Source organism: Humulus lupulus, chromosome 2, assembly GCF_963169125.1.
Source record: "Humulus lupulus chromosome 2, drHumLupu1.1, whole genome shotgun sequence".
Lineage (NCBI taxonomy): Eukaryota > Viridiplantae > Streptophyta > Magnoliopsida > Rosales > Cannabaceae > Humulus > Humulus lupulus.
The window spans coordinates 284390301-284462389 of NC_084794.1; the positions used below are offsets into that span (position 1 = coordinate 284390301).

General features: G+C 36.4%; 3 protein-coding genes across 3 annotated transcripts; 2 read left to right on the plus strand and 1 right to left on the minus strand.

The window, feature by feature from the left end:
- The first annotated feature begins 14920 nt into the window (after positions 1 to 14920).
- Positions 14921 to 17993, plus strand: LOC133819587 (gibberellin 2-beta-dioxygenase 2-like). The gene is made up of 3 exons (XM_062252869.1): positions 14921 to 15402; positions 16746 to 17136; positions 17651 to 17993. Exons 1-3 carry the CDS (start codon positions 15014 to 15016, stop codon positions 17924 to 17926), a joined length of 1056 nt encoding a protein of 351 aa, XP_062108853.1. The 5' UTR covers positions 14921 to 15013; the 3' UTR covers positions 17927 to 17993.
- Positions 17994 to 18314: 321 nt separating this feature from the next.
- On the minus strand, positions 18315 to 21648 carry LOC133819586 (alkaline/neutral invertase A, mitochondrial). Its single transcript, XM_062252868.1, has 6 exons — positions 20491 to 21648; positions 20208 to 20373; positions 19855 to 20066; positions 19238 to 19731; positions 19048 to 19096; positions 18315 to 18934 (listed from the first exon to the last, which is right to left on the minus strand). Exons 1-6 carry the CDS (start codon positions 21328 to 21330, stop codon positions 18608 to 18610), a joined length of 2088 nt encoding a protein of 695 aa, XP_062108852.1. The 5' UTR covers positions 21331 to 21648; the 3' UTR covers positions 18315 to 18607.
- Positions 21649 to 64730: 43082 nt separating this feature from the next.
- Positions 64731 to 66713, plus strand: LOC133815608 (uncharacterized). Its single transcript, XM_062248424.1, has 3 exons — positions 64731 to 65913; positions 66213 to 66448; positions 66534 to 66713. Exons 1-3 carry the CDS (start codon positions 64731 to 64733, stop codon positions 66711 to 66713), a joined length of 1599 nt encoding a protein of 532 aa, XP_062104408.1.
- The last annotated feature ends 5376 nt before the right edge of the window (positions 66714 to 72089 follow it).

Consider the following 72089-nt stretch of genomic DNA (forward strand, 5'->3'; position numbering starts at 1 on the left):
ACTCTTGGCAATTCTCCGCAGAGAAAACACCACTAATCCATCGTCCGAGACGATCATAAATCCCATCCAAGTCTACCCTCGAATGCATTACTCATCTGACTCACAAACACTTAGCATCAAACCATTTCTCCAGATATGCTCAGCACTCGCAGTGCTCTAATCTGATATCAGCTCAATTCTGTACATAATTTTCTAACTCTGATCTCTAACTGGTCTTAACCAGATCCAAGATCCACCTTAAAGGATTCCATCTTACTCAACAACTAACCCTTTAATTCTTATAACCCCACTGAGCCACTCGAAACAAGGTTTACATCTGATTCCATCTCTGGTACTAAGCCAATCACCACTCTAATTTCCTGTTATAACAAGAAGTCCTGACAAACCATCTGGTAACCCATAATCAGAACCCACAGACTAATCCAGTCTGTCATGATCTCACTGGTACAATCCAAGTGATATTCATCACACTGGCTAAGAGTTCCATGCATCTTCCTGCACAAACTCCAGCCCTCACATCCGGTATCATAACATATCAAATCCATGCACGGTGTTAATTGTCACAAGACTTTCCGCTTTCAAGCTCAAGAATTGCTGCACTTTCCTTGCCATTCAAGACTGCCCTATAATCACTTAACCAACCCATATCCTGGATCAAGCCATAGTCAGTCATAACTAACTCATGAAACCAACGGTGAGTCCTTTCCATAACCCAACTTATTTCTTAAGTTGCCCATACCATCTTACCTTTTCCCATCACAACATAACCATGTGATCTACATATACCATCAACATACCCTTCTCTATATACATACCAACAAAAGAATAGCATGGCGCCAAAGACAAACAACATAACTCAGAACTCAGGACTAGAAGACTGACCTGTCATCCCCGAGGAACTAGTCTCGGTCTCAGATTCTGATTGCCCTGGAATAAACACTCGAGCTGGAGTCGAGCTGTCTATCCTCTTTTGCTTAAGCTCTCTTAGACTCGGACAATCCTTCTTGAAATGCCCAACCATGCCACAAGCAAAACATGACCTTGCTCGGCATTCCCCCAAATGCCGTCTCTTGCACCGCGTGCATACTGGACGAGTCTGCCAGCTTTTCTTCTTATTTGTCCCAATAAGTGGAGGTACCATTATTTGGGCTCCATGCTCTCCAGCACTCTGCCACCCAACTACTATACTCTCAACAGCAAGAGCCTTCTCTACCACCTGAGCATAGGTAGAGACTTCATACACTGGGGCAACTCTAATGCCCTGAACTATTCCAGGATTCAACCCCTGAATAAATCTTTCCTTCCGAGCCACATCTGTGGGTACCATGTCTAAGGAAAACTTGGCCAACTCATCAAATTTAGTAACATACTCAGTCACTGACGCATTGCCCTGAGCAAGACTCAGAAACTCACTCACCTTAGCAGTCTTAGCCACATCACAATAATACTTCTCATTAAACAGCTGCCTAAATTCTTTCCAGTCCATCACAGCTGTGTCTCGTGTCTGGGATACTACCTCCCACCACGTCCGGGCATCATCCCACAATACACATGTAGCACAGATCACCCTATCGTGACCCACCAGTCCCATACTATCAAGAATGGAGCTGATCATGCCCATCGATTGCTCAGCTCTGAATGGATCTAGGCCTCCCTCAAAGATTGGAGGATAAAACTTCAGGAATCTTCTACAGAGAAATTCCCATCTATTCTCAACCCTAGGCTGAGCTTAAACTGATGCCACCCCTGGCATAGCAAAGGAAGAGGTACCACCCAACAGACTCCGTTGTTGCTTCAAATACCTGATCTCTTCCTCCTGCCTCTGCAATCTTAATTGCAAGTCTGTAAGCGTCTACTGAACATTCAAAGATGCAGACGAAGAATTGTTACCCTGGCTGTAACTTCCAGCCCCTGTATAACTATCACCAGGCCTCATAATCTGCCTCGAATATAAACCTGTTGATTCAATCTACAGTCAATAACTTGATCCATTAGTCACAATAACCATATCAAGGGCTTTTCCCACGGGATAAACCTTACCACACCACAATCATAAAACCACTTGCGGTGCTGCGAACATGCCCATGGCATTCATACTTTACTCATATTCCCTGCTCTTTCAATACTTAAACCATGCCTCCAATCCCAGCATGCAAATAACACAATTATACATATATATATTCACAGAGCAGGTAACCATATGATCACAGTCATATATACATATATATTCACGGAGCATATAATCATATAGTCAAGAGCCAGGCTCTATCAGAATCTCATGCTCCCTAATACAATATGCAGGTAAAGCATTCACATTTTATTTAAACAGCTATACGCATAGCTACAGAAATAGTTACCATTCCTTGAGTGAAGTTATCTTCAGTGATGAGTGTACATGCCCAGCTTGTCTTCAGGAACCATAAACCTTGGCTCGCTCTGATACCAAGTTGTAACGCCCCAAACTCCAGGGACCGTTACGGTGTGCCTTGTAAACAGTGCTAAACTCGCTAACCGAGTCATTTGGCCAAAATCGTGAACTAAGTATGATTAGCGGTTTAGGGATTAAACATTTTGGTTAAGAGGTAACGTTTCACTAGAACGTTTAGCATATACATTGGGATCCTGAAAATAAAGTTTCAGAGTTTATTACAGAAAATATTTACAGCAGGCCGTTCTAAGCGGCAAAACAGGGTTCAACCCTAGTTCCACTTTAAACCTCGGCCGTGGCGGACGAGCAGCTGCATATGTACACGTCATCACCTAAGCTCTCCAACTCAAGGATGGTCCAGCTTCCTTTTGCCTTTACCTGCACCACGTAGCACCCGTGAGCCGAAGCCCAGCAAGAAAACATAATGCATCATGATATAATATCAACAATAACCAAAGTAACCATTCAGAACCAACGGTCCATACAGATAGGTGACAATAGCCAAAAGTCACAGTAATGAGCATCGCTCCCTCTAGCCATGTGACGATAGGGTCACCAGGGCTCAACTGATAAGTGGTTCTTTCATAAGCTTGGTTAGGACAGGTGCAAGGTGATTTGTCACCAACATAACCTTCCTCACGACTCTAGAGTCGAAACTATGGACAACGTCCCTTAGCCTTGTGACAAACAGTCACCGGGGTCATATACCTTGGCTATAGTCATCTGGTCGTAGACCAGGCAAGCGCTTATAAGTTATTCGACCCTTTGGATCGGTCTAGCATTAATACCCCATATGAGTCATTCAATGCCGTTCTCGATTAGATCTAATCTTTATTTGGTCCGGCGTTCACAACGCACTGCCATCTCTGACCCTCAGGTCGGTAAAACACGACCAGTGCTCAGCCCGTGGTGAACTTAACTAATAAGTCACAGCCTCACAGACGGATCTGACACTATTGTCGATTCTGACTAATAAGTCAGCGCCATACACAAGTAAGCCATGCCACCAAACATATATCACATGTCCAATATCCATAAACAAGGTATTTAGCATGCTTACCAACAAATACCAGTACATTTAGGACCATGCACAACCACAGAGGCTCAAGCTCTGAACAATATCATACCCAGTATATAAAGCATGTCCTAATCTCATGTTTCTTATGCATCATATGCAACATATTCAACAATCTAACATGCACCAACAACGGCCATGCATATCACGTTTAATAGCCAACCAACATGCATCAAGAATAGCCATGCATGTCATACATAATAATCAACCGTCAAGCAGCAATAATAACCTCGCGTGTCATACTCATTAATCAACCAACATGCATCATAATAACCATGCATGTCTCATATACACAGGGTGCAGTTTTTTTCTTACCTCCGGTCCGAGTGAGAGTTAGAACAAGAACAACCCCTGAGAACGATCGATCCTTAATCCTTTAACGGTCACCTAGTCATAACCAAAACAACCTCCAATTAATGAAAATTACCAAAGATAGGGTCTTAACCTAAACCCCACTCTCGGGACCTCAAAACATGCCCACATAGTGAGTAGATTCGATCCCGGGCCTTAAGGATTGAAACCCTAAGCCAAAAGCCCTTAAAAACACCCAAAACAGGGTTAAGAGGAAACAGGGGAGCGCTACAGCGCTGCCCTTCTAGCGCCCCAGCGCTCAAGGCAGAAACACAGACCGCCCAACCTCCCTGCAGGTAGCGCTGTAGCGCTACCTTCAGCCAGCCAATTCCCAGATTTTTCCTTCTTCGATTCTACCATTTCTAACCCAATCCAAAAGCTTCCAAACGTCAAATTAACTCCCAAATGAACCCAAATACCATCACCACATGTCCTAAGGACCACAACCCCAAGAACCCTAGCCAAAACTCCAACCAATTCCCAAGTTTCCAACCCAAAAACCAGCTGAAACTTAACTTATAAAACAGAGTAAAACCAAGAGTTCTAGTGGCTAGAAACTCACCTTAATCTTGGAAACACACCCTCTTCAATGGTGGAGCACAACCCTAGCTTGGCTAAGCTTGGTTCCTTGGCTCGATTCCTCAAACTGAGCTCGAAAATCCAAAGAGAAAAGAGTAAGAAAATCTATCGGAAGAGAAGGAGGAGAGGCTCTGTTTTTGTTACTCTTTAACAGCCTCAATGGCTGATATATATCTCTTAAGGTAAAAAGACCTAAATACCCTTAGGTCTAAAATAAAACCTTAATAGCCACCAAGGGCAAAACTGTCCTTTTGCACCTATTTCATTAATCACATTTAACACCCTCCAATTCCCGCTATTCTCAATAACCTCAAACACCAATAATCCATATCCCATTACCCTTTAATTCCCGGTAATGCTCTAATCATTAAATTCACCCCGAGACTCACCCTGAGCCCCGAACTTATACCCGTTATGACTAGACCGAACTCTCGCATCTCATGATCGTCTCATGTCGACTAGCTCGAACCAATCCACCTTATAATGTGGCTATATTAATTAATCACAATCATGCACCCAAATTATGCAACTACGCCCACAGCGGTCAAATTACCAGAATACCTTCACAATAATAAATTCTCCCATATGCATGCATCCACCATCATATAATAATATAATTCACGTAAACATGCATATATTCATTAAATACTATAATAAATCAATTATGGCCCTCCCGGCCTCTTAATCAAGGTCCTAAACCTTATTAGGAAATTTGGGGCATTACAGCCACTCTTTTGTTTAAATTAGTGACATGCTTGTCAGTCACCCAATATGGTTTTCTAGAACCTCAAAGTGATATTCACCCATCTGTTTAAGAGCTATAGGCTCTGTGTGATTATAATGATAATCATTTGATAATGTTTATATGCAATGCTGTGTTTTCTTGCTGGGCTTCGACTCACGGGTGCTATGTGGTGCAGGTAAAGGCAAAAGAAAGCTGGACCATCCTTAAGTTGGAGAGCTTAGGTGACAATGTGTACATATGCAGCTGCTTGACCGCCACGGCTGAGGTTTGAAGGAAAGGAACCAGGGCTAAACCCTGTTTTGTCGCTTAGATCGGCTGGTTGTAAATATTTTTGTTGTAATAGACCTTTAAATTATATTTTTTTGGGATCCCAGTGTATACAGTAAACATTCTAGTGAAACGTTATATCTTAACCAAAATTTTCAATCCCTAAACCGCTAATCATACTTAGTTACACGTTTATGGGAAAATGACTTAATTAGCACGTTTAGCACTGTTTACAATGTGCATCGTAACGGTCCCTGGAGTTGGGGCATTATAGTCGCGACCCCCTTGACAAGCGCCGCGACCCTTAGGCCAAACAGCAACCTCCACCTGCTTCATCGAGCCTGGGTCGCGACCCAACCACGAACCAGCCATTTTTCCCTAATTTTACCATTTTAAAACCTTCCAAAAACCTATCCAAACATCTCCAAATCCAAAAATCAAAATTCTCAAACATCCCCATATCCAAAACCAACAAAACCCAAGCTTCAATTCAATCAAAAACTCATCAACACACAAAGTCCAATTCGAGCTTAAAAACTTTAAAAACTTAGAACTTAAAACTTGAATTACCTCCAATTGAGTTGAATCCAACTAAATCCTCCGGCTAATAAGCTTCTAATCTTTCCTAGGATCGCTATGCCTCGATCCTTGCTTGAATTCGAGTCCTAGAACTCAAGTTTCCTTCGAAATTGCGATCAGGAGACGAAAGTGGAACTTAGAGGGAGAGAGGACTTACTGAACGTTCTTTTTATTTCTTAAAAGGTTACTTCAAGCTTAAGTAGCCTCAAACAAATCCTAACGCTCGGGGTCCCGAAAACGTCCCCGGGGGCAAAATAGTCAAAACCTCCATAATTTCCCCCCGATCTTACTAACTCTTAATTTATCATCAAATACTTATTCCCATTACCCAATAACCCGGTAATGTGCTAAATACCCCTTGACTCACTCCGAGTCAAGAATAAATCTCGTTGTGACTTTCCCACTAGCTTACCTCCTAGGATCGTCTCGTGCTGAGTAACCCTAGCATAACCAAATCATAATAAAGCACCACACACATATCACATATATGCTAAATGTACCTGAAATGGCCAAAATATGAAAATCACCCAATTAATCAGAAATGGGTTCACATGCATATTTAATACACCTAAACATGCATATTATCATTAAATGGCATAATAAATCAATTATAGCACTTCCGGCCTCCTAATCAAAGTCATAAACCTTATTAGGAAATTTGGGGCATTACAATTATTGTTAGGCATGCACATTATGATTTGATGACATGTTATTATTGTTCATGAGCATATTGAGTTTTCTTGCTGGGCTTCGTCTCACGGGTGCTATGTGGTGTAGGTAAAGGCAAAACAAAGTTGGACCATCTTTGAGTTTGAGAGATTAGGTGACGATGTGTACACATGCGGTTGCTCGACCGCCACAACCGAGGGTTGAAAGAGGAACTAGAGTTAAACCCTATTTTGCCGCTTAGGTCGGCTGGTTGTAAATATTTTGTTGTAATTAACCTTTAAATTATATTTTTGGGATCCCAATGTATACAGTAAACGTTTTAGTGAAACGTTATATCTTAACCAAAAAATTTAACCCCAAATCGCTAATCATACTTAGTTACACAATTATGGCCAAATGACTCGATTAGCGAGTTTAACACTGTTTAAAATACACACCGTAACGGTCCCTGGAGTTTAGGGTGTACAGTTAATAATACAAGCAGTGTAGGACTATGCATTATGATTGGACCCGTTTGCTAAAGCAAATAATTTATCAGTACACCCAGTTGACTCTACTTGTCGCAGACGACACATCTATAGAGTATGACACAAAAAAAAGAAAACACAATGAGATGAGTATTAATCGATTTGAATTTCGTAAGAATTCTACAGTTTCGATAATTTACCTTTAATTTAAAATATTTTTGAAGATTTATGTTTGAATTTTCTCAAAGGCATTCACTGTATAGCACAAGGATTAAGATAAGATAACAATTGGCTATCAATTTTTAATGAATTAATATATGTGTTGAGCTACTTACTCCATATATGGTTGGATTTCAGGGCAATTGTTGAGTACAAACCACTCCGTTTCTTTTCGATGAAGATAGTCAAGGGATATGGTTTTCTTTTTACTACTTGGATGGCATTGTGATTCAAAAATAGACAACTGTCTTTTAGGAATAACAATATCCGCATTTTTTTCTGGATGATTAAATTTAGTCTCTACGCCCTGAAGATATTGCGAACAAAAAGTCAAAGCTTCATCGGCAACATAACCCTCCACTATAGAACCTTCAGGGCACGCCTTATTCTTGACATAATTTTTTAACTCCTTCATATGTCGCTCAAACAAATACATCCACCTCATGTAAAATGGTCATCCGATGATAGCTTCTTGCAGTAAATGAAGAATTAAATAAATCATTATGTCAAAAAAAGGCAGAAGGAAAAATTAACTCCAACTTACACAAAATTTGTATCACTTGATCTTTTGCATTCTCCATGTTCTTAACAACCAATGTACGAGCACAAATTTGCTTAAAGAAATTGCAAAACTCAATGATTGTCTTTGAAATAGACTTATCCAAGTAGCCCCAAACTCCTACTTGCAACAGACGTTGCATAAGAATGTGACAATCATGGGATTTCAACCCAACAATGTTACCATCATTTTCAGTTACTTTCTTAGAGAAATTTGAACTGAAGCCATTAGGAAGTATAACTCCTTTTATGAACTGACAAAAAAATCGTCTATCATCCAGTGTGAAAGAGTACTAGGATGTGGTTTGATCAACTTCGTACCATCTTCCTTGAGATGCAACTATTCTCGGATACCCCAATTCTTCAAGCCTACTCGTGCGTTGGTGGTGTCTTTAGATTTCTCATTCATAAGAAAGTACCGAATAAATTGTCGCAAACATTTTTCTCTACATGCATCACATCTAAATTGTGCTTAAGTTCAAGTTCGGACCAGTAATCAAGTTCAAAGAAAATACACTTTTTACTCCAATTAAGCTCTTTTGGATCTCGCTTTCTTTTCACACCTCCGAAACTGACATGTTTACCCGGCAAATGATCTGGAACATGTGCTAATTGTTTGAGTATGTCTTGACTGCTGAATTTTCTTGGAGGATGTCCTTTTTCATAATTCTCATCAAACAAGCGACTCTTCTTCCACTTATGCATAGAAGATAAGAATCTTCTATGACCAACATAAGTCGTCTTCCCAATTACCCGACATGAAGGAGTGTCTTCGTTGCATGAAGGACAAGCCATATATCTTTGGCCACTCCAACCAGACAAACTCATATGGGCCGGGAAAGTATTGATAGTCCATAATAGTGTTGCACGCATTCTGAATACACTGTTCATTGCGGAATCTCTGGTTTGAACTTCTTCATCCCACAACTTCTTCAATTCATCTACCATAGGCCTCAAAAAGACATCCATGTCCTTCCCAAGTGATTTCAGACCAGGAATCAATAATGTGACAGTAAGAACCTATGATCCGCAGAGGGAAAGACTGGGTAAAAACTGTGCAATCCTACATCGCCTGGGGAAGGTCAAGTATGATGGTTCTAAGACTGTGTAGGTATGGGACTACACAGTTGAAGATGGCTTAGATGGATTAATAGGTACTACCTATGCCAACAAGATGCATCTTCTTTTCGGTAGCCCATCACTTGAGAACTCCAAAGTTAAGCGTGCTTGACCTGGAGCAATCTCATGATGGGTGACCTCCTGGGAAGTTTTCCCAGGAAGTGTTTGAGTGAGGACAAAGCACGCTAGAAAGACTCGTGTTGGTTTGCAGGGCTAGTCGTCATTCCAGGAAGTAGCCATAGTGACGTGGGGAGTTACAAATAAGGTCAGCATGAATGATGCTTCTTTCATGCACAACCAAGGAAGCATATTATACGAGTGGAATATTACCAGCCACATGTTGTAAGATAGACTCATGTTACCAAATTGATTAAAATCATCACCAGCCAAACCCAATCGAACGTTTTTGGGTTCTTTGGAAAAATCTGGATATCTGGAATCAAATTATTTCCAAGCACACCCATCAACAGGATGGTGCATCACACCATCTTCTTTCAATCGTCCCATACTATTCCAAGTCATATCATTTGCTGCATGTCTTGAACCATAAATATGTTTCAGCCTAGGAGTCAAAGAGAAGTACCGCAACACTTTGTGGCTGACTTTTTTCCCCTTTGTGTCTTTGTCAACCCATCGGCTCTCACCACATACAGGACAACTCTGTTTTTTGGAATTCTCCTTCTAGAACAAACAACATTCATACTTGCAAGCATGAATTGATTTATAACCTAACCCTAACTTCCTAATTTTTTCATAGACTCATAGTATAAAGCTAGAATCTTATTCTCCTTCTGGAATGAAAATTTCATAAACTTCAAAAGTTCATTAAAAAAATTATTTGTCCATTTATTCATAACCTTCATGTGCATCATCTTCACCAAGAAGTTCAATGAAGACAACCAAGTACAACCAGGGTATAACTCAGCTTTGACCTTTTGAAACCGGTAATCAAATTGATTCTCAGCACTATTGCCACCACCATCTTCGTTAGTGTCTTGTTCACCAATAACATCATTGATGATGTCAATCATCTCATCATTCATTAGAGCCCTGTCGTCCACTACTGGAGGCATATCAACTTCACCATGGTAGGTCCACTTCACATATCGCTGCAGAAACCCATATCTGTGTATGTGAGCCTCCACCACATCTAGTTTCTGACTCATCATATTGACACACTGAACACATGGGCACCTGACTTCTCCCGAAGCATTCACATGATTCTTGGCCATTTTTATAAATGCTTGAAGACCATTCCAAAACTCATGAGAGTTATGTCGTCTATTAGTTATCCAACTATTGTCAATTGTCATAACTCATTCAAGTGGAAAATAAGTTATCATAATGTGATAATCATAAAAAACTATATTTATTTGCTAATAATTTTTTTATCACCAACGCACTGATTTTTTTAAGTAAATTATGAAATCTTATGAATAAATTATTAAATTTTATGAATATATATTATCAAATTTTATTATAATTTTCACTTTTTTATTTTTTTTAAAATAACAATAATTTTTTATTATTTTAATTTTAAGAGTAAAGTTAACTTAATTGTCTATTTTATCTACATATATTATCAAATTTTATGAATATATTATAAAATTAAATAAATAAATATTTAATTATAAATTTATTAAATTACCATTAAAGATTATTATTTTAATTTTTACTTATTTTATAAAAAAATATTAATAAAGTTTTATACTTGTAAAATTATTATTTTAATTTACACTTTATAATTTTTTAATTAATTTTTATTAATTGCTTTAAAATTTATTAATTAAAAAATTTAATCGCACTAACTTTAAAACTATTTTGTAATGTTTAGTTTTTCTAAGACAGCATAACGATAGAATCTAACCTATCCCAAAATTTAAAATCTGTATAAAAACTAAAAAAACCAGTCACAGAGCATACATATATTATAAACATCTAATCATATTAATCTAACCTACCACACAATTTAAAAATATAATTCACGTTCACATTTATATACATATAGACATATTCACATTTATATGTGTATACACATATCTAACCTATCATACATTTTTTTATAACATAACTTTTAATTAAATTAAATTAACATAAAACAAAATTAAAAATCACAAATATAATTAAATCTCTAAAATGAAAAACAAATTCAACGCTATCTAAAATAACCAATTACACAATTAAAAACATAATTTAACCATTAATCAATCACAAAATATTTATAAAAAAAATTACCCAAGGCTCGGGTTGGAGGGTTATCCAAAGGCAAAGGCTCGAGATGACAATGATCCACTACAATCTGAAGAAAAAAAATCAAAAACTCATTTCTACTAAATACAAAATACAAACATATATTAAGAAAAATAATACATATTAAATGGTATAATAGCGAGGAAAAGAGTTTAGATTACCAAACCTTGGGAGAATAAGGCCAAAATCGGGCTGGGACGCCCTTGGAGCGGCGAGGTGCAGCGGAGGCAAGTGGAACCGTCTCTGGTCTTCACCCAAAAAAATTCCAGAAAATGAAGAAGAAGGCTTGGATTGGTGGATATATCGCCTGACTCTATAACGACGACATGTTGTCACTATACAATACACGCACCATTTCAGTTACCAAACATGGACCATATAGCGACGACATAGAGAATGAAACAGTACACGCACCGTTTGAATTATCAATCACGAACCCTATAGCGACGACATAACCAGTGAAATTTTGACTAAAATTTTTGGTGGTCTACTTTCCCTCTGTTTTTTTGGGAGCTATAGCGACGACATGTTGTCGCTATACACTAAAATTTAACTGCTAACTAGATTAAATGGGTCTCTATAGCGACGTCATGGAGTGAACATTGACAACCAACTTTTGGCGGTCAAGTTCCCTCCATACCCTATAGCGACAACAACATGTCGTTGCTATAGACAAATATATTTCCCTCTTTTTTTCGATGAGAACTCTACGGCGACGACATGTCATCACTGTAGAGTCAGTTCTCGCCTCTTGTTCCCTCCAAATTCTTGGTACCCTACAGCGATGACATGTCGTCACTATAGGATACTAGGAATTTGGATGGCCTAGTCATGTGTTGTTGACGGCCCTACAGCGACGACATGTCGTCGCTATAGCTTATTCATTTTAATATATTAAAAAAATGAATTTTTCGTGGATTTTGACTACATACAGCGACGACTTAAGAGTCGTCGCAATAGATGTCATCGATGTAGAGCCTTTTTCTTGTAGTGTCGCGTGGTAGTTTGGAATATTAGGAACTCTGTTTTTGGCACACAAAATTATCTATAATTTCTCGAAAATGTCCACGAGATTTTCCATAATTACAGAACATTGTCATGTAAAAAATTGGGTCATGACTTATTCACATTTGTGAAACTGGAGCGTGACATACCTATACAACAAAAAATTATTAAGAAGTATATATCAAAATAGTTTTTAGTTTTTTAGTATAAATAAAATAAAGGAGTGTACAAAAAATTTTATACATCTGGGTAATTTTATATGAAATGAAAATTAAAAATGGGTGTTTATTTTAGAAAAATATGAGAAGGATAAATATACATATAAAAAAATATTGATAGTTTTATGAGATATTCTGCCATAAAGCAAAGTTTTTGATATTTCGAACCACCACGTGTGCAAAAAAAATAAACCTAGTTTCAACACACTAAATTAACTAGAATTTCTCAAAAGCGTACAGGAGGGTTGTTGTAACTATGCGACTTATCCACGTGTATAAAATTGGATTGTGTCGTACAAATACAACAAAAATTGGATAATTCATTATCCAATTTTTTTTACATGACGATGTTTGTTGTAGTTGTGAAGACCCTCCTGGACGTTTTCAAAAAATTATGGATAATTTGGTGTGTCAAAAACAGAATTCATGATATTGTGAATGACCAAGCAAAAAAAAAAATCAATCCTATTTTCAGCACTCTAATTTATTTAGAATTTCCCAAAAACGTATTGAAGGGTTGCAGTAACTACAATGAATCCTGTTATGTAAAAAAATTAGTTCATGACTTATCCACATATGTGAAACTGTAATGTGTCATACCAGTTCATCAAAAATTGGGTCTTGTCCTATTTTGACAAGTTGGTCCCCCAAACTTTTTTTATTGTAAATTAATCCCTAAACTAACAGAAAAATAGTGAATTAACAGCGGGGGACTATCAATGCCAAAAAAATTAAAATTGGAGGACCAATTTGTGAAAAATAGAAGTTAGAGGACAAATTTGCCAAAATATGTATAATTTAAGGACATGCAATATAAATAAGCCTTTTATATGACACTTATAAAAAAACAAATATGTATGCCAAAAAGGAGTACACCAATGTACCTCTTTTAGATGGTGCCCTCTAGAATTTGCCTACTACTTTATAAAGATCTCAAATACTTTTTACTTAAACTTCTTTAATTTCACATTTTTCTTTATTCAAAGTCAACTTTTCTTTCATACACGTTTTATCAAAAGATATATATAGTGAAATCAGCATTAATGAAATTAATATGTATTATGATAGTAAAGAAAATTGATGTTGGATATTCCTAAGAGTTGGAAGAATTATAGAAGTTTTACCGAAAAATGAGTTTGAAAATAGAAAGAAAGAATGTGTATTCCCCCTCCCTTTTCAATTTAATATATATATTTTTTTATTTTGGCCATTGAAAAAGGTGCAAGACTGTGGACTTGCATGGAAATGCAAACCCACACGAAAGAAAGAAAGAAACCCATTGCATCTTTAGTGGTCAACAAACCAATTTTCTTAATTACGATTAATTTTTGGTGGGAGATTAGGTGCTCCTAATTAATATTCCTTCTTGAAGTTCATCCACTTCATTATGGTTACCACATTTTAGGACACATAAATAGTATATTTACTTCAAGGGTTGATCAATTATTGGGTCATTTGTGTTGGACCATATCATATCATATACATATACACATATATATACATATGTTTATATGTATCTTGTTTAGAGGGCGTGTTAGGGAAAATGGGCCAATGTTTATTGAGATGGGAAGTAAAGTTGGTATCTTGAAAGATGTGTACTCTCATCAACTAAAGCCTATAAATTTGATTCTCTACGTGGAAACCCAAATCCAGAAACTTACACCACTCTTCACATTAGAGGTCAGCACTCTTGGCCAATGGTCTATAAAGGTGTTATATATATATAAATATTGTATAATAAGGTTGTTATATTTGTGTGTATGCACTTTTCTAGTTGCCTTTTTTATTATAAAACTATATAATAAAACCAAGGCATTGTCAATGAGACAGATTAGGTAAAAATTTAATTTTTTTAATCTTTTTTTTTAGATTTACAAATAAGGTTTTAACTTTCAAAAGGCCTTAAAAAGTCATAAAAATATGTTGAGCCGCCGTGGTGGATGTGGAAATTACTATGGAGGGTTAAGTGAGTAGATGTGAAAATTTACGGTGGTTACTTGGAGATGAAGCATAGAATATATTGGATGAGTTAATTGAGAATAATAAGGTTAATACAATTAATATAATATAAAGAGAATATTAATGAAACATATAAAGTGAGACTGGTTGGAAAATTCAAGTCAATGAAAAAATAGTCAATGCTCTTGTAAGACAGCAATCCGCTATTCTTAAATGCTAGTTGTACTTTACCCAAAAGTCTACGATTCCTATCACTTCAATGTATATATAATTAATTTTTTTAAAAGAAAAGTCTTATAAATTAATATATTAATGTAATAATATTTATAATCCAATCCCTTCACATAGATTCTCTCTTTCTCTTTCTTCTTCTCGAGCATATATACCCCATCATCACCCACTCCTCAAAACTCCCCACCGCAACACCAACAAGTTACCCTCATTTTCTCACCAAGTTTCCCTCTCACTTTCTCTCTAGCCAAACACACAGCTACTACTAGTAGTAGTACTACTACTTCAACTACAATGGTATTAGCCACTCCAAACCCAATTCTCCGAGGAGAGAAAATCGATGCCAATATTGAGCTTCCAACCATTGATCTTTTGGGAGAAAGAAAAGAAGTTAGTAGGCAAATAGTTAAGGCTTGTGAAGAGTTTGGTTTCTTTAAGATTATAAACCATGGTGTCCCACATGATGTTATATCAAAAATGGAGGAAGAAAGCCTTAGTTTCTTTTCCAAACCAGAGGCCCAAAAAAAACAAGCTGGCCCCGCTAACCCTTATGGCTATGGATGCAAGACCATTGGCTTTAATGGAGATATGGGTGAGGTTGAGTACATTCTCCTTAACACCAACCCTAACTCCATTGCTCATTATTCCAATACCATCTCCAATAATAACCCTACTAAATTCAGGTAATAACTATAAATATCTATTCTTTTCCATTTATATATATATATATGTACTACCCTTCTATACATGTATATCTATTCTATAGTTGATGATGCTCTTCATGTTTTGTAATTTTTTGCATGTTTTACTTTTACCTTCCTCTACATATATAATTATTGGTTTGGAATATTATATATATATATGTATATCGGTCTCTATAGTGCTTAACATCTTTCCATTGAAACTATTTAGTTATGTACTTGTGATTGTGTAGCTATAGTTATATACTATGTTAGATGTATAAGCTTTATGTACGTGCAAATATACTGACCCTGTATGTTAGAGTAGAATGTAGTACTTTTTGACAAATTGATTGTGATCGATCGGTGCATGCAGTTCAAATTCCGATGAAATTAAAATTCAAACCTTTTTTCAAATAATCATGGACTCAATTTCATGTGCTTGGTTCAATTGAAATAGAATAGTATATTTGTGTTGGTATGTTGGAACCTTATTTTTTCAAGAATTTTCTTCTACTGTACTATTGATTTGTAACATTGTATACAGTGAAATTTGTTGTGTACGAAAACACTAAGAATAATTTTTAAGCGTAGAAGTTTGATTTGGTTTTTGCATGGAAATAGCAGTGATATGAAAACATATATATGTACAAACAAAGATCTCATTAATCAAACAAGTCATTTCACTAAACTTGTTTAAGAGCATATAAAATTTATAAATAAGTGGCACATTTACTAACTCCATATAGTACTAGTGATATTATGCAATTATATAGCAGTGCATCTGAGAAGAGACTCAATATTCTCGTCCACGAATGTCTTTTTCAAAATACTATTATTATTATTATGATTATGTTTTCAAAAAACATCCCCCCCTGATCTTATTTTATTTCATTTAAGCTATGTGTAGATATTTGGTTATTTTTCATTTGTTTAATCAAATATAAACTTAGAAAGTAGTCATCTGGTAGGGCTGAAGCCAGTACAACGTACTGTCACATAAACAGATTGAGAATCTGAATGACTAGTCAGTGTTAAATCAACAAGGTCCAATCAAATCACAACTGAATAAATAAATATACTGATTTTTTTTTTTTAATAAAAAAATGTAAATGTGATCGTGATATACTACCATCGTTAGAAAATCTTAATAAAAGAGAGACCCACCTCTCTCCTCTCCAGCTCTACTTCACTCAAAATATGTAGAGAAGGGTACTCAGCAAAATGGATGGTCATGGGAGCATATAGTAAAAACGTACTATGTCACTGACTACACAGTTCTATGTATGTAGATGTGTATGTGTGTATATAATAATTTTTGTGTTTGTGTATTTGTAAAATGACAGCTCTGCAGTGAGTTGGTACATTGAAGCAGTTAAGGGATTGGCATGTGAGATATTGGATCTGATGGCTAATGGGCTTAGTGTGTCAGACACAAAGCTCTTCAGTAGACTCATCAAGGACTCTGACAATGACTCCCTATTCAGGCTCAATCACTACCCTAGCAGCAACAGCAACAACAACGACTATGGCTCTAAGGACATGAACAGGTCATCACCTATGGCCACTTGTGATCGCTATAAAGTGGGGTTTGGGGAGCATTCTGACCCTCAGATCTTGACTCTTTTGAGATCAAACGATGTGGGTGGTCTTCAGATTTCTCTAGAGGATAAGGTGTGGGTCCCGGTCCCACCTGACCCCTTGGCCTTTTGGGTTAATGTGGGTGACGTGTTACAGGTACTCTTCTTCTTCTCTTTCTCTTCTTTTTCTCTCATTGTGTCTCGGTAGTAATCATAACAGTCCTAAAAAAGGTGACATGGGAGATGTATAGTTAGGGAGATAAGGGTTGGAACTGACTGAAATCAATGTGAAAAGTGAGGAGTAGTCACTGCTCATAAACTGACTTGAGGGCTTTGATGGGGTAAGCAAAAAGTGACCCCACTTTTGATTCTTCTAACCAATTGGAACCATGCTTTTTTTCTTTTTGTTGGGAACTGGGATTTTTAGATTGGATGACTAACTATCCTTTCGGACCAAATATATACATAAACAGTTTTATGTTTGCTATATTTGGTTACATGCTTCAAATATTTTAACCCCCCCATTATTGAATAGATGAATGTGTGTGTGAGTACTTACTTTTAATAACACTATGTTCTATGTTGTGTATGTGTGTTTTTTTTAATGTCTGTGAGTACTTACTGACTTTTAATAACACTATGCATGTTGTGTGTGTGTGTGTTTTTTTTAGGCCTTGACAAATGGAAGATTTATGAGTGTGAGACATAGAGCTTTGGTATCCAATAACAACTCGTATAACAGGACTAGAATGTCAATGGCTTTCTTTGCGGCTCCACCCCTAAATGCTTGTGTTAGTGCTCCAAAAGAAATGGTCACAGCCGAGAAGCCTCGTCTATATAGGCCATTCACTTGGGCTGAATATAAGAGGACTACATACTCTTTACGCCTTGGGGATAGTAGACTTAATCTCTTTAAAATAGGCAAAGATCATCAAGCCTCTTTATAATAATATAGCCTGATATTATGTTATAGTTATTAATGTTTATGTTGTTTTTATTGGAGGGTTTGGTTCAGTTCCTTGTAGGGTATTTTGTTAATGTTTTTTAATATTTTGCCTAAAGATTTTTGCTCTTCACATGGAGATATCCGAGTGGAATCTGTAAGTAGATATGGGAAATCTTGTTTGTACACCGAGTTAGTGGTCGAGCTCTTTCATGGACAAATTCTGTTAAGATTTTACAAAGTACCTTACGTTTCTGATAAAACACATTGATATATCGACAAATATCACAACCCATAACTGTACCAATTTGTATATTCATATGACCAAAATGGTCCATGAACTTGTGTTGAGACATTTCCCAAAACCCCACATGTTTATAAACATCAGTTGATATCGTAAAAAAGTAAAGTACATTTATTTATGAATATGAAAGTGAAACTATGTCATTGGGCTACAAGGCTTACAATTCCAATCCCAATTGGGAATAATCCAAACAAATGAGTTAGAAGGCTTATCTAAAATGTAGCCTTCTAAATGCAATCGGCAAGTAACTAAGCAATTATAATGCGGAATACATATTTTACATTCATATTGGCAGCTTGGTCAGCTTAATACTAGAAAGTAAGAAACTAAGAAATTAATGTGTCTTTTTTGTCATACTACACAGCAGCTAAGGTGGTGACATTACAGCAGATTCTGAGATCTGGAACCGAAGCGTGAACACTTCCTTCGACTGGTTTTGTTAAGTCCGCAGACACAACTCTCAAGTAAGTCATAATCTTCATCCCAAAACAACAATGCTGCCTTCTCTGGGTTCTCCAGAAGCATTTTTGAGGCTAGAAAACCAGCAATTGTCCATGTTTGGCGAAGCCGAGCTTGTTTGCCTATGAATCTTCCACTTCTTGTGTCATAGTATTCAGGCCACTGATCCTCAGCTAGTCTATCCTCTGCCAAATCAACTGCCTTTCGTGCTAATTCTGGCCTCCCCATTTTGATGCACGCCAATGTAAACTAACATTTAAAAATGGCAATTGAACAAATCAGATAAATACTTATATCAACGTAACAATTTACACTAAAGCATTTTAAAAATTGGAAATTTAAAAAGACAAAAATGCCCTTACCTGCCACAGGAGTGTAGGCCAAGACCCACCATTGTGATATGACCACGGGCTGCAAGCAAAGAATATTTTATCATTTATTGAAAAACTAATACAATCACATATATTAAACCACTAAAAGAAACAAGGCCGGTTGATCGAGCAACGAAGCATAACATCTGTGAAACGTAAGTAAACCTTAAAAGATACTCACGTATTCTTTGGGTCAGCGCCAGTGACTATACGCCATTCTTCACTCTCCATTGCAGGGTAGCAAATCTTGAGAGGCATTTGTGCCACAAGATCATCCCATTTGTTCTCAATCAAATTTAAAATGCCCTCGTTCTGTTTTTGGGTACCCAAGGATGAAACAATAGACCAAAGATTTCCCAGTGTGAAGAACCTGAAGTCCATATGAGCAGGCTGAAGATTGCCAATAAGGTAGCCACCATCTTCAGGAATCCAATCAACTAGCCATGAAGGAATTTGATCTGGATAGATATTGAACTTGTTGATAGCATCTGTGGAATACTCCTCGGTGTTGTAACGATAAATCTCATTGATCTTCTTCATATCAACCCAATAGTATTCTCTGATGTGAAACGAGAGCGCACTGAGTCGATTATTGACTGCAGCCACTAAATTTTTAGTATTATCATTCACAATAAGCATCTCACGAGAGCATCGCAGAGCTGAGTAGAACAAAGCCTGTAAAACAAGTTCCTTTTAAGCACACTTAAACTAAACATAACAATATAACCAATTAAGATAAGAACACTATTCATTGAAATGAAAAAGTAAAGACTCAACAAGCTCATTGTTTCAACATACCTGAATTTCTAGAGGATGCCCATGAATCCCCATCCGCCTATCAATCATGCAGGAACCATCCGTGACTAAGAGAGTGGGAAACATGTCAAAGCCATCAGTCAAACACAGGTTAAGAATCAATCTTATACCTGTCTGGACATCAACCCTCTCTTGCAATGAATAGTCCCCTGTGATTTTTCCATATGCCCTCAGCAAAATAATCCACCATAACCCTATCAAAATGATGGAAATAAAGTTTAGGTTCCCTTATTGGTGATATGCAATTTCAGTTATCAACTGCTGCAAAGTCTACTAATATCTGTGTATTAGCAGCTAAATAAGTGCAGCATTGAAGATTGGTAACGAACACATACCAGAATCAACAGGCGCAACACGACCAATTGCTGATTCACCAAAATCCGGATCCAGAACTTCCTCAAATTTTTCATCACTTCCATCAAGAGGTATAGTTCGAACTTTAAAGCTTGCGGGCATCAGCCCTTGCCCAGGGCTATGGCAGTCCACAGTCTTTTCCCAACTCTAAGAAATGATAAAGACATAAGCACTAGTAGCACCTCTTAAACAACAGCAACACCAAAATAATTGAACACAAGGTACCGAAATAAGTAAACAAATGAGAAAGAGCCATCCACATACTTGTAATTGCAAAGTGTGAAGCAAAAAATTCTTCACAATCTCAGATTCTCCCTTGAGCAAAAAAGCAAGTGCTGATGGGACGAAATCGCGAATAAATACTTGATCATAATTGAGAGGTTGGTTGTCGGCCGGATCATTTGCAGCTACAGTTCCCACAGGATTCCCACAATAAGTGACAACTGAATCCCAAAGCAACTTCCACCCCTCTTTTTCACTCTCAGACACCTCTCTCTCAAACTTAGTCTCTTTAAAACCTTTAGAACTATCTACATCCACATTCAAGTCATTAACCTCATCATCAACCCTAGAAGACTCTTTCTCTTTCTGAATCACGTCACTAGAACCTGGCTCAATTCGATCAATCACCAAAGGCTTCACATTCAAACCACCTTGAATGTAAATCCTTTCAAAGCTTTTTTCATTAACATTAGCTTCCACCGAAGAAGAAGAAGAAGAAGATGTTGAATGGTTTCGAAAATCCGATGCTACATTTCTTACAACTAAAACCCTCCTCCTTCTTCTACAACCACTACTACTACTTCCACTAAACTTATTGCCTGTAATCCCAAGAAAATTCCTCCTAAAAACCCTAGACTGACCCCAATTTGAACCGGAATCAGTAAAAGCCCTCCGGTTCTGATCAGTGACACGTATGTAGCCTACAATTTGAGAATTAGAGCCACCGAATCGGCCTCCGGGGGCCGATCTCGATGAATTTTCAATAATGGAATCTTTCAATTTGGGCGAAGAAAACCCAAAAAGGGAACGACTTTTACAACCAGCTAGAATTCTACAACAAGGCTTCATTGAATGAATTCCAATACAGCTGCTGCTACTCATATTCTCAACAATTACACCCTTAAAACTATACCCAATTCTTTCTTTCAACAATCTCAAATTTTCTTCAAAAAAAATGAATAATTTCTATACAAATTTCTCTGTTAATCTTAGAACAAACAAACTAATATAAATTGTTCTTAAAAGTAGACAAATTTATATATACAATATATATGTATAGGTTCCGAAATTCCAAAAAACAGGAAAATTTTATACTTACAGTATAAGAAGACCGTTTGATCAGATCAGAGAAAACAGTTTCGATTGATAAACAGAAAAATGTGTTTTGTGTTTTGAGGTCTCTTCCCACTAGATTTTTTCTTTTATAAAAAAAACAGAGGGAAAAAGGGAAAGTTCATACGTAGAATACAAATTTAGGACAAGCAGTTGGTGTGAGATTACATTTCTGTCCCTGCACGTGCAAGGTGTTTTGAATATCTGCGATGGAAATGACGAAAATAGCCCTGGGCTTAGGTATTTTATGCGTTGGATCAGATTCTTCAACCAAAATGGGAGGGTAGAATGGTCTTATGATATTTGAATTTGGAAAAGAGTGGATAAGATCTGTCGGTGGAGGTCCGCCACTTTTGGGTCATAAAAAATGTGCGGAAATCTATAAAAACCCGAGTTTAATGTCTTTCCTTGTCTATTTTTTTAATAAAGAAATAAAGTCGTTGTCAGCTAGTCGCATAGTACACGTGTCCTGTTCTTATTCGCTTAATAGAGATTCCTACAGTTGGGATTAAATATCTAATTACGAAAGATACAATTAAACAAAAACAAAAATCTTTTTATGTAATGATATTTCTAAATTTCACTTTCAGTATTTTCTTTATAATTATATTCCCCGTAAAAAAAAATACTCCAAATTATATCGGTCGTTACTTTTTTTTTCCTATAAAATTCTAATTTTAAAAACTTACTCTTAAATTTGGTTAACATATAAATATATTGGAAGAAAAAATCAACTTAGTTTAAAAAGGAACTTATTTGATGGGAAATTACAAGAGATACAATTTTATAAGTATAGATATTTTTTTACGTGAATTGGCAAGATAATCAATAAATTATTTTTCTTAGCTAGAAAATTAATAAAATTATTTTAGGAGTTTTTTCATAAATATATTGTTTATTTTACCGTTTCTATTTTTGTTTTTCAAAAATATTATCTTAAGTTTTCAAAAATACGATTTTAAAAAAATTTAATTATAAAAATACAATTTAAAAAAAACAACTAAAAAATAATTATTAGATTACTAGACATCAATCCGCTACATATTAAAACGTTAAAAAAATCAAAATATATCTGAGAACAACTATACATAAACTTAAACAAAACAAAAAACTGCACAAAAAAATGCTAAAGTGTAAAAATTTCTCAAAAAATGTAAAACTGAAAGAAGAAAAACAAAATTTGTTAGTCCGTAAAAATATAATTTTTTTGCGAAACCAAAAAGTCTGATTGGTATAATATATGAATCTCATTTTATCATTTTAAAAACTTGAAAATAGTAGAACCTACAAGAATAACTTATTGGTAAGATGGTTTTAAAAATAAAATTCAAATCAATATTCTAATTTTGTGTTATAAAATAAAAAACAAGAAAATCACTTTTTTTCTTATTCCAAATTATTATATCATAAAATCTTACAAATTTATCATTTTTTTTATATTTTCAAATTCCCTACCAATCATATATTCAGTTTTTTAAAACTCAAAAACATTTTTTAGATACTGAAACAATTACATTTTCAAAAACATGTTTTCAAACTGTAAATTTAAATTTTTATTTGAGAAACACGCTTTTAGAAAATTGAGGGCCTTATATTTTGTAAATTTCTCATTAAACCAATTCATAATTAAGTTTAACTTGTTAAATTTTGATAAGTATTTCATTTTTGAGTGTATATTTGTTAATTTGACAAATTCAAGAGCTATCAAAATTTTGTGGCAAAATTAAAAATACATAATTTTTTTTTTCATTATGTGTAAATAAAAATTTGTGAAGAAATTTTCCAAACCTCGTTTTACAAATCCCAGTCAATTCAAAGGGCAAACATTTTATTGTCAATTTTAATTTTATTTTTCAACTTAAAATGAGATATTTCTAAATTTATTTTGAAAAGAAGAAGAAGAAGAGATGTACGAAAACGCGTGGTGGACCAACTTGATGTGTCGTAGTGAAGAAGGGTTGGGCATGTTACGTGGGTAGATGACCAAGTTGTCGCCACGTCTGAACATATCTATTTTCCATTAATTTGGGCCTAACAACGTTGGAATTTCAGAGTCACATACTAACTACGGGCCTTATTACTTGATTGAGCCCATTAATATTGCCTCATATGCATTTCATTTGTAATAATTTTTTTAATGAGGAAATTATATTTTATATGAGATGTTTTGATAGTGTGCAAAAATATAGCTTTTTTTTCAAAAATAGTTAATCTATGGGTTTTTTTAGATTTTTTACTTTTATGTGTTTATTTTCCCATATTTTTGTAAAAAAGTTGGTTTATGCGACAATTTTACTCTTAATCAAGTTTTATTAATTTGAAATGGTATGTTTGTAATTTGATTATTATTTTTTTAGCTTATTTATTTTTTATATTACTAATTTTATATTAAATTTTTCTTTGATTGTTTTACAATTTTTTTTGGTAATATGAATTGTTTTAAAAATTAATTTTTATTTATTATGAATATTTTTTTCCTTTTTTTTAGATTGTACGTTTTTTTTTTTCAAATCTTGGGTAAGGAAACTAATTACTTGTTGATCTTTGACAGTTATGTAAAAAAAATCCTAGAACTAGGTTAAATAACATGTACCAGGAGGGGTAACCAGTTATTCTGAGAGGAGTAATTTTCTGCCATAAGAGGGGCAACCAGTTACCATAAGAGGGGTGACGAGTTACTCATATTAAATATGAAAAGAAACATCAAATTTGAAGGAAAAAGAGAAAGAACACTTCATTAAAAATGAAGAATGAGTAACTATGATTTTAGTAATATAGGTAACCAGTTACCATAAAGAACCCATGAATATACGCACACCAGAATGTGAAGGTAACCAATTACCCTCATAAATATATACATAAAGAACGTGAAGGTAATCAGTTATTCATTCATGTTTTCATATTTTTATTAGTTTTCTTTCCAAATTTTAGTATTCCTATAAGTGTTACAGTAAAAAGAAATACTGAACAAATTGATTTGAATTTTTTACATATAGTGGAAAAAAACTAAAAAAAAATACAATAATAAATAAAAAATAGTAAAACAATTATGTAATGTTAAAATATATGTGTGAAAAAAATAAAAACTAAAAATTGAATGAGAAAAGAATAAGTACAAAAATGAAAAAATATGAAAAAAAAAAAAAAGAAATAATGAAGGAAAAAACAATAAAAAAAAATGCAAAGAAGAAGAAGAAAAATAATGAAAAAAATGAAAATAAAAAAAATATGAATGAAAAAATTGGTAGAAAAATATGGAAAAGGAAGAAGAAAAAAAAATGGAAGGAGAATATAATAAATACAAAAATGAAGGAAAAATTGAAGGAAAAAAAAGAAAAAAAACTAACAAAATATGAAGAAAAAAACAATACAAATGAAAAAAATAGATAAATAAATAAAAATGAAAATAATAAGAAGAATGGAAAAATGGAAATAAAAAAAGGATGAAGGAAAAAATTTGAAGAAAAAAAATGAAAAATGAAAAAATCAAAGAAAAAATAAGTAAGGAAAAAAAGAAAGAAAAAATAACTGAAATTATAATAAAAAATGAAGGAAAATTTTAAATAAAATTACCTTCAAAATCAAAGAAAACATAATTATGATAAAAAAATGTGGCATTTTCATTTTTTAATTAGCTACTAATTGTGTTTCTCATACTTTAATTTTTTCTCTAATAAATTTTCCCATATAAATTAAGAAAAATATAATTCCTATATTTTTATACATTGATGGTAAAAAGCCATATTTTTTAAAAATTCCTTTTTTTTTGTAATAATTAAGTAGCGTACCATTTTTAAGTGGCACTCTATAATACCTCAAATTTCCTAATAAGTTTTAGAACCTTGATTAGGAGGTCGGGAGGGCTATAATTGATTTATTATGATATTAAATGGTTATATGCATGTTTCTGTGAATTATATTATTATATGATAATAAATGCATGCATATGGGTGTATTTATAATTATAAGGGCATTTTGGTAATTTGACCCGTTGAGGGCGTAATTGTGTATTTTCGTACATGTGGGTGAGTTTTGGATGGTACCACATTATATGTGAATTTGTTCAAGCCTTTCGGCATGAGACGATCATGAAATGCAAGTGTTCGGTCTGGTCATAATGGGTTTAAGTTTGAGGCTCGGGTTGAGTCTCGGAGTGATTTTAATGATTAGAACATTACCGGGAATTAAAGGGTAATGGGATATGGATTATTGGTATGTGAGAATATTGAGAATAGCGGGAATTGGAGGGTGTTAATTATGATTAACGAAATAGGTGCGAAATGATGGTTTTGCACTTGGTGGCTGTTAAGGTTTTATTTTAGACTTAAGGGCATTTAGGTCTTTTCACCCTTAGAGATTGATATAAGCCATTAAGGCTGTAGAAAGAAGAGGAAAATAGAGTTTTCTTTCTCCTTCTCTCCCGTTGGTTTTTCTCCTCCATTTCTCTTTGGATTTTCAAGCTTTGTTTGAGGAATCAAGCCAAGGAACTAAGCCGGGATAAGCTAGGGTTATGCTCCACCATTGAAGAGGGTGTGTTGCTGAGATTGAGGTGAGTTTTTAGCCATTAGAACTATTGCTTTTGCTCTGTTTTCTGAGTTAAGTTCTAGTTGGTTTTTGGGTTGGAAAGTGGGGAATTGATTGGAGTTTTGGCTAGGGTTCTTGGGGTTGTGGTGCCTAGGACATGTGGAGGTGGTATTTGGGTTCATTTGGGACTTAATTTGATGTTTGGAAGATTTTGGTTTGGGTTAGAAATTGTGGAATTGAAGGAAGAGATTTATGGGCAGTTGCTGGCTGAAGGTAGCGCTACAGCGCCCAGTGTAGGGCGCTACAGCGCTACCTGCAGAGGAGGCTAGGGCGGTTTGGTTCTGAGTATAGCGCTGGGGCGCTAGGAGGGCAGCGCTGTAGCGCTACCCTGTTTCTTCAGAACCCTGTTTTGAGTGTTTTAAAGGGTTTTTGGCTCGGGGTTACAATCTTTAAGGTCCGGGATCAAATCTACTCATCGTGTGGGTATGTTTCGAGGTCCCGAGAGTGAGGTTTAGGTCAAGACCCTATCTTTGATAATTTTCATTAATCGGAGATTGTATTTGGTTATGACTAGGTGACCGCTAAAGGATTAAGGATCGATCGTTCTCAAGGGTCGTTCTTGTTCTAATTCTCGCTCGAACCGGAGGTAATAAAACTGCACCCCATATGTGACATGCATGATTGTTCTTGAGGCATGTTGATTGTGTAAATGTGGACATGGATTGATTACCGAATGCTTAGCAAATATTGCTCACTTGTGTATGGCACTGACTCATTAGTCAGAATTGGCAAAGGTGTCGGTATCAACTGTAAAGCTGTGACTCATTAGTCAGGTTCAGCAGTGGTACTAGGCACTGGTCACACAGTGCTGACTCATAAGTCAGGACGGCCTTAGCGTGTTCAACGCAAGCCAATAAAGATTAGATCTAATCGATATCTGCATTGGATAACTCAAAGTATTTAGTCGCATGGCTGTGGGTGTTGAGCCCGTGAGACTTACCCATCAGTCTCTCATCTGTTTAAGTTAGTGACTACCCATCAGTGACTCATCTGGCTAGAGCCATTGCAGGAAAGCCCAGGTAATGGTTTCGTTACACGGCTATGGGCACCGGGCCCCATAGTGACTTGTTTGACAGTCACTCATTATGGTTTAACAGAACCTCTAGTGTTAAACCACTTATCTGATTAGGATTGACTTGATAGTCATCCAATCAGGAGGGTAGGATTTCTTATCCTTGATTCCCCAGTGTTAACTGAGTTCCTTTGCATGCTTGAATAGAGCTATGTCTGCTAAGCATGCCAGATATGATTTGATATCATGATATGATTATTCATGAGCATGTTGAGTTTTCTTGCTGGGCTTCGGCTCACGAGTGCTATGTGGTGCAGGTAAAGACAAAAGAAAGCTGGACCATCCTTGAGTTGAAGAGCTTAGGTGACAATGTGTACGTATGCAGCTGCTCGACCGCCACGACTGAGGTTTGAAGGAGAAGAACTAGGGCTAAACCCTATTTTGTCGCTTAGATCGGCCAGTTGTAAATATTTTTCTGTAATAGACCTTTAAAATATATTTTTGGGATCCCAATGTATATAGTAATCGTTCTAATGAAACGTTACATCTTAACCAAAATTTTTAATCTCTAAACCGCTAATCATACTTAGTTACACGTTTTTGGCCAAATGACTCGATTAGCGAGTTTAGTACTGTTTGCAATGTGCACCGTAACAGTCCCTGGAGTTTAGGGCATTACACACTCTCTCATTTCTAGCCATATTTTGAAATTTTTTCTTTTTATATCCCGTATTTTAGTTACTATTTTTGTTATAACATTTTTTCTACTCAAACATTCACAACACAGTTTACTTTTCAAGTGGTACTATAGAAAATGTGATTATAAAAATAGGTAATATCAAACTAAATATATTCAGTAGCTATTTTTGGTTAATTAATCTTAAAAGTAGGCACTTTTCAAGTTATTCCTATTTTTATTTTTTGGCAATGTTCATTTGTAATAATTAGTTGCAGGATAATAAGATATAACTAAAAGTTATAATATAAATAAATACGTATGCTAATGAGAAAATTAAAACTATTATGGCAAGGTTTTAGATATTTGGAAATTTTGTGCTGTAAGAATTTTTTTTTGGGAAGAGGGTGGTGATTTTTTTTTAATTAAATATATGGAGATTTGAATTCTCATATTTTTGTATTTTTATTTTTTGTTTACCATGTACATTATGTTAAAGTGTGTAAGTAAGTATTTAGGATTAGTTTTAAGAGTATTTATGAAAAAATTTATATGTTTTTATTGAACCTTACTTTTTTATATTATTTTTTAAATTTATTTTCTCCTCCTCCCGTATTAGTATGTTACTAACCCATATTTAGAACACCTTTTCTTCTTCGACTTCGAACTTCTCTATAGCTAACTACCAAAGTACACGACAAAAAATATTTTTTTATTTAATATTTTTTTTTCTTTTTACTCAATCATGCTTTGAATCTTGTTCATTGATGTTTTTGTGCTTCATTTTCACATCTAGGTTTTTATTCCCTTCTTGTTTAGTTATTGGTAACCAATTGTTTTTTTATTACTGAAAAAATTAGTTACTAGGTACCACTCTAGAAAAGTAATAAATCGTTATTGTGACATCCATTTCAAATTGAAAATTTAACTTAATATTGTTTGGAAGCCTCTTTTCCTAACTGAAATTAGATATCGATAGATTTTGCTAATGGATACCACAAAATCTATGAAATTAATTTGAACATGTTGTGACCTCTTTTGTCAATGGTTACCATGGCAACTGGCTCTTGTGACCTCTTTTGTCAATTTTTTGTAACTAAAAAAATCAATTTATTCAAAATTTAACTCAATATTATATGTAAGCCTCATTTGTTTTACTGGAAGTAGAGATCATGGGCGGTTTGAAAATATAAGTAACATAACCGGCTACTTGATTACTTATAATTGATAACATTTTCCAAAGTTTGTGTCGTGTTTTCTAGATTTTAAAAATTCAAATAAATATACATTTTTCATATTCCATGGTTGTAAATCCTAAAATTTGCATATTTTATAGAAATATCTTTTTAATTAAAAGATCATTTTTACTTTCCTTTTTTTGTGATTTTCGGAATATCACTTTCTCATTCTTATGATTTTCGGATTATTTAGCTTAATTTTATCACAATTTGATTATAAAGAGAAGATATCTTGTTTATTTAAAGCAAATATTCAATACTTACTCAAAGTCGTTTCTGGAATATTTGACTTTAAATTTTCGTGCAGCTCAAGATAATAAAATTAAGGAAAATGAATCTTTGATGTCATTAATTATTATTTCTATCTTGAGCATTTTGATCCGATACAGGTCTTAGCTGTCTCCACCAAAATCGTATCTGTCGGATCAGCATCTTCTAAAAAAGACAATTCTTCATTAATCAAGAATATCTTCAAATATTCTTGCATTCATTAGGAGATTCTTTCTCAGCCTTTATGAGCACAAAATAGACTCTACAAATAGGTCTATAAGGCTTTGAGAAAAAGTGAATTCATTGGTGCATAATTTGTGAGTGCATTGTAATATTTGTGAGAGTTCCTTATTTGTATTCAAGATTATAGTATTCACGTGATCTTGTAGAAAAATGAGCGTTTAGTTTTTTGTGGTGAGTTTATACCACGTTCATGAGTGAATATATGTTGTAATTTGAACACAATTTTTATAAGTATTCGAGAGAGGATTTTTACAAGCCTTGCGTCAGGAGGATGCAAGCACTCGCTGGCCATTGAAGGGAGTTCAAGTAGTTGAGCGTTTCAATCAAGATCAGATTAGTGAAGAGATGTACAATAAAGTTGCGGCAAATCTCAAAAAGGAGTCTTGTTTTGTTTAAGTCAATATTTTATACTTGTGATTCTTTATTAATTGGTTTTATTCTCTGTGTGTGGCCCCAAGGAGTAGGTTATCTGAAAAGGTTTCTGAACCTTGTAAAAATTTTTTGTGTTCTTTATTGTTTTTGCATTGTCTTTTTATTGTGTTCAGTTTCTGTCGTGACAAGTTTGGATTCTGTCCCGACAGATCTGAAATCTGTTTCAACATTTAATTACCATTCTGCAACTTAATTAATTCACATAGTTTAATTAGTTTGATAATTAGTAAAAATAGAATTTCAATGGTTTCTCAAATTTAAGAAGAAAAAGCAAACGATTCGATTCACTTCAACTACAAGATCCTCATTTCACATCGACTCTACACGATGGGTTTTTAGGAAAAACATATTGGATCTTACTTATTATCATGTGAATTATCATTTAATCAAAACATAAATAGAAATCATAGAACATGTTTCTATTGAAATAGACTATAAAACAAAGATAAAGTAAATTACTTACTTGTATGCAGCAGAAGTAATAATACTTCACACTTTCAGTTCTCTATACTTTTGTCCTTTATGATTGCTAGGAATTGCCAGGAACTGAAACCGCTTTACAGAACATAACCACGATCTTCCATGCCAATCTTCCATCAAGCCTAACTAGTGTGAGCTATTTTCTTAACACATGAGATAGAGATCTAGAGGAGAAGAAGAGAGAATGATGGCTAGAAGAGTGTAGTATTTAGGGTTTTCTATGACTGAACACTTACTAAAAAAACTTCGTTGAAAACTCTTGCTATAACACTCTATTTACAACTTTTGACTTATTTTATTAACTAAATTAATTAAAAAATAAAATACAAATAAAGCTCATCATGGCCACCCACACCATGTGAGTTGGGCTCATGATGTGTGTTTTAAATTCAGAGCTCATTCGACTCAAACTCAAGACCCTATTATTTATCAATTTTATAATTAATTAATTAAATTATTATTCAAATGAACTATTTATAATTTGAATATTGATTTTGTTACACCCAGATTTCGATACCTGAGATTGTGACCTTGAAAGTTGGATTCGTCATGTGTGAGCTCGTGATATCTAAAGTGCATGTTCGTGGTCCAGGTGCCAAACCCTCGAAGCAAGGTGGCAACCTCGAAGATATGTAATGTAACGCCCTACTACCTTAGAGCCGTTACTAAGTGAGTTTAAATTGTGCAATTAACTCGCTAAACGAGATTCTTAGAACAAATGTGTGACTAAGCTAAAATCAAAGTTATAATTTCCGAAAAATAATCTCATTTCATTGAAAATTATAAAATTTTAACATTTGGGATCCCAAAATATAGTTTAGAAATATTTACAACTCAAAATATAATCACAGTCGACTAAACGACAAAATCCAGTTTAATACAATCATCTCCCAAAAATGCCTCTGACCGTGGCAGTCAAACTGACCAAACATGTACACGCCGCTTCACGCTCGCCATACTCATGATTGGTTGACTTTCTCCTTGCCCTTACCTGCACCACAGAGCACCCGTGAGCCGAAGTCCAGCAAGAAAACTCACAAACAGATAACATATGCATATCAAACACTTATCAGTTAAACAGGCCATCAACTGGCTAAACACGTACGGCCATGCCATCCCAGGCGCTTTACCATGCCCTGGATTCGCAGTCCATACCGTGAGTATATCCCAGGTATCCTTTAGGATCTATCCTAGCAACTCGCACTCCGCGTGCTAAACGCTGCTTCCGGCCCTGGCCCCTTGCCGCACTCGGCCTTGCACTCCACGTGCCTATCGCCGTTCTCGGCTCATTGTCGTTCTCGGCCTTGCACTCCACGTGCCTATCGCCATTCTCGACCCATTTTCGTTCCCGACCTTTGCCGTTATCGGTCTTCACCATTCACGGCTCATGCCGTACAGTCATCACACTTACATATGATAAAGCTAATCAATAAGCTAAACATACATAAACTCAAACAAAGGGTCAAACCCCACATCACAGTCATATAGGGCCGAGCCCAACAACTCATGCTCTACGGGAAACAGTAGTTTTCTTACCTGTGTCCCGAGCTTTTTACGCACCAAAGTCACGAGCACGGTCCTCTAACCCGAGCCTCTCCGAAAACCTAGTCACAACACATTTAAAACATTCTTTAATACTAACCAATCCAAAACCATTTCCCGGGACCAATCCCGTACTCTTGGGACCTCCAATTCCCCAAAACAAAGTAGTGGAAACATCCCTCGAGCCCCCTGGGCAAAAGCCCTAAAATGGAAAATTTCCCCTGCCCAAAAATAGCCTAGCGCCATGGCACTACCCATTGAGGGCCGCGGCGCCCAGAAGGGCTCCTGTTGCCTGATGCTGCTTTGTGCTGCGGCACCAAAGAACAGGGCCGCGGCGCCCCTACGCGAACCCAGAATTCTAGGTTTTCCTCTACATTTTCCTCAAGCCATAACACTCCCAATTCAACCCCAATGCTTACCTAAACCCCAAAATCAATCCAAAACCTCAAATAAACCATCTAGTAACCTATAAACACCAACAACAAGCACAAACACATAATCACACCCATAATTCACACTTTGGTTTCAAATTTCAAAAGTTTAAACCAGTAAACCAGAAACTTAAACCATGCTTCAAAATTCTTAAACCACACCAGAAACAAACCTCAGAATTACATAGAATTCTTACCTCAAGTGGAGAATTCGACCTTAAGCTTCCTTCAATTCCAACTTCAAGCTAAATCCTCTTGTTTCTCAAACTGAATTCCCACACAAACCAGCCACAAACCAACTTTCAATTTTCATGCTCACACTCTAAAAATCAAGCTTAGAAACTTAACAAAACAGAGATAAATTCTTACCTCTGAGAAAATCTTGGCCTATACTTGGTTTTAGTTGCCTCAAGCCACTTTGATTCTCCTCCTAGGTTTCACAATTCCAGCTCCCTACCTTTTTCCTCCTTTCCTTCTAGGTTCTCCTCAAACTTCCAGCAAGAACAAGAGCTTCTAGGTGCAAAACGTGAATGACTTCTCTTCTCAGCTGAAGTTATCTAAATCCTTGCAAAAAGACCATTTTACCTTTCCATCTAATTTCCTTTTCTAACTAAACCTCAAGGACATCCTAGACATTTCACATCCCTTACAAATATACCATTTTATCACTTAGGGTAGTTATCCTCACTCATTACCAATGGTTACTCAAACCACTAAAATACCATTAATCAAAACTTACAAATTCCCAATCTCAAGTTATAATATTCCCAAAATACCCCTAGGCTCCTCCCGAGTCTGGTATTTAATCCCATTGTGACTTTTAAACTAATTAGCTCCCTAGGACCGTCTCGGCACGTGCATCACAATTATATCACCATTATACCATAAATTTCACATATATTACATTTATGCCCTCAGCAGGCTAAAATTACCAATTTACCCATAACAATCAAACGGGGCCCACATGCATATTTATTCCACCTAAACATGCATTCTAATCACATAATCATTTAAATTCACATAGATTGACACAATATAACAATTATTGCCCTCGAGGCACACTAATCAAAGCTCCAAGCCTTATTAGCAAATTTGGGTCGCTACATGTAACCTTGAAGTTCTTTCTAAGCTCGAAAGACGTAGAATTGGAGTATATCCATTGTCAGGTGTCTCGGATCAAGTAGCCCGAGCTTGGTATGGGTATGAGCTCAGAGTGTAACAGCCTCGGTGGTATTTACCCGCTCCGAGCTGGTCTTGGGGAAAGCTGCATAGCTCATAATTTACCTAAAGACCTGGACTGACATGATGCAGATTGCAGATCTCGAACGGCTTAGTGGGTCATCTGATGAGATGTAGTCCATGTGTCCAAAAGATATTTATTGTTGTAACTTCCCTACATTAAAGGGATATTAACTAGTCTGTTATGTGTCTCCTGGTCTTCAGGGGACGTTTCATTGAATATAGGAGTTACAGAATTTAATGTCATTATTCCCATTAATAAAGAGGAGATTCTTCCCGAAATATGTGGGAACGAACTTTGAAAACTCTCTATAAATAGAGATGTCATGAACACTTGAAAACGAAGAAATTTTTTTATCTTGAGAGAATTTTTGGAGAATTCATCCCTGAAGGATTTCCAGAAAACTCCAAAGTCCTAATAAAAAAGACTCGTGGACTAGGCAGAGTTAACTGCTGAACCACGTAAAAAATCCGCATTGTTCTACTATACTATTCATCTTTGCCATAGTTTTTATTGTTTATGTGCTCTACATTTTAAGTTGACGAAAAACAGCGTCAACAGTTTGGTGCTTTCATTGAGAGCCTTAAGCAATACAATCCCTGATCAGCTATGGCTGCGAATGATCACAATATTCCTGAAGAAAACTATCCACGGCGCCCTGGGAGGCAGGCGATGACGAATCCTGAACCTGATGAGAGAAGTGAGTCCTCCGATTCTCGAGGACCTCCAGCACCTCCGGCTCCAAGGGACGATGAGGACATGTACTATAATCTTGAACGGTACGTCCCCATTGTGGAACTTGAAAACCGACAGTTAAGAAAACAGTTGGCTAAGGCCAATAAGCGAAACGAAGAGTTGGCTAGGTTAGCCATAGATGCGCAGGTGGCTCAGCCTCAACCTCCGCAGGAGAACCAAGACCCACCTCCGCGGGACGTTCATGTTCCTCCCCGCAGGCCTCGTGGGAGACCTCGGAAAAATGCTGCCACAAGAGGAACGGAGCAACCTCCGCCACCAGCAAAGCAACTTGCACCCTCAAAACCCCGAAGAAACACTCGGGCTAGGGCTCCGGCTAACTCGATTGCGGAGTTACCAGCAGAGACTGGGAATAACCGAGCCCCTGCAGAGGCTCGGACTCAGGTTCCTGGTAATACGCAGAATGTTACCGAGTCAGCACGGGCAAACTCGGGGCCATCCAGGCCCCGAAATGGTTGGCAGCCACCATCACCCATACGGTTCCCGCCGTCACCAATAAGATACCCCTCACCACCTCGGAGGAACGTACAACCAGCTCGGGGTGATGAGGCAGGATGGAAACAGGGGAATAAAGAGGCTACTAAAGAACGGAGAGGCGACCAACCTGCGAGAAGCCAAATGTCTCGATCTCGCATTGCAGAGACGAGCCAGCATGAATGAACTCCGCCTCGGAACAATCATATGACAAGCCTCACCAGTGACGACTCAAGGAACAGCAGATTAGTCAGCATGTATGATCAAGGTCGAAGAAATACTGGAAACCATAGGAACCGCTCCGACCTGCGGGAGCACCTGAATCAGAATCGGGCCAGTGGTAATCCATTGAACCCGGACTTGAGAGATCGCTTAAATGGGCACAAAGATCCCCTGCGAAGGCGCGAGCCTGGAATTGTGATCAATGATAGCCAATTTCAGGCAAGACCCCCTGCGGACCCGGTTCAAGAAAGAATTGATCAACTGGAAAGGGAATTTATGCTCTTGCAGAATGAGCGAGGTCAGAGTCAGGATGAGGATTCTAATGAGGAGATCAAACCATTCGCTCCCCATATTTCCAACACCCCATTTCCTCAAGGGTTTTGGATTCCTCATGTCCCACCTTTTGAAGAGAAATCCGACCCGTACAGTCATTTGAGTACATTTAATACCATAATGAGAGCAAGCAATGTAGGTTACGAGCTCAGATGCATGTTATTTCCAGCATCGCTTATAGGACCAGCGAAAAATTGGTTCAAAAAATACAAGAGACATTCAATCACTTCTTGGGATCAGCTTTCAAAGGACTTCAAGAGGCAGTTTAGAGCCATGATCGGGGTAAGACCCGAAGCATCGACCCTGACCAACGTTCGACAACAGCCAAGTGAAACGTTGAAGAGCTACCTTACAAGGTTTAATTTGGAGGTTGCCCGAGCTCGGGATGTAGATGACAACGGTCATCTAATGGTCGTCCAAGCTGGGGTAATGCCAGGAAGTCCCCTCTGGGATGATATGCAAAGAAAGCCTGTGAGGTCCTTAACCGAGTTTAATAGACGAGCTCAGAGGTTTGTCAATGTAGAAGAGGTGAGGTCAACGCTAAACATGACCTATCAGCCCATAACCACAACGATAAACGTAAACTCTGCCTCAGCCTCGGCGGATCCATCAACCTCGAAACCCCCTGCAGAAAACCCTTCTAATAGGAAGAAGAATGAAGGAAGTAACCCCGAGGCGGAAGGGGGAAATAAGAAGAAAGGAGAAATATATTTCTCCGTGTACAAAGTGTACACCGAGCTCCATGAGTGTCAAGAGAATATATACCTGGCTAATGGAAACCAGGTCCCTTTCAGGCGTCCAGACCCCATGAGAAATCAGAAGTCCAAGAGGGACTCCAGCAAGTATTGTCGATTTCATAGAGATACTGGGCACACTACTGATGAATGCAGGCAGTTAAAGGACAAGATTGAAGGACTGATCTCGAGAGGATACTTCAGACAGTATGTCAGGAACCAGAATAATAATCAGGCTTCTACTAGCTAGAGGGCAGCTGCGCCACAGCCTACTCAAAACAATAATTCCCGATCTAGAGAAGATGATAGGCCCCCTCCGATTGATGGAGAAGATGTGATAACCATCTCGTGCGGGCCTCACTCACAGGGACGGGCAAGAATGCCCAAAAGCGATATGTGAACGAGCTAAAAACTAGGGACGGGTCCCTCTATGAACCCGAACCTAGAGCTCCAAAGTGCCAAAAGATTGAATCTTAACCGATAACCTTTACTGAGGACGATGCGTCCCATGTTCAGTTTCCCCACAATGACCCACTGGTCATCACTCTCCAGCTCACGAATAAGAGAGTTCATCGAGTTCTCATAGACAATGGGAGCTCAGTGAACATTCTCTATAAGGCCACCTTAGAAAAGATGGGACTCGCACTTTGAGACCTAAAAGCTTGTGCAACGACCTTGTACGGTTTTTCAGGAGAGGGGATTGCCTGTATGGGGTCCATTGAACTCCCTGTAACCTTGGGAGACTATCCAGTCTCAGCAACCAAGATGATAGAGTTTGTAGTAGTGGACTTGCCATCGGCCTACAACGTGCTGCTCGGGAGACCCGCCCTAGTAGGGCTGGGGGCAGTCTCATCTGTAAGGAATTTGGCCATCAAGTTCCCGACTTCTAGTGGCATCGGGACATTGAAGGGAGACCAGTTGGCTGGGAGGGAATGTTATAGCATTTCCATGAGAGGAAAGAAGAAGGTAAGCGCACAAATGCTCGTCATTATTCAAAATAAAGACGGGACAATCTTGGAGATAGATGAAGAAATTGACCCAAGAATGGAGGAAAGAGCTGATCTCGAACCATTAGAAGAGCTCGAAGAAATCAGGCTCGAAAAATCAGACCCCCCGAAAACGGTAAAGGTCGGGAAAAACCTCCATGAAGAAACTAAATAGAAATTAATTTGCTTTTTGAAGAAAAACCAGGATGTCTTCGCGTGGTCACATTCGGACATGGTAGGAATAAGTCCAAATATAGTGAGCCACACGCTAAATATCAATAAAAGCTTCCCGCCGAAGCAACAAAAGCAGAGACAACTGGACGACGATAGGAAAAAAGCCCTAAAAGAGGAAGTCGATAGGTTAAAGGCAAACCGATTCATTAGGGATGCTTTTTACCCCGATTGGGTAGCCAATCCGGTACTGGTCCCGAAGCCTAATGGAATGTGGTGAACCTGTATTGACTACTCGGACCTCAACAAGGCCTGTCCTAAGGATTGCTTTCCTTTACCACGGACTGACCAGCTCGTGGACGCCACGGCAGGGCATAGACTAATGTCGTTTATGGATGCCTATTCTGGATATAACCAGATTGCCATGCATGCCCCTGACCAGGAACATACGAGCTTCATAACAGATAAAGGGTTATATTGTTACAATGTCATGCCATTCGGGCTCAAAAATGCTGGAGCCACTTACCAGCGGCTCGTGAACATGATGTTCTCTGAGAAAATAGGGAACAACATGGAATTTTATGTTTACGATATGTTAGTCAAATCTCAACTGAACAATAACCATGTTGATGACCTCGAAGAATGTTTTGCCGTGCTCCGGAAATATAACATGAAACTTAACCCTCAGAAGTGCTCTTTCGGAGTATCTTCAGGAAAATTCCTGGGTTTCATTGTAAATGCTCGAGGAATAAAGGGTAATCCGGATAAGATCCAAGCCCTGATCGATATGCCTTCATATCGAAAACACAAAGATGTCCAGAGTTTGACAGGCAGGATGGCGGCACTAAGTAGGTTTATATCAAAATCTGCAGACTGTTGTCTTCCGTTTTTCAACCTGTTGAGGGGAGGCAAGAAATTTGAATGGACAGAGGAATGCGAGTTGGCTTTTCTGGAACTCAAGAAACACCTCGCAGAACTCCCTATATTGTCAAAACCTGTTATAGGAGAAGTTCTGTACTTATATCTTGCTATGACCGAGCACGCCATAAGTGCAGTACTCGTACGAGAGGAAGAAAAGGTGCAAAGGCTCGTGTATTACGTCAGTAAAAGGTTACTGGGGCAGAATCAAGATATCCCTTGATGGAGAAGCTAGCTCTCAGCTTAATTCACTCATCTCGAAAACTTCGACCCTATTTTCAAGCGCACCCTATCCATGTACTAACTGATCAACCACTAAGACAAGTCTTGTCTAAGTCGGAAGCCTCAAGTCGACTTCTTAAATGGGATGTTGAACTCGGGAAAATCAAGATCACCTATCATCCAAGGACGACCATTAGGGGGCAAGCCTTGGCAGACTTCATAGTGGAGTGTACTGACAAGACCAATGATGAAGTTACAACCCCGACCCACGAGCTGTGGAAACTTTACATCGATGGGTCATCTAATGAAAATGGGTCGGGGGCAGGAGTAATTTTGATCACTCCTGCAGGCAGAAGATTTCACTCTTCCTTGAGATTTGACTTTAGCGCGTTGAATAACGAGGCTGAGTACGAGACTCTACTGGCGGGACTTCGTATAGCCAAGGAGCTCAAAACTAAAGCAATACATTGCTACAGCAACTCCCAGCTAGTGGTTAACCAGATCTTGGGAGAGTACCAGGCTCGTGGTACGAGAATGACAGCGTACTTAGAAAAGGCAAAATCAGCATTGGAACATTTTGAGTTCTATGCGATAGAGCAGGTCCCTCGAGAGCAGAACTCGAATGCGAACGCCTTAGCCAGGCTTGCTACCTCTATCGAAAATGACGAATTGAATGACGTGCCAATCGAACATCTCTCGGCACCTAGTATTGACGAGCCAGAGCATGAGGACGTGTGTATGATCGACTTCGAGCCTACCTAGATGACTCCGATAGTTGAATATCTCGAGACCGGCATCCTTCCAAAAGAACGGACCAAGGCTCGAAAGTTGATGTATCAAATCCATCGTTATACCATTATAGATGGAAGGCTGTATAGAAGAGGATATTCCATGCCATTACTTCGGTGTGTGACTCCACCCGAAGCTAAGAAAATCATAGAAGAAATTCATGAAGGGTTCTGTGGAGACCATACTAGGGGGCATAGCCTGTCCAAGAAAATCATACGCCAAGGTTACTTCTGGCCTACCATCAAATCAAACTCGTTTGATTACGTAAAAAAGTGTGATAAGTGCCAATGATTCACCACAATTCCTCGAGCTCCACCATCTGAGCTAACTATGATGACCTCCCCATGGCCATTTGCGGTATGGGGAATAGACCTCATAGGCTCTCTTCCAACTGGCAAGGGCGGAGTAAAGTACGCGATAGTCGCCGTAGATTACTTCAAAAAATGGACAGAAGCTGAACCTTTGGTGACAATAACCTCCAAAAAAGTCCTTGACTTTGTGGTGAAAAATGTCATATGTCGATATGGGATGCCGATGAAGATTGTGTCCGATAACGGAACCTAGTTCGACAGCGATCTGTTTACCAACTTTTGCGAGAAAAAAAAAGGAATAATAAAGAGTTTCTCGTCAGTGACCCATCCCTTGGCGAATGGCCAGGTCGAAGTTGTAAACAAGACTCTAAAAAGTTCGATGAAGAAAAAGTTGGAAGAACCTAAAGGAAGATGGCCCGAAGAATTGCCCCAAGTCCTATGGGGATATAGGACTACGACCCGTACATCGACAGGACGTACGGCTGCGAGGCTATGTTGCCAATTGAGGTCGAAATTCCCACAATTCGAGCCCTCGCTTATGATCAAACCTCGAACCACTCTGAGCTCGAAGAAGCTCTTGACCTAATCGAAGAAAGAAGGAACAAAGCTCAATTAAAAATGTTGCATACCAACAGCGAGCTACCCGGTACTTCAACAAAAGAGTTCGGGATCGAAAATTTGATATGGAAGATTTGGTGCTAAGGCGTGTATTCTTGGCAACACGGGATCCAGTAGCTGGCGTGCTCAGGCCAAATTGGGAAGTACCCTACCAGATAGAGTCAGTCATCCGACCCGGTGTTTACAAGTTGGCGAGATTGGATGGAAGTCTAGTACCGCAAGCATGGAATGGCGAACACCTACGACCTTACTATCAATAGTATAGGAAGGATGTTGCATGTAACCATGCTTGTTTATCTGTACTGTTTTTCTATTTTTGGATTTTTTCAAATAAAGGTTGATTTCGTTTAATATGCTGTATTTTTTGCAATCTCTCTTAATTTAATAACCTATGTTCTCACTCATAGGATATTAAGGGGGCATCAGTGGCACATATACCACCAGCTTGAAAAAATAAAAAAACATATACGAAATACATATAAATGTTTGGACGTAACCAAATACGTGAGCTAAGATAAGTCTGGTTATAACTAAACTGTCAAAAGCACACAAGTATTTGGAAATAACCAAGTGCGCGAAATAAGATAAGTTTGGATATAACCAAACTGGCAAAAAGATAAAAATGTTTGGATGTAACCAAATATGCAAACTAGATCAAAATGTAAGTGTATGGATTACAAATCTGACACGACCTTAATAGGTTTGGAACAAACTAGCTAAAACTAATCGACAGTAAGTTGGAGCACAACCCACTTCGTATAAGTCGAGATCGAGGTTGGAGTATCTTACAAAACAATAGTTTCGACCTCATAACCTCGGAGAGCTAACCGAGGACAAGAAAAAGTAACTAAAAAGTAAGATATAACTAAACCATTTGCACTACACACCATACAAGTACTTTCGGGTGCATGGTAAAAGTAATATCCGACCTTGACAAATAACGAGATCAGAAGTGGATAATTCGAGCAAACTGTGCATGAATGCATTGATCCTCGAGCTTAAATCCAAACTATGTGTGTGTGATTAAACATGCATATATGGCACTTTAATATAAAATGTGCAAAATATTTCAACCCAAGAAATGTAAAGCATATATATTAAAATAAAGTCAAAAAGAAAAATTGTATCAGCCCCATGGGGAGAAATTAAAAGAAAACAATTACAAAAAAATAAAGGGACGCAGCCCCGAGGTATCATCTAAAGAGAAGGAGAAATCTCCTTGGCCTTCTCAGCATCAGCATCCCACTTGGCTCCCTCTGCGTCATCTCGAGCAGCCTCCTCCTCATTAAGCCGAGCCTGCCATTTGGCCACGAGCTTCGCTTCAAGATGGCCTAAGAAGCTGGTATCGAGGTCGACATTGATGGCCCAGATTCTGTACATGGCCAGGTCGATCGCCTGATCTTTTTTCTCCTTAAACTCTTCAAGGAGACGAGCCTTCTCATTCTCAATGATCTCAAAAGTGACGACCTTATCTTCTTCAAGCTTGGCATTGACCCCCTTGAGCCGAGCATTCTCCTTCTCAAGCTCTGCGAGCCTGGCGTTCTGCTTCTCAAGCTCGGATATCTTGACCTTAAGCTCCTCGGCTCCTGCCTCTACCTTTGCCTTTGTTACCTTGAGCTCATCACTCAGTTTGAGCTGAAGATCCTTCGCCTCCTGAGTAAGAGTCATGCTCGAGTGGACTTCGTTGTTCAGCCTATAATTAACCTGAGCATCGATAGCAAGAGCCTGACATACAAAAAACACACAAAATTAGTATATGGACTAAGTATAAAAAATGCAACTAACTGGTGGGGGAAGAAAGATTACCGCAGCGTGGAGCTCAACACTCTTTTCGTAAAGAGTGTTGCAGTCTTTGGCATTGTTTAGAAACTGCCAGTGAGGAGCGTCAAAGCTCCTAAAGCTTTGGCCCACCCGAGACAGGATGTCCGAGCCTAGTGTTGCCCAGTGGGATCCAGCAGCATTGTCGATCACATACTCGTCAACATGAGTAGAGATTGAGAGCAGTGGTGTCTTCGAGGACGAGGGTTTCTTCAGAGGCAGGCCAGCTGGGGGATTGACTTGGGATGCAGAAGGAGCTGGGGGTAGGGTCGACGAGGAAGTCCCGACCTGGGCAGATGGACTTAGAGCTGAACTCGGAACAACCGGAGTCGGGGGTGGTGGTGTTTTCTCGGTCCTCTTAAGGACCTTGGCAGGCCAGTCGGTCTTTCGCGACCCCCTGGGACGCTTACTCCTCTTGGCTCTGCCACTCTCAAGGATGTTCTCGAGATCGGAGTCCATCCCGCCTGCACAGTTACACCACAATATGAGTTATCGAAAAATAAAGTAACTCAGCATAATGCAAACATACATGGGATAAAAAGACAAGTGTAGACTGATCCTCTCCTAAGAGCCCACACGCCCGGAGCTTGTCTTCATGCAGGAGATAGGAAAGGGATCTCCTGCCGTAAGGAAGTTGGAGCAGAATCTCTCTGTGCTCCTTCATCTCATCCGTGGGAGTAGGGCGATGGTAGTTGGCTGGAAAATCAAACTCATTTCAACTAAGTACGGGCCTAAAAACAAAGTTCGAGCACATAAAAGAAGGAGGTTGAGATACTTACGAATCCGTCTAAACGAGTAGTATCGAGACGGGGCTAGGCCATCTGTCCAGAAGAAGGCCATCTTGAAGTTAGGAAGGTGATTGGGAAGATCCTCGAACACCTTCTTCTCCTTCGGATAGCTCGAAAGATAGTAGAAGCAGTCCCCTCCCCGAGCTTGGGATGGATTGCTTTTCAAACAAAAGAGATACAGGATCTCCTTTGGTGATGGTCCTTCCCACTTTAGCTCGTGGTATAGCGACCTCAGGGCAGATAGAACCCTGTAAGAGTTGGTGTTGAGTTGGAAGGGGGCCAGCCCAACAAAATTTGTGAAGTCCTTGAAAAAAGACTTCAAGGGCAGTACCGCCCCTGCCTTCATAAGCTCCTAGCTCCAAGCTGCGTATCTCAGCATGCTGTCAAGATTTCCATCTCCTGGAGCGCGGCAGCTTCGCTCATGGAAGGTCGAGGCTTGACACCTTAGCGAGCCTGATAGTCCTATACCATGAAAGGCCAGGATATCGATTATCTGGCCTAGTGACGTAACCGAGCTCCAATAATGCTCGGCCTCGAAAAATTCCCTCCTCGGCTGCGAGGTAGAGGGTTCCCCCATCAGTGAAAACTGAAGATCACCTGGCTTGAAAGCAATCATCACTTTAAGCGAAAGGTTGAGTGGAATCGGTCTAGGCTCGTTGTCTGGATCTGGATGTAGGGCGACCCTTAGTCTTTTCCTTTTTCCCTCTTCGACCTCGTCTGTCTGACGTCAGAAGTGATCTCGAGTGTCCTCTTGCTCACGCTTCAGTTCGTGCTCCCGAATTAAACGTTGATTCCGAGTGAAAGGAGATTCCGGGCTCGGAGTTACTGAAGAATAGGGGATTGCGAGCTTTGACCCCCACCACTTTCCTGAATTCTGTTGCATCTAACAAGAAAGTAAAAGGGTGAGGGCCAAGCAAGCAAGAAGTACAGAGATAAATAGTACCTAAGCTCGAATGATCGAGGCTACAAGGCAAGCTCGATCCAAAGGAGACGAGACCAGTCCCAAAGCGTGTGTTCCACCGAAGGATAGGAAGGTGGATATGTCATGAGAAATCCCAAAATATTAGGGAAGAAAGGTGGCAGTTAATAAAAAAAGTGATATTTTTGGAAATCGTGCATTCCTTAAAGACACACCCTAATTTTGTACTCGATATCTTGGTGTACAAGATACGGTTCCTGAAATTTGAAAACCCAAAAAAGGAACCATTTTTGGACCCTTTTTCGGAGACACTGGGTTTGAACCTAATGTCCACCAGTTGAAGCACCCTAATCCTAGTGCGTTAAACTAGTGAACGGACAAATGGGACGAGAGTAAATCCTACTGCCTACGGTGTAACAGAAGTACAAGCATGCATAAAAAAAATGTGTGTATATATATAACACAAAGAAACCATAAACCGAAAACTTACACAATGAAATCGGTGGAAATAGAGAAATGGATGATTGGACGAGCGGTTGCAAATACGATCTCACTGAGTCAAAAAGTCCAACGTTGCTTTGTCTTCTCGGCTTGGAGAACATGCAAGAACTAGGAAAAAGTTTCTGGTTTTTTCTCTTTGAGAATTTGAACGTGAAAGAGAAATGAAGAAGACGATTGGAAGCTTATTTATAGGCCCATGAAAATGTTAAAAGTTGAAATGATCTGAGCCATTGGTCAGATTCTGTATCAGATCCGATGGCCAGGGACAAGCGACATGATGGTACCATAAAGTTGGCAGGCGAACAATCATGGGCAGAGTTTCAAGGCACTCAAGTTCCTTGAATAAGCAATACTCAACTGACGCGTGTCTATACTCGAGTATGTGATGGAACGGTTTCAGAAGAAAGTAGTTCAAAAGTTTCCTTCTCATAGGATTTGAACTAATACTTTTGAGGGGGCAAAATGTTACACCCAGATTTTGAGACCTGAGATTGTGACCTCGAAAGCTAGATTCTTCATGTGTGAGCTCGTGATATCTAAAGTGCATGTTCGTGGTCCAGGTCCCAAACCCTCGAAGCAAGGTGGCAACCTCAAAGATATGTAACCTCGAAGTTCTTTCTAAGCTCGAAAGACGTAGCATCGGAGTATATCCATTGTCAGGTGTCTCAGATCAAGTAGCCTGAGCTTGGTGTGGGTATGAGCTCGGAATGTAACAGCCTCGGTGGTATTTACCCGCTCCAAGCTGGTCTTGGGGAAAGCTGCATAGCTCATAATTTACCTAAAGACCTGGACTGGCATGATGCAGATTGCGGATCTCGAATGGCTTAGTGGGTCATCTGATGAGATGTAGTCCATGCTTCCAAAAGATATTTATTGTTGTAACTTCCCTACATTAAAGGAATATTAACTAGTCTGTTATGTGTCTCCTGGTCTTTAGGGGACGTTTCATTGAATATAGGAGTTACAGAATTTAATGTCATTATTCCCATTAATAAAGAGGAGTATCTTCCCGAAATATGTGGGAACGAACTTTGAAAACTCTCTATAAATAGAGATGTCATGAACACTTGAAAACGACGAAATTTTGTTATCTTGAGAGAATTTCTGGAGAATTCATCCCTGAAGGATTTCCAAAAAACTCCAAAGTCCTAATAAAAAAGACTCGTGGACTAGGCAAAGTTAACTGCTGAACCACGTAAAAAATCCTCATTGTTCTACTATATTATTCATCTTTGCCATAGTTTTTATTGTTTATGTACTCTACATTTTAAGTTGACGAAAAACGGCGTCAACAGATTTAATATTATTTATTAATATTAATACTGATTTATCATTATTAATAAATTTGTCCAATAGTTTACAAAATCTCTATTATTTTCTGTAATAAATATTAATACCAATTTATCATTATTAAGTGCATTTTATATAGTCCAAATTTCCTTATTTATTTATGACAACTTTGTCTATTATGGAATTGATCATTGGATATTTTCCTTGATTTGATTAGATTTAAAAGATGAAACTGAATATTCTTTGTGCCCAAATAAGTTAGTTTCGTAATGAACCTAGTTTGGGTTTAAGTCTAGGTTCGTCCATTTTCCTGATGCAACAAGATGATTCTCTATTACATCCAGAATATTCTACAATAAAGATAATTGGGAGTTATTTTTAGAAACTTCATGATTTGGTCTGATTGAGATCATGAACGAGATTGGCTGGCTTAGGGTTTCCTAAACTCTATAAATACCACACCTAAGCAGCAACTAATCTCATCTCTTCACCACTCTAACGTTTTATATTTTGAAGAATTATTTTATATGTAAAGAGTAGTCTTTGTTCAAATTTTTATTTGTTTGTTTGTTTTGCGTTGTGTTGTATAATTGTAAAGAATGTTGCTATTTGGCACCTTAAGGTGCCCAACATCACATGAGGTGGCATCTAATAGTTAGTTAGCGATATCTAATAATAATTATTAAATTAAAATGTGTGAGACCCGATATTGGATTGCACCAATAGCGGTATGCCACCTCCTTGTAGTGTTGGGCACCGCTGGTGCCCCTTAGCAATTCTTATTCTTAAACAGGTTATAAAGCTTATGAACGTGACATACAATCTTCGGGAGGAAGCGAGCACTCATCAAGTTCATAAGGGATTTCGTGTTCTTGGTGTTTATCAAAACCATATTATTAAAGTGGAGTACTTCAAGGTTGCGACAATGATTTAGAGAAAGTCTAAACTTGTATAAGTCAATTGCTTATTGTATTATTTAGACTTTACTAATTGATTTTATCTCTGGGTGTGGCCCCGAGGACTAAGTTTTCTAAACCACGTAAAAAACTTCTTGTGTCACGTTACTTTTAGTTTATTTACTTTATGTTCATGTATTCTGATTTATCAGCAATCTAACCTGATACATCAGAATATTTTTCTGATCAAACAATTGTTTAACTATTCCGCATTAATTAAATTGTTTGTTAAATTCAATTGGTAATGTTGAAAAACAGAATTTCACCATGGATCCATGAATACAAGCTACGATAAGTTCTCGTGAGTATATATATATAAATTATCTCATGACTTATTAATTCCTAGTGACTCCACTATAGATTTGAAATTGGACACTTGAATTCATAGAACATATTTCCACTAATCTAAATATGTTATCCATTGTTATAACAGTTAATGTTAGTCAATTTTCTATCGATTGTTAGAATTTTATATGGACTAATATAATTACAAACATAATTCCATTATCACAATCATTTTCTAGAGTGTCTACGAATAGTTAAAGATCATAATGGGATGGTTAATATTAATCTAATTGCAATTCAGGCACATGGTAGCACCCTAAAGACTATAGGTTGGCCCATTAAATCATAGTCCACCATATCTGATAATATAAGCCCAATGGGCCTAATATACCCCTTAGGGTAAGAAGGCATATGAGACATATATATTGAACATATATGTTGTTGGGAAAAATACAGTGGCATATGGTTTGGTAAGGGTTGCTCTCCATAAGATCTCTCTTGTATTGTTTTTCTAATATTGTTTTGTGTAGATCGTGAGAGATTCAAGGATGAACATTGGAGACTCAATGTCAGGTATGTTTCATCTCTATATATTCAATTCAATGCTCTAAATAAAATGTGTTCCTGGATTGTTGTATGAGCATGCTATGTTGTTTTGAATCTGATTTATGGATTTATGCTCATAATATTATTTTATATTTAACATCGATGACCTACTAATGGGTCAGGTGAATTTGACCGTTTTACACCTCATTGGTATTTTATCCTTAACTCCCACTAAGTTCCTTGTAAATGATAATTGCGTAAACTTAATTACTAAAATGAGTACTCAATCATTTAACCATTTGAACTAAGCTATTAAGAAATTCATGTTTTCACTTCTATTATGAAAGTTATATATTTCATATCTATGATAAATACTCTCATTCAATTACATCATTGAATCTCCAAAATGTAAGTATAGGCCATGCCGTTGGGTAAGCTTTTAACGAATATGTTAAAAAATTATGAAAATATAATTAATAAAAATATTATCACTCAGATTTAAAATCGATTTGATCTATGGTCAACATTGTGATATTTATTAAATTTTATAATAATAACTTATTTTTCTATCAATGATCAATGTTGAATTAGATAATATGTTGTTACCTATTTAGTCAATGTCTTGGACAAGACACTACACCATTGTATAAGTAGACTAGTTCATGTGATTCTCTATTATTTGAGTGAAAAAAAATACTAAAATGATTTTTATAATCGAAACATGTAAAAAGTTTTACTTTGTTCTTTCTCAAGTTTTGTGTTACAAATTTAGTAGTTTTTTTGTAAAATTATTGTTGACCAATTCTTAGGTCAACAAAGTTAAGTTAGTAATCAATTTATTTTATATTCTACCACATTAAAATATTTAAAAAAAAACCTTTGATATAATATGTTAGTATTTGTAACTAATAAAATAATGGATTTTTTCATAAATATGGCTTTTTAGCCATTAATATGCAAAAATATGGTAATTAAACTTTTCTTAGTTTGTATAGACAAATTTAATTAAAAAAAATCAGATTATGAGAAAAAAATATGGCATAATAATGATTTTTTTACAAAAATATGGGGAAAAAATCCCATAGAAGGGAATACAAGTTTTAAAAATCCATAAAATAATACTTGTAAAAAAAAAAGCCATATTTTTGAAAACTTTATTAAAAAACCCATATAAAATATAATTTTCACATAAAATAATGTAATTATTCTTCATAATTTGTTAGGCCAATTTAGTGGCCTAAGTGACACGCTCCGAATCCTCCGAGGTTAGGGAGTGCGGCACTTCACCAGTCCGTCGGCAAAGTCAGCCTATGAGAGTGGTTGGTAACAACCACTAGAAAGAGTGTAAGCAACTAAATGAAAAGAACAAGGCAACAAGGTACAAAAAATCCGTCCTTTGTATTGATAAAAATGTGGTTTACAAGTATAGAGAAATGTAATGGCAGCCCCTAAACAAGTGTGGGCATTGCCCTTTATATAGGAAACTAGAGAACACCCTAGGCCGACAAGTGGCAAGCCCCCCCACCATTTATTTCCCTTAAAATATCTACACAAAGCATATGGACAAGTCCCATCACTCAAATGGGCCGGCCCATTAGGGAGTAAACCCTTTATGCTAAGTTACTTAAGAAGGAGGAATACATCCAAGCTAAGTTACCCCAAATCGCCTAAGGACAATCGGATTCTCCATGGGCCGTGCGACCCATCTGTCAGCCACTCACGCGGCGCCAGTGCGTTTAGGCCTTCAGGCAAGGACACGTCGAATCCGTCCGTGCGCCCCATGTGCGATCCGTGCGCCTCCTGCTCGGTTCCCCTGCTCGGGACGTAGCACCCTCCCCCACTTAAGTTCACGACGTCCCCGTCGCATCACCATCCTTGTAACGTAGGATGTGATCTCTGAACTGCCAAAGTAGAGACTCTGGTTCCCAACTAGCTTCCTCGTCTGGCAAGTTCTTCCACTTAACCAAGTATTCAGTGTATCTCGGGATCCTCTTTTTCTGAACTTCTCTATTGGCCAGCACACACTCTACTTCCTTATCATAAGAAGTAGTCATTGCCGTAGGGGCTCTTTTGGACATTCCCCGTTCGGGGTCTTCTTCGTCACCATGATAAGGTTTTAGCATACTCACGTGGAATACCAGATGAATCTTCAACTGTGGAGGCAGCTGAAGCTTGTAGGCAACTTGGCCTATTCTCCGGAGCACCGGGAATGGGCCTTCGTATTTTCGTACCAAAGCTTTGTGGAATTTACGCAAGGCTTTGAACTATTGTGGCAACATCTTTACCAAGACCAGATCACCCTCTTGGAACTCGACTTGCCTTCTCTTCTTATCCGCCCACTTCTTCATCCGCTTTTGGGCTCTCATTAGGTGAGCCCTAGCCAATTTGGCTTGTTCACTCCAGTTTTTCGCAAACCTAAACGCCGCGGGACTCTGCCCGTCATATCTCGCGACCAGGGCGTGAGGCGTTTGAGGTTGCATTCCTACGACCAACTCAAAGGGGCTTTTGTTTGTGGACTCACTCCGTTGCAGGTTGTATGAAAACTGGGCAACGTCAAGCAGACTTGCCCAATTTTTCTGATTGGCACTAACATAGTGCCTCAGATATAACTCGACCAGCGCATTCACCCTCTCAGTCTGTCCGTCGGTTTGAGGGTGAAACGAAGTAGAGAAGTTTAAGTCGGTACCAAGGTGCTTAAACAACTCAGTCCAAAAGTGACCAGTGAAACGAGGATCTCTATCACTTATGATACTTGAGGGTATCCCCTAAAATTTCACAATATTCTTTAGAAATAGTCTCGCTGTTACTTCTGCCGTACAGTCGGTTGGGGCCGGGACAAAGGTTGCATACTTGCTGAATCGATCAACAATCACCATTATGCTCACACAGCCATCTGACGTTGGAAAGCCAGTAATGAAATCCATGGATAAGCTTTCCCATGGTTTCTCAGGAATGGGCAAAGGGACCAGTAACCCGCCTAGTGCACGCGGTTCTGGTTTGTCTTGTTGGCAGATAAGACAAGTGCGAACATAGGCTTCGACATCGTCCCGAAGTTGAGGCCAGTAGTATATTGCCTTTATGAGCGCCAGAGTGCGCTTCATTCCCGGATGCCCTGCCCATAAGGAATCATGGCATTCCTTGATGAGCTCCCTTCGAAGACTAGCAAACTTAGGGACATATATTCGGTTACTCTTAGCATAGAGTAACCCGTCTTTCACCCAGAATTTCCGAGTCTTCCCTTCCTCTACCATAGCAATCAAACTTTTTGCCAAAGGATCATGTGCCAAGCCTTCTTTAATCCTAGCCACAAGAATACCCAGTGGTCAACTGAGTGCAGTCAGAGATGCCTTCCTACTTAGTGCATCCGCGACCACATTTACTTTCCCTGGCCGATACTCTAACGAGTAGTGAAACCCAGCAAGGAAGTCTTGCCATCGAGCCTGCTTCGGGCTCAACTTCTTCTGAGTCTGGAAGTAACTTATGGCTATGTTGTCCGTCATGACAACAAAGAAGGATCTGAGGAGATAGTGGCGCCATACTCTCAAACAATGAATCACAGCCGTCATCTCCTTTTCCTCGTCCATGTACCGCCGCTCGGTCTCGTTGAGCTTGCGGCTCTCAAAGGCAACCGGTCTGTTGTTTTGCATTAAGACTCCTCCTATGGCAAAGTCAGATGTATCAGTGTGCACCTCAAAGGGCTTTGCGCAGTCAGGCAGGACCAGCAAAGGTTCAATAGCCACCGCTTCCTTCAAATCATCGAACGCGCTTTGGCAAGCAGCGTCCCATACCCAAGGTTTGTTTTTCTTGAGCATATCGGTCAATCTAGCTGCTCGGGTAGAGTAGCTTTTAATGAACCGTCGATAGTAGTTCACCAAACCAAGGAAGGACCTTAGTTCGGGGACTTTCTTCGGTGGTCCCCAATCTTGGATAGCCAACACTTTGGTCCCATCCATCATCAGAATTCCGTCTCTCATTTTGTGACCCAAGAACATTACTTCGTTGCTCGCAAAGGTGCACTTCTCTCTTTTGACAAAGAGCTGATTTTCCCTCAACAAGGTAAAAGCTAACTTCAAGTGGTCAATGTGCTCTTCCAGATTGTTGCTGTATATGACTATGTCATCCAAATAGACAACAATGAACTTATCAAGGTAATCTTGGAATACCTTATTCATCAATGTGCAGAACGTCGCTGGGGCATTGGTAAGACCGAAGGGCATCACCAAGTATTCATACGAGCCATACCGAGTTACGCAAGTGGTCTTCAGCTCGTCTCCCTCTTTAATCCTCACTTGATAGTAGCCGAAGCGAAGATCAAGTTTGGTAAAGTATCGAGCAGTTCCCAACTGGTCGAACAAATCTGTGATTAGCGAAATCGGGTACTTATTCTTGATAGTAATCTTGTTAAGTGCTCGATAGTCAATACACATCTGAAGGCTCCCGTCCTTCTTCTTCTGGAACAACACAGGCGCCCCAAAGGGTGCCTTAGAGGGTCTGATTAAGCCAGCATCAAGCAACTCTTTCAACTGACTACGTAATTCGGCTAACTCCGGCGGAGCCATCCGATAAGGACACATTGCGGGTGGCTTGGTGCCAGCTTTTAGCTCGATCTCGTGGTCCACACCACGCCGAGGGGGTAGTTGACTAGGCAAGGCATCCAACATCACATCCTCAAACTCATTTAGTACTCTTTGTACTTCATCGAGTTTCACCGTCGGGGCTGATAACACCTCATCATTAAACTCCTTCAGTATAGCAAGGTAACTCACACCCTCTTGGTGCATTCCTCGCTTGAATTGAAGGGCGAACAACGCTCGCTCTTCAATTTTCTTGGTTGTTCGAGTAGAAACAACACACGAATCGGCACCATCAGAGATGCATACTTGATTGGTGTAGGGAATGAGGATGGCCTTCGTCTGATCGAAGAATTCCATCCCTAGGACAACGTCGTAGTCGTCCATGTTCACTACCGACCAATTAGTCCGACCAGTCCATTCACCAAGACTGGTCTCAACACCGTTGGCAACGCCAGTTATTGGGATCGGCCTTGAATTTACCGTCTTCAATGCACCGCCTTCATGAGTAGGCTTTACCCCAACGCTCCCCGCTCCATGGGTTGATAAGAAATTATGAGACGCCCCTGTGTCGACCAATGCCGTCATCTTCGTTCCGTTGAGGATGAGGTCCACGAACATCTGGCCATCTGCTCGTGTTCGTGGGCTGGCCTTCAAGCCTTTCAATAATTTCATTGAGTCGCATCTGGCTCCTTGCTCATCGAGCCTTCGCTTTTCTTCAAGCTCCTTCTTTTTCGGGACTGCTTGGGCATTCAACAGTGGTTTTTGCGGGCATTCCCGCGCCCAATGTGGCCCGACACAGACAAAGCATTTCACCGTGTCTCTTGTGGCCGTTTCTTTTGTCTTCCCTTTTTGGCTTGCACTAGCGTCTGTTGTCCCACGGGCCTTCCACCGTTCTCCACCCCCGCTCTTTGGGTTAGTGTATGAATTTGTGTCTTTTGGTTTGAAGGACTCCCTAGAGGAAGTATAGTCGGTTAAGCTCTCGGCCACGACAATGGCCGAAGAAAGATCTTGAACGTTCCTCCGCCTTAACTCAATTTTGGCCCATTATTGTAATCCATCAATGAAGTTAAACAGTGAGTCTTCTTCGGTGATGTTTGGGACTTCGAAGATCAAAGTTGTAAAATCTCTTACGTACTCTCGGATCCCGCCATTTTGTTTAAGCCGTCTCAACTGGCCCTTTGCATCATCTAGTGCGTTCTCGGGGTAGAATTGTTTCTTTAGCTCCCTTTTGATATCTTCAAAAGAGTTCATCACGCAGAGTTGTCTTCCAATCTCACCGTGCCTCTGGCGCCACCATAACATGGCGGTATCGGATAAGTACATTGCCGAGGTTCAGATTTTTACTACTTCGTCTGTGATGTTGGTAGCTTCGAAATACTGAGATAGGCCCCATATGAAGTAGTCCACTTCTTTGGCATTTCTAGACCCGCCAAAAGACATCGGCTTTGGTATTTTGATTTTGTGAACCGAGGGGGTGGCAACTCCACCTCCGAACGCGGCTCTTCTACACATGGTCCAATTGGCTTGGATTTCTTCAAGCTTGGCCATAGTGGCTGTATTCGCCTCTTCCTGCCGGGTAAGCATCTCACGATGCTCTACGTCTCTCTCTCTTTCGTTTACCTCCACGATATCGAGCCGGGCTCATATTGAATTTATCTTCGTAAGTAGCAAATCCCGCATGGTTCCGACTTCATCCCGCAGACCTTCGGCTTGCATTTGAAGTACATCCGAGATGGAGCCGTGTATAGCAGCATCTTCTGCTTCTAGATCCTTGCATCTTTCTACGAGGCCTCCAATTCGGGAATCCATGGCATGGACTAGATAAACATTAGTTTCGAGACGTTTCTCTAGTTCGGTTATCATTTCTCTTGGCTCAACCTTCTTTTTCGTCACTGACTTCGTTGCTTCCGCCATTGATTGATCAGTCATTAGTTCTACTCCTTCTCCTTTGAATCAGCTCTGATACCACCTGACACGCTCCGAACCCTCCGAGGTTAGGGAGTGCGGCACTTCACCAGTCCGTCGGCAAAGTCAGCCTATGAGAGTGGTTGGTAACAACCACTAGAAATAGTGTAAGCAACTAAATGAAAAGAACAAGGCAACAAGGTACAAAGAATCCGTGCTTTGTATTGATAAAAATGTGGTTTACAAATATAGAGAAATGTAATGGCAGCCCCTAAACAAGTGTGGGCATTGCCCTTTATATAGGAAACTAGAGAACACCCTAGGCCGACAAGTGGCAAGCCCCCCCACCATTTATTTCCCTTAAAATATCTACATAAAGCATATGGACGAGTCCCATCACTCAAATGGGCCGGCCCATTAGGGAGTAAACCCTTTATGCTAAGTTACTTAAGAAGGAGGAATACATCCAAGCTAAGTTACCCCAAACCGCCTAAGGACAATCGGATTCTCCATGGGCCGTGCGGCCCATCTGTCAGCCACTCACGCGGAGCCAACGCGCTTAGGCCTTCAGGCAGGGACACGTCGAATCCGTCCGTGCGCCCCATGTGCAGTCCGTGCGCCTCCTGCTCGAGTCCCCTGCTCGGGACCTCCTGCTCGGGACGTAGCATAAGGCCCATTAGTCTTGCCTCATGCGATCCATGCTTCATCAACTCTCCACAAATGTAACCGTGGAATGTTTTGTCCTCGCTAGTCACTGTGCATGTCTCAGCCAATAAATTCGCATAGTGACGACCACATGTCAAATGGAACGTATGGCCATATATTTTTGGATTGTATGTTTTGTCTAATTACTTTTATTTTTGGATCATAATTATTTTTTTTGGATCATGTATTTTATAAAATTGTTCAAATAGACTTCTAAACTCAATTTTAATCAAAGTTTTTGAACTAAAATCGTAAATAATTTACCAAACAAACAATTTAGAACAAAAGCACAACGTTTCTGTCTAATAACTGTGTTGTCATATTCAATTTTTTCTTTATCAAAATTAAGTTTAGGGGTCTATTTGAACTATTTTACAAAACAAAATGTCCAAAAAAATAATTTGTCAAAACGCAAAGTCCAAACAAGTAATGAGACAAATCACATGGTCAAAAAAGATATAAACCATTTAATTGGAGGTAATAGAATATAATAGAAATTAATCAATTTTTATTTTATTTATTTGATTTGTTGCATTTTCGAGTATTGGATTATCAATCTAATGAAATAGTTTTTCTACTATTTTAGTGTAATGACTATTCCATTTGAAAATGAGAGAAAATAACATTCAAATACAAGAATTTCAGTAATTTTTTTAATCAATTTTTGTATTCATACTAATTTTTATTTTATACCATTCCAATTACCTTTCTCATTCTCATTCCTATTTTTCTATTTTTGTTATTAAGTAGTAAGTACTTTTCTTGTGTGAATCTTACACATAGTGTGTGAAAGAATAAATTTGTCATATGCTCTCCTATAGTAATTATAAATAGAGGAAATTACATTTTATATGAGCTTTTTAATAAAGTTTACAAAAATATGATTTTTTTTTCAAAAATAAAAAATTCTATAGAATAATTTTTTCTTAAGAATTTTTTATTTTTATGGGTTTAAATTTATCATATTTTTGTATAAAAGTTAGTTTATGCCATAGTTTTTTTCTTAATCAAGTTTTATTAAGTAGGAAGGGTATTTTTGTAATTTGATTATTAGTATTATTTTTAATTGATTTTTTTATATTAATATTATATAACTATTTTTATATTAAATTTTTCTTTGGTTGTTTTGCAATTTTTTTATGAATTGTGTTTATTATTATTTTTTATTTATTATAAACATTGCTTTTCCATTTTTTTTAGATTGTATGTTTTTTTTTTTTCAAAGCTTGGGTAAGGTAACTAGTTACTTGATTGATCTTTCACAAAAAATCCAAGATCTAGGTTAAATAACATGTATCAGGATGGTAACCAGTTACCATAAGAGGGGTTATGGGTTACTCGTATTAAATATGAAAAGAAATATTAAATTTGAAGGAAAAAGAGGAAGAACACTTCATTAAAAAATGAAGAAGTAGCTATATTTTTAGACATAGGTAATCAGTTACCATAAAGAACTCATAAATATAAACACATATCAAAATGTGAAGGTAATCGGTTACCATAAAGAACCCATAAATATACACACAAAGAACGTGTAGGTAACCAGTTACTACAAACCTGAAGATAGAAAAAAAAAATAGATTCATCCCCTTTCTCTCTCTCCCATCTTCTTCTCTTCCCTCACCAAGAACCCTAGCTGCCGCCTGCCTCTCATTGCCAACCCTCCACTCCGACCATCTCCCTGCATCACCTCCGACCATGAACACCATCCTCCCTCGCCTCTGACCACCACCAGAACCCCTTATCCCCTGTGTGCAGAACCTCGTCGCAATCCTAGTCATCCCCGTCATTTTGTGCAGCTCCCAACACCACGGATCACACTCAGCCCAGGCAACTCGAGAGCCTAGAATCCGAGCACCCATCCCCGCCTGGGTCCGTACACTACTACAAAAAGACTTTTTAGGACTCGCGGGGCGCGAGCCCTCTATTTGAGAGCCTTAAAAAGTGAGGATTTTAGGGCTCGTAAAATATTTGTAGGGCTCTCATTGCGAGTCCTAAAAAGTTTTATTTTTTAATTTTTAAAAAATTAATTGGTGGGTTTTGAAGCCCAAAGCACGGTGGTGGTCGGCGGCGGTGGGGCTCAAGCGACGGCGGCAGTGCCACCATACAAAGGTGGTGGTTCGGGAAACAAACTACTGGGTTTTAAAGCCCAAGCCAAGGGAAATGTCGTGGTGGCAGTGGTTTAGTTTGAAATGGCTAAGAAAAACTTGGATCTACGCTTGAAGATTCAGAAATCACCATAGATTCCGGCGAACATTGACCTCCAACTCCAGTGACCATTGAGTCTGATTCTTTAGTGGGTTTTGAAGCCCAATAAGCAAGGAGTATGGTGGTGGTCGTGGTTCAGCTCATGGTGGCTTGAGGTGGGCAGAAAGTTCTCAAAAAGTTTGGGAGAAATCCAAAATCGTAGAACTTTGAGTTCCCCGTTGAGGGCCTTAGGCCACGTGTGAGGTGCCGGTCTTCGGGGGTTGGGGGTTTTGGGGGACAGCGCGTCGACTAGGCTGGTGCGTGGCGGTGGCTAGCGACGAGAGGGCAGCCGTTCGGCCCTGGCAGAGACGACGCATGGAGAGAGAGAGAGAGAAAAGGAGAGGGAACTTCGAGAAAGAGAGAGAAAAAGGGGCCGAGTGATTTTTTTTGTTTTAATAAATAATAATAAAACTTTTGTTAAAACAAATTATTCAAACTTTTTAGACACACATAAGTTATTAGGGCTCGCACTGCGTGTCCTAAAAAAATTATTTAATGACTCTCAATGAGTGTCCTAAAAAGTCTAGGAACTTTAGTTAGAAAAAAGTTCAAACTTTAGGACACACATCAGTTTTTAGGGCTCGTACCGTGTGCCCTAAAAGAAATTCTTTAAGGAGTCTCATTGAGTGTCATAAAAGCATGTTTTTGTAGTAGTGGTATCTAGGGCGCGCCTGCCTCTTTGCCTCTTGGGTTCAGTTCTGAAAAAAAAATTTAGATCTGAAAAACGACAAAAACAATCTCGCTGTGGAGCTGGGAGGTGGTTCGCCGTGGAAATTGTGGTGTCATGCCTGGGCCTGCGCTCGAATGGGGCTCTCGAACGGAGCGGGGGTCTCAAACAGATGGGGTTCTTGAGCGGACGGTCACGGATTTGCCAGAGCTGGGTTCTACTTTGGGTCGCGGATTGGCTGGAGCTGGAGGGGATTTGCGCCAGCCGGAGCTGGAAGGGATGGTGCGGCTGGGTTTGGAAAGAGAAAGAGTGTGTGCGGCTGGGTTTGGAGAAAGAAAAGTTTGTGTGGCTGAGGTTTGAGAAAGAAGAGTAGAATGCTAATTTACAATAGTACTCTGTTTGATTAATGTGATTTGATTTTAAATTTAGTTTCCATATTTATTTAGTTAGTTAGCAATTGTGTTTCACACACTCTGTTTTTTCTTTAATAAATTTTCTAATAAAAATTATGAAAAGTATATTTCTCACATTTTTGCACAAAAATAGCATAAAAGCCACAATAATGACAAATCTCCTAATATTAAGTCCTTCCCTTAAAAAAAAAAAGATTGTCAAATTTACTCTCTCAAACGTATATAATAATCTCGTCGTGTACATATTCTATAAAATATTTTTATCTTTAATCAAACCACGTTAAAAATGTATTCATGTATTTTATTCGTCAATTTCTATTTTTTAAAGTCCTTGATCTCTTAGGTTACCGCCAATGGGCATCACATAAATGAGCTCACTTTTACTTGTCTAACAATGCTTATGCCATTATTATTGGTTGATGAAATCATCCCTACATAACTAATTAACAATATTTTATTTTTGTTGCTTTTCAAATTCTAAATTTTACCACTCACTCGATGAGGACAGCTTTTCTGAGTTAACCATGGTCACTTTGATGATTTTAATCCAAAGTTAACAATAAAGTAATTTTTTTTTTTGAAAAGGACATCTGAAAATATTATAAACCCCTTTCCTTTACTCATGATATCCACGTTCAAGTTCAACTTTTCCTTGCTAATAGGCTTTGAACTGAAAGATTCACCCCCAGTGATTCATAGGCTTTAGACTAAAACAATAGAAATGGGCCATGCGAGCACTAGGCCAGGAAGTGGGACTGAAACCAGGGCCCATTAAACTCAGTGGGCCCAATTTAGGGCTCAATTGATTAGTAAAAAAAGAAAGAAAGAAAAGGTAGATGATGGCTTTGCTTTTAAGAAAGCGCGTGCAGACGAAGTGGAATGGAAATAATGCATACGTACACGGTGAGAGAAATTAACAGAAACCAATGGAGTCTTAAAGATAATTTTGTTTATTAATCAAACTAATTAAATATGGGATTCATTTAAACCCACTTAAACATTTTTTATTTATTTGTTTTCATGATCAAAAAGAAAGAAGAAAAAAAAGTGACAAAATAATAAGTTAGTATTATTGTATTGTATTGAGGTTGAAACACGGTCATCTCCAATGGCGTAACGTAAGCACTGATTTCGTTCATAATTAAACATTTACGGCCAACAAAGGGTTAATTATAGATAACATTTTTTTCATTAATAATATCAATCAAATTTAGCTGCTTGACTCGTGTTTTTCGTGGTTATATATATATATATATATATATATGTGTATTATTTTAACACTTGCAAGAAGTTTTTAGTCCAATAAAAAGGCAAAAAAGCTGCTTATAGTAAGCTCTGACAATCATTTGTTTAGTAACGCGGAAACATAATTAATCTAAAACTATATATTAAAAATAACCTAAAAATTTGTTTATTATTATTATGGTTATTTAATTCTACTATAACATGGACTATGCATATTTTGCTTTTGACAAAAGAGGCATAGAATGATATATATAAAGGGAGTTGTTGTTGTATGATTTTTTTACGCACATGTATATCTTTTATCTATTATAAATAAGATGTTACCTAAATATTTGTATACGTTGGATAATATTGTAGTTATTTAAGATATTTTGTAAATTTGAGGAAATTCTAAATAATGTAGAATGTCAAAATACAAATTCAAATAATTTTTTCAAGTGTTTGTTTTTTTTATAGGCGTGTAAAATAATTTATTTGAAACTTTATTTTCAGCGTTTTAAATTATTTAGAATTTTTTGAAAATTTGACCTATATAAAATAATTTGGGTTACAACACATATCTATGTACGAAAAATTGAAAAAGATGTATGCGTCCAAAAAAAAAAAAGCATACCATAACCGCTCCATATATATATACTAGATACAAATAGTTTTATTTATTGAATTTATTAATTATTTTTATTAAATTTATATTAATGTGATATAAATTTTAAATAAATATCATGTTTTAATTAAATAATTTATTTATTTATTTTTAAGTTTATGTTTGTTCTAATTTTTGAATTTGGGAGTGACAAAAAAAATTATATATTATATGTGGATTTTAAATTTAAGATTTTTGCTAGTTTTAAAAAAAAAGTAATTTGTTGCTATTTGACAGTAGATTATATTATATGTTTAATATGATATTATTCAAATAAGTGAGTTTAAGTTTAATTAAATTTTATTTAAGTTATAAAACATATGATTTTATTATTTTTAAATAATTATCATTGTAAAATATCTAAAATATATTATATTTTAATTTGTTTAATTATTTATTATTTTTAAATAATTATCATTGTAAAATATCTAAAAAATATCATATTTTAATTTTTTTAATTATTTATTTTGTTTTATTTAAGTTTAAGTGATGTTTACAAACTACCGTTAAATATAAGAATATTCTATTAAATATAATAATATTCCATTAAAGTTGACATTAAAAAAATTAAAAACTGTTAAAACCAAGAATTTCCGTAATCTACATATTTATTATATAGAAAAATATGTAGATAAAGATAATTTTTTGTTTTAACAGTTTTTTTATTAACTTTAAATTAATATTCTAAATATTTAACTGAATATATTTTTAAAACCAATTAAAAATAAATATTTATTAATTATATTAATATAAATTTAAATTCAAATGTTATAAAATTTCATCATTATAATAATGTACAACATGACATAGATATTTAATAATTATATTAATATAAATTCAAATATTTAAAAATATTATTATTATTAATATATTTAATATAAGACTAGATATTTAATACTTATATTGATATAAATTTAAATATTATAAAATATCACTATAATAAAAAATAATACAAAATCTTATTTTTTATTAAAAATTAATAATTATCATTTATATTTAAAAAATTTATCATATTATATATAGGGAAATTTTCCTATAGGGGCTTTACTTTAAGCCTTACTGGTAGGACTCTCAGTGTTCTCAACCCATCAACAGTTTTCGGCGCGATTTTTTTTATGACCGTGTATATTGTAGCTATTTAGAGCATTTTGCAAATTTTTAGAAAATTATGAATAGTTTATAGTACCGAAAACTAAGTTCAAACATGTTATTGCACGTATGACTAATTTTTTTTATGCGCGTGAAAAACAACATGTTTGAACCTAGTTTTCGATAATGTAAACTATTCAGAATTTTCTGAAAATTTGCATGATGCTCTAAATAGCTACAATATACACGGTCATAAAAAAAAATCGCACCGAAAACTGTTCACGGGTCGAGAAACACTGAGAGCCCTACCAGTAAGGCTTAAAGTGAAGCCCCTATAGGAGAATTCCCCTGTATATATATTTTAAAATTATAAACAATATTTTAGTTTAATTTATCTATAATATGTTTATGTTATTCTTTCATATAATTATTTATCTATTTAAAATTTATATGACAATATTACAAATTTAATAAAAATAATTAATATATTTTATAAATATAATTAAACAAACATGTATTTCACCTTATTTTGTATCTAGTGTATTTATAATTATAGAGAGCCACAATAAGTTTTCACAAGTTTCGGACAATGCATATTCATTCTTTTTGTTGAGTTCTATAATTAATTAAGGGATATTTGCGGCGAAAATACCTAAGTTGTTGGTTTTATAACACTTAAATACCTAACTCTTGTTTTTGGCGGTAAAAATACATTCCGTCAACAATCCTTGGCATTCGTTGGTACTTGACCATCAAGTGCCATGTAGAGGTAAATCTGGGGATTTGTAATTGGTCCACGTAATTTTAAATATTACAGGTCACCTAAATCCTTTTTTTAAAAAAAGTTTCTGATATAATAAATTAAAACTAATAAATAAAACTAATATAACTAAAAACTTAACCATCTTTAATTCAAAAAAAAAAAACTTAACCATCTGAATGAAAAAAACTAACAACTGGAAAAACTAAGTTGAAGACGAAAAACATTCTTCTAAATGAGGAAGAAGGAAACGATTTCAAGTGAAGAAACGATTTCAAGCATTCGGACGAAGGAGGAAGACGAACTGAGTTGCAGACGTTGACGACGATCATTATGGCGAAATGTAGGGGACCTAACGACCCACCACCAGCGTACGGTAAGTTTGCTAGAACCCATTTCAAATTTTTTGTCGGTGTTTTGGGGGTTCGGTTTTGGGGGTTATAAATGAGTTAATTTTTTTACATTTTTTATATCAAGTTTGTTGGGGTTCTAGTTGGTGGAGATGCTTTAAAGCATATTTAAGATTATACAGTGGGGTCCATACGTATGGATTTTGTGGGAATCTCTATGTGACCATTTTGGGGTTTTGACATTTTTTGTGGAGTAAAATAGTGCATCTGATTCTTTGTTGACTATTTTATTCACTAGTACTACTTTTGACTTGGTTTGCTTCCCCTGTGTACTGCTGTTTTGGTGTATATTGTACTTTAATTTACACAGGTGAAAATTGTGAGAAGTTTACAGTCAAATTGCATCATAGGGGGCATTGGTTCACACCCTTTGGTAATAAAAGATATGAGAAAGGGCAAATAGACTACTTTGACAATGTTTCGAAGAGAAAATTCAGCAGGCTTGTGCTAGAGGATATTGCTTGCAAATTAGGTTATTCTATGCCTTTAGGGTTTCTATATAAGCCACATGGGAAGCATCTTAATGCTGGGAAGATGGTTGTTGGGCCTAAGGAAGCTTCAGAAATACTTAATGAACTGGATGTCAAGAGAATTTCAGAGGTTGAAGTGTATTTGGTCCTACCTGAGGCTACATTTGGTTTGGAATGGAAGGAAGACCCCACTGCAGTACCCCATATACCTGACCCTCCTCCTAAAATATTAAGGAGATGTGTGATTGAGGAGTTACCATCCGATACTGATGTGGTGCCTGATGTGGTGGGTATACCTGTAGTGGAACTGTCACCAGATAGTGAGAAAACTGAGTATGGTGATTAGTATGGTGATGATGATGAGGCAGAACAAGGGAATGGGAATAAGGATGAGTTTTATGCCCATTTTGCTTCGGATAGTGAGGAAGCAGCTGTTGAAATGGATGCTGGGGATGATGCACCCATACCTCAAGCTGACACACAAAATGAGGAGGTCCTGCCAGATGAAGTGAATGATGAAAGACATGAGATGCCTGAAAGTTCTAATCAGAGGCAGTCAAGAGGGTGTTTGCAAGAGGAAGACTTTGAGTTAAACAATGAGGAGTATGAGCAAGAGGTTGAGGCAGAAAAAGAGATGGGTAGGCCATCTGATCCAACTAAATGGTGGGGCAGTGTGACAAATTTGTGCAGCCAAGGTGTTCAGGGAGATGAGTCAGATGGGATGGACACTGAAGAAGACTTGCAAAGTCTTGGAAGTGATGGTGAAGAGGTTGGGCCTAGGAAGTCAAAAATACATTACAACCCTAGGTCCAATGATAACTCTACAAAATAGAGTTATTTTACCACATTTTATAAGCCAATTGTTGCTTAGTTCTTGAGTTTTTAATTAATTTATCAATTTTTTAAGTAATTTTGAATTTATTAGTTTTATTTTGATTTTATGTATTTTTATTTGTTTTTTGTATTTATTTTGTTTAATTATGTTGTTACTAATTTATGTGTGTTTAATTTCTTTATGTAGGTGTATTTGTTGGGAGCAAATGAAATGTTAATAAAATGTTGGTATAAAGAAATGAAGAAATCAAGCCCAAAATGAAAGGCCCAATCCAATTCTTGACAATGCCATGTCATCAATCCATGTGCTTCTTTCTCCACCATTGGATTTGTAACTATAGGAAAAGATGACAATTTTGAGCATGAATCCATGTGCTTTTTTTTAGACCAATAGGAGTGTTATCCTTTACCAAAGAATTTATCTATAAATAGGAGTCTCATTTCACCATTTCAAGCACACCTTCTCTTACATCACTTCTTCCATCTCTCTATTCTCTCCATCTTTTTCTTTTCTTAGATTAGTTTTTATGTATTTTTAGAGGAATAATTTGGAGGTTCCTCCTCCAAATTTTCCTATTTATGTTGTAATTTTTATTTTGTTTTTAATAGTTATGGGTTTCTAATCCACTTAAAATTATTAAGGTGGAGGATGAACCAAGATATAACTATATAGTGTTTATTTTATGTTGACCTCCCAAAATGAGCAATAAAGTTTATGATTTTTCTTCTTCTAAATATTTCTTTCATCTATAATATCATGTATTTTAGATTGTTAGAACATATTTTACTTGGTTCTTAATTGTGCAAAAACATAGTATTCTTTGATTAAGATGTGTCATTAAATTGTTCACATCCAATGCTTAGAACAAAAATACTATATTTTGCTTTAGAAATAACATTATTTGATTTTTTTTGTAGTTTCATTAAATTGATTCACAACTAATGCTTTGAAGTTATACTATTGAAGTGAAGGAAAATCTATATTTTTTAATTAAAGAAAGCTTAAAGGAAGTATAATGTTTTAAAAAAGGTAATTAGATTAATTTCAATTATCACTAAAAATTGGGAAGTCAACATATTAATAAATATTATTATTTATATTTTGTGGATTCTAAAATCTTAATAATTTTATAAATAACTATTAAAAACAAATCTTTTTAGTTTATTTATTTTATTTATTTTTAGTATTTTCTTTCTTTATTTTAAAACAAAACACATTAATCTTTGGAACTAGGTTAGAAATTTATTTCACTTTGGTAAAAATAGTTTTCTCTTTTGATTTAAGTCAACTCCTTTGGGTTCGACCTCGTACTTACACGAAAACTATTCTATAAATACGATTCGTGCGCTTGCGAGTTTAAATTTTAAAACATACCCGTTTTGGGTCTATCATCCAACTTTAAGGATTTCAAATTTGTATTGGGAATGGAATTTGGGACTGCAAAACTACTGAGGACAGCTATTAAAAAGTACTTTATTGAAAGTAATAGAGAGTTTAAATATGTAAGCAATGACATGAGAAGAATTAGGGTCAAATGCAAAGCTAAACAATGTCCTTGGTTGTTGTATGCAAGTGTTTCAAGAGCTGACAACACTACTTTCAAAGTGCAGACTTTAGTAGATAACCACAACTGTGGTTTGGCCCTTAATAATAGTCATGCCGATGCTCCCTGGTTGTCTAAGTATTTTTTAGAGCAATTCAGAATCAATCCAGATATGAAGTATAAGACTTTTAGAGAGATGACAACTAAAACCAAGTACTCACATGTTTCTAATTGGGTATTCTACAGGGCAAAGGCCAGAGCAAAAATATTGCTTGAAGGTAGTGTCTCTGAGCAATATGCTATCTTGGAAGACTACTGCAAAATGATATTGGCTACAAACCCAGGTAGCACTGCCATCATCAAATCAAATATGGTAGAAGGAAAAATGATATTTGAGAGGGTATATATCTGCTTAAAAGCTTGTAAGGAAGGTTTCAGATCTGGCTGTAGACCACTCATTGGTCTTGATGGGTGCTTCCTCAAAGGGTATTGTAAAGGATTGCTTTTGGCTGCAGTAGGAATAGATGCAACAAACTCAATGTATCCTATTGCTTATGCAGTTTGTGAGAAAGAAAACACTAACAATTGGTCTTGGTTTTTAGAATTGTTGAAGGAAGATCTAGATATTGACAGGCCTTCTCAGTTTGCTATGATGAGCGATAGACAGAAAGGGTTGGAGAATGCTATTGCTTCTGTTTTTGAGGGTGCAGAGGTGAGAAATTGTGTTAGGCACTTGCATTCCAACTTCAAGAAAGACCACCCAGGTTTGTTATTGAAACAACAACTATGGGCAGCAGCAAAGGCAACCACTATTCCAGAGTTTCAAAAGAGGATGAGAGAGTTAAGGGAAACTAGTGAAAATGCTTACAACTGGTTGGCACTAAAGACTCCATCCGAGTGGTCTAGGTCACATTTTAGTGAAATGGTGAAATGTGATATGTTGTTAAACAACCTTTGTGAATCTTTTAATGCTGCAATAGTTGATGCTAGAGACAAGCCGATAATTACTTTGCTAGAAAAGATTCGTTATTGGCTAATGAGTCGGTTTTTCAATAAGAGGGAAAGTCTGTAGAAGTGGATACATCCCGTGGGGAAAAGAATATTGCAAGTAGTGGAGAAGAACAAGAGTATTGCCAAGAATTGTCTGACTACTAGGGCTGCAACTTATCAATTTCAAGTTGACTGCCCAAATAATGAGCATTTGATGTTGATTTGCAAAAAAGGACTTGCAGTTGCCGAAGATTTCAACTCACTAGTATCCCGTGTGGTCACGCACTGGCTGCCATATGGACAAGTGGGGCAGAGATAATGGACTATATCCATGAATGTTATAAGAAATAGGCATTTCTGAAAGCTTATGCAGGAATCATATACCCTATGCCAAGCCTAGAGCAGTGGCCAGAGACTGGTTTGAACCCTATATACCCACCTTTTGAAACTAATCTGCCAGGGAGACCAAAAAAGGCCAGAAGAAGAGAGTCTGATAAACCACCCCTAAGTTCAACAAAAACTCGAAGGTTTGGTCAGATCCACTTGTGCAGAAAGTGCAAACAGCCAAGCCACACAAGCAAAACATGCCCCAACCCAACAAATGCTCAGGTAATGCATTATTATAACAAATGCTCAGGTAATGCATTGATGAAAGATTACACCAGATTAACTCCATGAATTTTTTATTTGTTAGGTTCCTGCTAAAAAGAAAAGGGGTAGGGCACCGGCTGCAAATCCCACTGAAGCAACAAAGAAAAGAAAAGAACGATTGACAAAGCAAAAACAAAGCTTTTCTCAGCAAGGGGGTCCCAAAACTCGAGCCAGACAACATGACCTTTCTCAGCAAGGTGGTCCTTCGACTAGGTCCACATAACATGCCTAGACAACCTGCTAGAAGAATGTTCACACTTTTGACAAAGCTTTTGAAGATAGAGAATGAACTAATTTATGTCTAGTTAGGGACTTTTGATGTTTTTGTAAATACTTGACTTCACTAGATCTTATGTTTTTGATAGCTATGGGCAACATGGCTTTTGCACTTGATGTAAACCAAATAGGCATTAGATCTTAGTTTGTTTGCTAGTTATGGACAACATGACCTTTAAACTTGATGTCAATACTATCTGGTTCTGGTTCTTACTCTGGTATTGCATCTTAATGAAGTACACTTGTTTATTTTTTTACTTTAGGAATTGCACAATACAAATATAAAACTTAAAACCACCAGATTAAAAATAAACCATCAAATTCAATTTAAACAAATAACACTTACAAAAGGGTCCAACAAATTGGATCATAGTTTACAACAAAACATTACAATGATATCCCATAACTTAAACCCATTTGTTAATACATATTAAAACTACTACAATGGCTACAACCCATAATTTTTTATTACTTTTTACCACCCTAACTTCATCTTCATGCTGTACTCCATCCTTGCAATCAACATCAGATACAAAAATCATATCCTCTCCCACAGATTGATCACTCAAAGCGTGCTGTGTGCTCCAATCGGCATGTGTGTTTCCAGAAACAAGTTCATCCTCCAACTGTTTAATTTTTCTCAACAACCCAGGTATGACCACCTTCGGGCACACATATGAGGGTCTAACCAGGAGAAATACCCACAACCACCATTACTCTGTAAACACAAGAAATCATCACACCAGTAGAAGTTAAGAAGAGATGAACAAACCCAAAATTTTCAAAAAAAAACTACAAATTAACCACACCCGACCCACAACCACCATTACACTGTAAACACAAGAAATCATCAAACCAGTAGAATTCAAGAAGAGATGAACAAACCCAAAATTTAAAAAAAAAAACTACAAATTAACCCACCCGATACTTATGGTAGCACTTGAATCTTCTTCCAGGATTATCGTTGGTCCAAGAAGTCTTGATGACGACTGCTTTCGATGGCCGACAATTGCAGCTCCATTGTTCCATGGTCACATTCAAATTTTTATGCCCTAGACCTTCGTTTTCTTCAAATTGTACATGAATGATGGGGTTTATAATTTTTAAGTTTTTTATTCAGATGGTTAAGTTTTTAGCTATATTAGTTTTAATTTATTATATCAGAAACTTTTTTTAAAAAAAGGATTTAGGTGACCTGTAATATTTAAAATTACGTGGACCAATTACAAATCGCCAGATTTACCTCTACATGGCACTTGACGGTTAGGTACCAACGAATGCCAAGGATTGTTGACGGAAGGTATTTTTATGACCGTGTATATTGTAGCTATTTAGAGCATTCTGCAAATTTTTAGAAAATTATGAATAGTTTACAGTACCGAAAACTAAGTTCAAACATGTTGTTGCACGTATGACTAATTTTTTTTATGCGCGTGAAAAACAACATGTTTGAACCTAGTTTTCGGTAATGTAAACTATTCAGAATTTTCTGAAAATTTGCATGATGCTCTAAATAGCTACAATATACACGGTCATAAAAAAAAATCGCACCGAAAACTGTTCACGGGTCGAGAAACACTGAGAGCCCTACCGGTAAGGCTTAAAGTGAAGCCCCTATAGGAGAATTCCCCTGTATATATATTTTAAAATTATAAACAATATTTTAGTTTAATTTATCTATAATATGTTTATATTATTCTTTCATATAATTATTTATCTATTTAAAATTTATATGACAATATTATAAATTTAATAAAAATAATTAATATATTTCATAAATAAAATTAAACAAACATGTATTTCACCTTGTTTTGTATCTAGTGTATTTACAATTATAGAGAGCCACAATAAGTTTTCACAAGTTTCGGACAATGCATATTCATTCTTTTTGTTGAGTTCTATAATTAATTAATTATCAAAATTGGTAAGAAAAGAAAAATTGACGCAATATTTATAGAAAATTTTAAGCTAATTAAAATTGCCTTTATATATGTTTATTATCTGTTGAGTAAGTGTGCTTGATCTTATCCATTTATTTATAGTAATATTGTTGAAATACCTTGTTATATTCTCCTTTTTTAAATGTACATGTTTTGCTTGCTTTCGTTTGCACACATCACGCGTTTAAATCTCCTTTTAATCATCATCATTTTTTTTTCAAACCTAATCATAAAAATAAAGTTGCTATAATTAACTTATGTGCACCAAATTAGTATGACAGTATCTCTTCTGTATAAAAAATGCGTAGAAACGAAAATTATTGGTTTCAACATATTTTATTTTTTTATTTTAATTTTAACAAAATATTTTTATATTTAATCATAGATTGTAAATCTAACTTAAATTTAGATAAAATTAAAAAAATAAATAATTAAACAAATTAAAATAAGATATTTTTTTTAGATATTTTACAATAATAATTATTTAAAAAATAATAAAATTATATGTTTTATAACTTAAATAAAATTGAATTAAACTTAAACTTCACGTATTAGAATAATATCATTTTAAATATATAATATATAATAATCTACTATCAACTAGCGACAAACTTAAAATTCACGTATAATATTAATATTAATATTATATTAAACATATAATATATAATGTCTTGTTGTCACTGCCAATTCAAAAATTGGAACAAACATAAACTTAAACAAAAATTAATTAATTAATTGATTAAAATATTATATTTTTAAGATATTTTACGATAATTTAAATAATTAAATCATATTTATTTAAAAATAATAAATGCATACATATCAATTTTTTATATCTTATAAATTTGTGTGATAGTTTATTTTTTATCAAGTGATTGAAACTCTTTTGTCTTCATCAAATTCACCAAATGACATTGCGAGATCCATTAAAAACTAAAAATAGTTAATGCATGTATACTACTATCTACACTGTAACTTTTTATATTCTTATTTTATTTTCTATTATTAATTTCTTTTGAAATATTTTTGTAATTTATATATAGTTATGTAAATATATATTTATGCCAATGTTATGATTAGATGTGTAGAAATTATTAATATAAATATTTATATATATATATTATAGAACTATAATTCATTCTATTATATATATATATTTTAAAATCAGTTAACCGGATTTTATTAAAATTATCGATAATATTTACAACTTTAAAACGAGAAAATATATATTCTACTTACATTGTCCCTACTTACCTAGTGTGTGTGTGTATATATATAACATGGATTATGTTCAACTATGGGACATTTGGACGGTTCCTTCAATTTGAGCCATTAAAATAATATTTTAGAAATTTAAGTACACAAATTATTACCTCATATACATTAATTATAACAATCAGTATATTATTATTGTATATATGGCATATGTGAGTGTATATGCAATATATATATACTTACTTTGTGATCCATACACGTACGTTCGTACAATGTAATCCCATCCGATTAGGGAAGAACAAACATCATGTACTCGTGCATATATATATATATATATATAATTATATAAACACCGACTTCATTCATTTAATATTCATATATAAATCGAACTGTGTCTACATTCGATATATATATTACATGGATATATATGGTACAATGAATTAATTAATGTCCATAGCACAAGCTTTTGCTTCAAAGTACGCACGAAAATCAGCAATATATAATTAATATTTTTGATAAATGTTACTAATTACGTGCACATCTTAAGTTTGTCCTTGCCCGTATACCAAACCATATATATATATATTCATATGATGTCACTAATTAGTGAGAACAATATATAGAAATATCAAGTACCATATTCAACTAATAAACCAATTGCAAATAAATTATTATCATTACTAATTAATTAATAAATTCTACTTTTTGAAACAAATTATTAAGTACATCTAACGACTTAAATGAACTATCAATGATCTTTTTCTTGAAGCGCTTAATTGCATTTTCTTTATTACATAGAGTCATTTAAAAACTTTAGTTAGCACTAATGATTTTTTTTGGATAAGTTTAGATTTAATCTTTTGCATACATACAGCATTATTAGAATGTTCAAACTTTTATTTTATTCTTTTGTGTGGGGCCATTCACTTCTGTTATTAAATATATATATATATATATATACTAGATACAAACAACGTCTAATATGCACGTTTGTTTAGTTTTATTTATCAAATTTATTAATTTTTTTATTAAATTTATATTAATGTCATATAAATTTTGAAATAAATATCCTATTTTAATAAAATAATTTATTTATTTTTGTTTAAGTTTATGTTTATTATAGTTTTTGAATTTGAGAGTGACAACAAACGATTATATATTATATATTTAATGTAATATTAAATATTATACGTGAATTTTAAATTTAAGTTTCTTACTAGTTTTTAAAAAAAAATAATTTGTTGCTAATTCACAGTAGATTATATTAGATGTTTAATATGATATTATTCTAATAAGTGAGTTTAAGTTTAATTAAATTTTATTTAAGTTATAAAACATATAATTTTATTATTTTTAAATAATTATCACTGTAAAATATTTCAAAAATTTCATATTTTAATTTGTTTAATTATTTATTATTTTTAAATAATTATTATTATAAAATATCTCAAAAATATCCTATTTTAATTTTTGTAATTATTTATTTTATTTTATTTAAGTTTAAGTGTTTATAAACTACCGTTAAATATAAAAATATTCTATTAAATATAAGAATATTCTATGAAAGTTAACATTAAAAAAATAAAAAATCGTTAAAATCAAAATTTTTTATTATCTAGACACTTATTATATATAGTTACTATTATATAGAAAGAAGAGATATAATCAATCTACCATGCATGAAACCGTTATTCAATCAATCAAATCTGCACTCTTTGATGTCAAATTCGATTGATTATATATTTATTTTTCAAAAACAAAACTGGATTTGGATGAAATTTAGACAAAGTGATAATAATAACTACATGATGATCTTTGTACATACATGGTAAAAAAGTGACCTAAAAAACAAGCCATTTATATCCAACCAATCAACACACCCCCTAATAACTAGGTATACACTTCATAATAATAATTATAACATTATAATTAAAATAATATTTATTGTGACTTTGTATTGATGAATATAAAAGTAGGAATAACATTATTGAAAAAATTAAATACATTATTCCAAATAATTAGCTCAAACCTAAATGAATGCAGCCCCTCTTTCATCATCATCATCATCTCATTTCCCCCCAAAAAAAGGTTCATTAAATATAGGGCAAATTAGGTTTATATATAAAGATGAAATTGAGATAAGAACAACCCAAAAAGGGAAAATATAT

Excerpts from the sequence above, each read along its gene's own strand:
- LOC133819587 (XM_062252869.1), top strand. The coding sequence starts at position 15,014 with ATGGTATTAGCCACTCCAAACCCAATTCTCCGAGGAGAGAAAATCGAT. Across the intron at positions 15,403-16,745 it reads AATAACCCTACTAAATTCAG|CTCTGCAGTGAGTTGGTACA; the intron begins GTAATAACTATA and ends GTAAAATGACAG. Across the intron at positions 17,137-17,650 it reads ATGTGGGTGACGTGTTACAG|GCCTTGACAAATGGAAGATT; the intron begins GTACTCTTCTTC and ends TGTTTTTTTTAG.
- LOC133819586 (XM_062252868.1), bottom strand. The coding sequence starts at position 21,330 with ATGAGTAGCAGCAGCTGTATTGGAATTCATTCAATGAAGCCTTGTTGT. Across the intron at positions 20,067-20,207 it reads TGTTGCGCCTGTTGATTCTG|GGTTATGGTGGATTATTTTG; the intron begins GTATGTGTTCGT and ends TCATTTTGATAG. Across the intron at positions 18,935-19,047 it reads GGCCTACACTCCTGTGGCAG|TTTACATTGGCGTGCATCAA; the intron begins GTAAGGGCATTT and ends TTTAAATGTTAG.
- LOC133815608 (XM_062248424.1), top strand. The coding sequence starts at position 64,731 with ATGGAATTTGGGACTGCAAAACTACTGAGGACAGCTATTAAAAAGTAC. Across the intron at positions 65,914-66,212 it reads GTTTTTCAATAAGAGGGAAA|GAATCATATACCCTATGCCA; the intron begins GTCTGTAGAAGT and ends AAGCTTATGCAG. Across the intron at positions 66,449-66,533 it reads CCAACCCAACAAATGCTCAG|GTTCCTGCTAAAAAGAAAAG; the intron begins GTAATGCATTAT and ends TTTATTTGTTAG.